The sequence below is a fragment of the Leucoraja erinacea genome, chromosome 9 (genome assembly GCF_028641065.1).
Source record: "Leucoraja erinacea ecotype New England chromosome 9, Leri_hhj_1, whole genome shotgun sequence".
In the NCBI taxonomy this organism is placed as follows: Eukaryota; Metazoa; Chordata; class Chondrichthyes; order Rajiformes; family Rajidae; genus Leucoraja; species Leucoraja erinaceus.
Window position 1 is genome coordinate 2,807 of NC_073385.1, and position 72,089 is coordinate 74,895.

At 46.4% G+C, this 72,089-nt stretch overlaps 1 protein-coding gene across 2 annotated transcripts; it reads left to right on the forward strand.

The window, feature by feature from the left end:
* The first annotated feature begins 8,744 nt into the window (after positions 1-8,744).
* On the forward strand, positions 8,745-44,679 carry LOC129699951 (gastrula zinc finger protein XlCGF17.1-like). Of its 2 annotated transcripts, XR_008723967.1 has the most exons (3): positions 8,765-8,826; positions 40,928-41,096; positions 44,165-44,679. XR_008723967.1 is itself a non-coding variant. In XM_055640047.1 (2 exons), the coding sequence occupies exon 2, from the start codon at positions 13,971-13,973 to the stop codon at positions 14,964-14,966; it is 996 nt and encodes a 331-aa protein (XP_055496022.1). In that variant the 5' UTR covers positions 8,745-8,826; positions 13,851-13,970; the 3' UTR covers positions 14,967-21,032. The 2 variants fall into 2 exon arrangements, 1 of the variants encoding a protein (XP_055496022.1); XM_055640047.1 differs by lacking the exons at positions 40,928-41,096; positions 44,165-44,679 and adding an exon at positions 13,851-21,032 and having other exon boundaries at positions 8,745-8,826.
* Positions 44,680-72,089: the final 27,410 nt, after the last annotated feature.

Below are 72,089 nucleotides of genomic sequence, written 5' to 3' on the forward strand. Positions count from 1 at the left end.
GAAGGAAAGATCACATGGGTCAGAAAGGAATGGAACACTATTTTTGAAAAGCAACAGTCGTCTACTGAGGATCCGCCAAGGTTACCTATGGCTCTGGTCCAAGAACCCTTTGAACTATGGGCAAAGCATAAGAATCATGTGGGATGAGTGCATTCAGCCCCTGAACATAATGTGACTTTAAAAAAAGGCGCCGCCTTGCCATGTTTAAAACAATATTGATTGCCCCAGAGGCTGAAGAAGGGATAGCTATGGTCATCATGTCTTTATTGCAACAAGCACTATTAGTGAAAGTGCAGTCCTGTAATAATCCTATACTGTCATTCCTGAAAGTGGGAAGATGTAATTAATGGTATTTTATCTAAGACCTGAGAGCTATTAAAAATAGTGATCCCTATTGCTCCTTTAGTACCTGACACCAATATTATTCTGTCATCTATATACCGGCAGAAGACGACACCTTTAGATTAATTGACTTATGTTCAACTATTTTCTCCATACCCCTGCATAAAGACAGCCTGTTCCTGTTTACTTTTACCTACAAATATCAACAATATATCTGCACTAGGCTACCCCAGGGGTATACTGAAAGTCCAGTCGTATATGGCATACTAGCCTGCTTACGAGCTGTAACGGCGAGGGCTACAATGATAGAAAAATCAATCCCCATCTTTCTTGATCACCCATGTGTAGCGCGATCGTTCCTCGTGCCGTGAAGTTAGCAGTGAACTCGCTGCTTTCTTATCTGATTAGAATGTTGGGTTTGTGCCATTTACATATCAGACACACGTGCCACCATTTCTGCAACTTACTTACTATAATATAAGTGTTGATCGTAAAGATCAAGAAGGAGGCACTTGTGCTATAATAAGACAAGAGTGTTGCGCGTATATCCCTGATGAATTCTCTAATATCACTGACCTTGCTACTGTAGAGGTCCCTAGGGGTTAGGCCACTCCTTGGGTCATCCCCTCGTCTCTTGAAGGACAGGGATGATTGTCTGCCCACGGGGTTTCCCAGGTCCTGCTCACTGGGGTGCGGTGTGTTCTCGAGACTTCATTAAACTACTTCTGAACCTGCCTGGTGTCTGGCCTTTTCCTGACCTCGTCCAGGCCACTACAACTGGTGACCCCGACGTTCATCACACATCCTGATGGGTAACAACGCCGTTGCAGTAAAACAACCGACTTTGTGGACCGATGAACCTGATATCTGGTTCCAGCCGGCAGAGGCACAGTTTGCTCTGCGAAGGGTAACGGTAGACGAAACAAAATACTTTTACGTGGTCAGCGCACTTGACCAGGCAACTGCGAGGCGGGTTAAACCTTACCACAGCGTCGCCCCGTTAACTAACAAATATAGGGCCCTTAACAACCAGGATCCAGGAGATTTGGCCTTAGTGGATCTGAATGGGCAGTTCGGCTTCTCTGAATGGATGGTTTGGGTTGCCGGCAGTCTGCTCTCCTGGAGGACAATGCTCACCCTAATGGGCGACCACCATCCTTGCTTTCTATTTAAATCTGTGTACCTGCAGCAGCTCCCGCCCGACATCCGCCTGCAGCTCGCCACCGATCCCTTTACCGACACGCAGGCGCTGGCTGAGCGCGCCAACCAGTTGTGGATGTCCCGTCAGTGGGATCTGGAAGTGTTGGCCATCCTTCCCGCGGTGTCGGGAGGCTGGGAGCAGGTCGGGGCTGCTATCGACCACATCTCCGCTGCTCCCAGTCAGCCCCCACGGTGAAATCCGCCCGCCATTGGGCATTCCAGCGCAGGCACGTTGTTCCAGCACGGCCCACCTGTAGTTGCACCCAACGCCAGCAGATGTCGCTGGCGTTCAAACCAGCCAGATACACTTGCAGTTCCACCAGACGCCAGCAGAGGGTGTTGATGCTATTACCATCGTCGCTGGGGAGCTGCAGCCGACCCTGTTCATTCCCGGGAAATGAAGGGGCCGGTCGTCAGTGATTCCTTCGGAGGCCGGCAATATTCATCGCGTCTTTGCCTGGGATCGCCGCACTGGGCGTCGATTCCTCGTGGACACTGGTGCGAAAGTGAGTGTTCTGCCTCCCTCCATCGCTGACATCCATGTGGGCAAACGGGGCCCCCTCCTCACCGCGGCGAACGGGAGTGCTATTCGCACCTACGGGGTTCGCACCATCTCCATCAACTTTGGCCGCAGCTCCTTGTCGTGGAAGTTCATTATTGCCGATGTTTCCCAGCCGCTGCTGGGCGCCGACTTCCTTCGAGTCCATTCACTGCTCGTGGATGTCAAGCGGCATCACCCGGTGCACTCCGTCACACTGGAGCCGGTCTTCCTCCGCTTGGTGATCTGGTTACACCCCCTGTCGCCCGTGGATGCGACTTTCGTGCGCATCCTGGTGGAGTTTCCGGACATCCTCAAACCCCACTTCCACTCCTCCACCACGAAGCACGGGGTGGAGCACCATATTCTCACTTCTGGCCCATCTGTGCACGCCCGGGCGCGTCGTCTTGTGCCAGACAAGCTCTGTCTAGCGCGGGAGGAGTTCTGCCTGATGGAGGTGATGGGCATCGTGCGTCCCTCCGATAGCCCATGGGCGTCACCGCTCCACATTCTCCCCAAGGAGGGAGAAGGCTGGCGGCCATCTGTGGCTCACCGTTGCCTGAATGATGCGACCGTCTCCAACAGGTACCCAGTCCCACACATTCAGGACTTCAATGCCCATCTGGCTGGAGCATCAGTGTTCTCCAAGGTGGAGCTCGTGCGAAGGTACAACCAGATTCCAGTCCACCCCAATGATATCCCATTATAACACAGTTTGGACTGTTTAAATTTGTGCGGATGCCGTTTGGTTTGAAGAATGCTGCGCAGGCCTTTCAGTAGCTTATGGACTGTATGTGCCGTGGCCTGAACGATGTATTTGTGTACTTGGATGACATACGCGTGGCCAGCCGCTCACGGCAGGAGCACTTCATTCATTTCCGTCAGCTGTGTCAGCGCCTCAGTGATTTTCGATTGGCCATCAACTCGTCCAAGAGCCGTTTTGGGTGACGGCCATTGACTTCCACAGCCACCGCGTAACTCCACAGAGGTTGGTGCCTCTGCTGGCCAGGGTGGACGCTGTCGGCAGGTTCCCCCGTCTGGCCACAGTTAAGGGTCTACAGGAATTCGTGGGGATGGTCGCCTTTTATCAGCGTTTCTTGCGGGCAGCACCCGTAATTATGTGTCTGCTTTTCCACCTGATCGCTGGTCATCACAAGGAGGTTGAGTGGTCCGATGAAGCAACAGTGGCATTCGAGAATGCTAAGGAGGCCCTGGCTGGGGCCACGATGCTCGTCCACCCACGAGAGGACGCCCCGACCCCCCTGACGGTGGACGCATGAGAAATGCTGGAGAAACTCAGCGGGTGTAGCAACATCTATGGAGCGAAGGAAATAGGCGGCGTTTCGAGCCGAAACCCTTCTTCAGAATGATGGGGGGTGGGGGGGAGAAGGAATGAAAAAGGGAGGAGGAGCCCAAAGGCGGGGGGATGGGGATGCAGTAGAACCTCCCCACTCCTATACTCAAATCCTTTTGCTATGAAAGCTAACATACCATTTGCTTTCTTCACAGCCTGCTGCACCTGCATGCCTACTTTCAATGACTGGTGTACCATGACACCCAGGTCTCGTTGCATCTCCCCTTTTCCTAATCGGCCGCCATTTAGATAATAGTTTACTTTCCTGTTTTTGTCACCAATGTGGATAACCTCATATTTATCCACATTATACTGCATCTGCCATGCATTTGCCCACTCACCCAGCCTATCCAAGTCATCTTGCAGCCTCCTAGCATCCTCCTCACAGTTAACACTGCCCCCAGCTTCGTGTCATCCGCAAACTTGTAGATGTTGCATTCAATTCCCTCGTCCAAATCATTAATATATATTGTAAATAGCTGGGGTCCCAGCACTGAGCCTTGCGGTACCCCACTAGTCACTGCCTGCCATTCTGACAAGGACCCGTTAACTCCTACTGTTTGCTTCCTGTCTGCCAGCCAGTTTTCTATCCACATCAATACTGAACCCCCAATACCGTGTGCTTTAAGTTTGTATACTAATCTCTTATGTGGGACCTTGTCGAAAGCCTTCTGAAAGTCCAGATATAACACATCCACTGGTTCTCACTTATCCACTCTACTAGTTACATCCTCGAAAAATTCTATAAGATTCGTCAGACATGATTTACCTTTCATTCATAATTCCATGCTGACTTGTCCAATGATTTCATCCCACTTTAACTGGTCTGTAATTCCCCGTTTTCTCTCTCCCTCCTTTTTTAAAAAGTGGGATTACATTAGCTACCCTACATTCCTCAGGAACTACTCCAGAATCTAAAGAATTTTGAAAAATTATCACTAATACATCCACTATTTCTGGGGCTACTTCCTTAAGTACTCTGGGATGCAGCTTATCTAGCCTTGGGGATTTATCGGCCTTTAATCCATTCAATTTACCCAACACCACTTCCCGGCTAACCTGGATTTCACTCAGTTCCTCCATCTCATTTGACCCCCGGTCCCCTGCTATTTCCGGCAGATTATTTAAGTCTTCCTTAGTGAATACAGAACCAAAGTAGTTATTCAATTGGTCTGCCATGTCCTTGTTCCCCATGATCAACTCACCTGTTTCTGACTGCAAGGGACTTACATTTTTTTTAAACTAATCTTTTTCTCTTCACATATCTATAAACGCTTTTGCAGTCTTTTTTTATGTTCCCTGCCAGTTTTCTTTCATAATCTATTTTCCCTTTCCTAATTAAGCCCTTTGTCCTCCTCTATCCCACATACATTCCAAGAAATCCTCTTCCTCAGCACCCCTGCCAATTTGATTCACCCAATCTATATGTACATTGAAGTCACCCATTATAACTGTTTTACCTTTGTTGCACGCATTTCTAATTTCCTGTCAGTATTTATGTTCCATATAACCATATAACATATAACAATTACAGCACGGAAACAGGCCATCTCGGCCCTACAAGTCCGTGCCGAACAATTTTTTTTTTTCCCCTTAGTCCCACCTGCCTGCACTCATACCATAACCCTCCATTCCCTTCTCATCCATATGCCTATCCAATTTATTTTTAAATGATACCAATGAACCTGCCTCCACTACTTCCACTGGAAGCTCATTCCACACCGCTACCACTCTCTGAGTAAAGAAGTTCCCCCTCATATCACCCCTAAACTTCTGTCCCTTAATTCTGAAGTCATGTCCACTTGTTTGAATCTTCCCTATTCTCAAAGGGAAAAGCTTGTCCACATCAACTCTGTTACCATTCTTTAAGTTCAGCACCCTTGTTTCTGAATTAATTATGTCACTCTCCTTCCTAATGATGAACTCAACCATATTATGGTCACTCTTGCCCAAGGGGCCACGCACAACAAGACTACTAACTTACCCTAGGTACACAAAAATGCTAGAGAAACTCAGCGGGTGCAGCAGCATCTTTGGGGCGAAGGAAATAGGCGACGTATCGGGCTGAAACCCTTCTTCAGACTGACTAACCTTTCCTCATTACTCAATACCCAGTCTAGAATAGCCTGCTCTTTTGTTGGTTCCTCTATATGTTGGTTTAGAAAACTATCCCGCATACATTCCAAGAAATCCTCTTCCCCAGCACCCTGCCAATTTGATTCCCCCAATCTATATGTAGATTGAAGTCACCCATTATAACTGTTTTATCTTTGTTGCACGGATATCTAATAATAATAATAATAATAATAATAATATCTTTTATTGTCATTGCACATAAGTGCAACGAGATTTGGGTTTGCAGCTTCCATCCGATGTCATACTTAAGTAACTAATAAAATTTAGATTTAGATACCTCGAGAAACATGGTTTGTAAAAATAACATTATAACAGTAAAACAGTTCAAACAGACTAAAGTACATATGTGCCTGTGCGACGTGACCATCCGAGGGAGACAGTCCATGGGGGGGGGGGTCACTCAGCAGGGCCGGTTCAGAGCCGCTATAGCTCTGGGAATGAAGCTGTTCCTGAGTCTGGAGGTTCGGGCGTAGAAGGCCTTGTAACGTCTGCAGGAGGGAAGTAGTTCTCATTCCAAGAAATCCTCTTCCTCAGCACCCCTGCCAATTTGATTCACCCAATTTATATGTAGATTGAAATCTCCCATTATAACTGTTTTACCTTTGTTGCACACATTTCTAATTTCCTGTTTGATGCCATCCCCAACTCCACTACTACTGTTAGGTGGCCTGTACACAACTCCCACTGCCGTTTTCTGCCCCTTAGTGTTTCGCAGCTCTACCCATATTGATTCCACATACTCCAAGCTAATGTCCTTCCTTTCTATTGCATTAAACACCTCTCTAACCAGCAACGCTACCCCACCTCCTTTTCCTTTCTGTCTATCCCGCCTGAATTTTGAATATCCCTGGATGTTCAGCTCCCAGTCTTGGTCACCCTGGAGCCATGTCTCCGTGATCCCAACTATATCATAGTCATTAATAGCTATCTGCACATTCAACTCATCCACCTTATTACGAATGCTCCTTGCATTGAGACACAAAGCCTTCAGGCTTGTTTTTAACCAAAGATCTTATAGCGGAGCAAGATAGGCTACTCCTGCTAAATACAATGGGCTGACGTGTAGTACTCTACGGAGGGGATCCTGGGCATTTTTCCCCCGCCCATTTTAGTAACCGGAGCCTACCTGACCCGACCCGACTCGCAGTGTAATCAATGAACAGTTTGTGTGTGTGTGATATAGGGTTAGATTCATCATTCTGTCAGTTCACACTTCTTGTCAAGAATAAAATTTGACTCTGGTAATTGTCTTTTTTAATATATTTTAAATCATTTATTTTTAAATGGTTCACAAGCAGTGTTTGAGTTGATTTTGTAGTAACCGGAACCGACCCGACTCGCAGGGTGATTGACATTGCGGGGGAAGTTTTTGTGCGTGATATTGGGTTAGATTCATAATTCTGTTAGTTCATAATTCTGTTAATTCTTGTTAAAGAATAAAATGTTTATAAACACACACGCATGAATGTGATATAAATGTATATGATCATATAACACACACAATTATATTTCTTCTGATCCAATGATGAACTTTATTTCAGACTAGACAAGGGACATTAAATAAGAAACATTGTAAACCTCCCCGCAACTTCACACACACTAGGCCTTATCCCCGGGCCCCACATTCCCTCGCCCTGCTGCCCCGGGCCGCGCACTCCTTCTCCCGCTGCCCCGGGCCGCACACTCCCTCTCCCCGGGCCCCACACTCCTCCCTCTCCCCGGGCCCCACACTCCCTCTCCCCGCACTCCTTCTCCCGCTGCCCCGGGCCCCACACTCCCTCTCCCCGGGCCGCGCACTCCCTCTCCCCGCTGCGGAAACAAAGATCTGATCTTTGACCGGAAGCAAGATGGCGGAACAAGATGGTGGAGCAAGATGGCGGGGGCTGGTTGCTAAAATGGGTCATATAATCACCCATGAATCCGCCCATGAGCGTACTACACGTTTGCGTGAGAGTAACCCATCTTGCTCCACTATAAGATCTTTTGTTTTTACAACACTCTTATCCCTTATACAATTATGTTGAGAAATGGCCCTTTTTGATTTTTACCCTGGATTTTGTCTGCCTGCCACTTTTACTTTTCACCTTGCTACCTATTGCTTCAACCCTCATTTTACACCCCTCTGTCTCTCTGCTCACACATTTAGGAACCCCACCACCTCTTATTCTCTGTTATTAACTTTTTCTTCTTTCTTCCCCTACATGTTGGGTCTGAGTGCTTCCCTTCTCTGCCTCCTGCCTCACACACTGTCTACTAGCATTCACTATATGAGTCCCTCCCCCCTAGTTTAAAGTCTCCACAGTAGCGTTTGCAAATCTTCCCGCCAGGATATTGGTCCCCCTCGGGTTCAAGTGCAACCCATCCTTTCTGTACAGGTCACACCTCCCCCCAAAAGAAGTCCCAATGATCCAGGAACTTGAATCCCTGCCCTCTGCACCAGTCTTTCAGCCACACATTTATCCTCCACCTCGCTCCATTCCTACTCTCACTGTCGCGTGGTACAGGCTGTAATCCCGAGATTGTTACCTTTGCTGTCCTTTCCCTAACTCCGTAGGAAGAGAGTTAAGGTCGGTCCTAGTTGGAAGCCGCCAGCTCCGTGATGAGGCCTCAGCGCAGACGGAGATACGACAAGAAAAAGTCGCAACCCCCCGAAGGAAGGGACTAAAAACAAGTTCCCCACCCACACATACACATGGCTCTTGTGACTCTCAGTCTGAGGAAGGGTCTCAACCTCCAAACATCGCCCATTCCTTCCCTCCAGAGATGCTGCCCGTCCCACTGAGTTACTGCAGCATCTTGGAGTCTGACCTCCCCTCCCCCACAGTGAGGTCTTTATCTCAGGTTTGCAGCATCTGCAGCTGCTGTGATGTTTCCCCTCCCCCCCCCACGTGGTGTAGGAACCACGGGGGCGGGGCCATGGCGATGGGCGGGGCGGGCGGCTCCGATTGGCGGACGGCGGCTGTCTGTCTGTCCGAGGGGCGGGGCGACGGCTCGACCTATAGGTCGCGGTGATCAGCGGCGGTGGGCGGGGCCGTAGTTCTGATCACGTGAGGCGGGGCCGGTGACGTGCAGCAGATCACGTGAGGCGGGGCTGGTGACGTGAACAGATCACGTGAGGCGGGGCTGGTGACGTGAACAGATCACGTGAGGCGGGGCTGGTGACGTGAAGCAGATCACGTGAGGCGGGGCCGGTGACGTAGTTGTGATCACGTGTGGCGTTGTGTGGCGGCCGGCGGGAGGAGCAGCGCGAGCTCAGGTGGGAACAGTCGCCGCCGCCGCGCGGCCCCGCGTCATTTCCCCAGCGCGATGCTGCGGGCGGTGAGGGAGGGAGAGAGGGATGTGAGTGAGGACGAGAAGAAGGTCTGGGCGCCCTCTGGTCCTCCTGCTGTAGCGCCCCCTGGCGGCGGGAGGTCGCGGTGCAGCGCCCTCTGGTCCTCCTGCTGTGGCGCCCCCTGGCGGCGGGAGGTCGCGGTGCAGCGCCCTCTTGTCCTGTTGTAGCGCCCTCTGGTCCTCCTGCTGTAGCGCCCCCTGGCGGCGGGAGGTCGCGGTGCAGCGCCCTCTGGTCCTCCTGTTGTAGCGCCCCCTGGCGGCGGGAGGTCGCGGTGCAGCGCCCTCTTGTCCTGTTGTAGCGCCTCCTCGACTGGAGCGCACCAACTGCAGATGCTGGAAAATGCTTCTCTGGCTGCAGCGACCCCTGTCATTTGAACGGCTCATTGCAGCGCTCTCTGGTCCTCCCAGTGTAGCGCCCCCTGGCGACGGGAGGCCGCGGTACAAGGATAGAGTTAAAGGGAAAGAGAGTACAGGAAAAGTTAATAAAACACCAGAATTAACAGGGCAGAAAGCTGAGGAAGGGATAGGAGAAAATGGCCAAGTGAAATAGGAATCAATGTGAAAGGTGTGAGGAGTAATGAATGCACGAATTATAAGGAATAAAGTGGACGAGCTTGAGCTGTGTAAAAAATGATTTTCTCATCTCGGTCCTAAAAGATTTCCCCCTTATCCTTAAGCTGTGACCCCTTGTTCTGGACTTCCCCAACATCGGGAATAATCTTCCTGCATCTAGCCTGTCCAACCCCTTAAGAATTTTAGGACTGCATCCAGCAGTGCGCCCCCCATCCATCCTGTACAGATCACCCCCCCATTCAACCCACTGTCATTCCCCAATTTTACCTACTCCAACACCATGCACTAATTCCCCTGCCTCAATCCATCCCATCCACACCGATTGCCTTCTCAAGCCCCCCCCCACCACCACCACCACCCTCTATCCTTCCTGCACTGATTCACACACACACCCCCTCCCGACCCTATTGTGCTGGAAATGTCTTCATAGCTAACATCGACTATGTTAACGGAATGCGATCAAATATGTTTTAATTCCCGATGTTATTATTTGTTTTAATCCACAAAGATGGATTAATTAAATTGTGAACACGTGAAACATTAAAACCGCAGTGTTCGATTGTCACTGCTACCGTTGACATGTTATTACAAAATTCATTTTGATGGCGAATCAATGCTCTTAATATGGATTATCAGTACTGTAGTTATTTAATGAGCAACATTCACAACTATATTTTGATTTATCCAGGTTTTACTGCTACAGTCAGTCATTTACATCACAAATTTGGTCAGGAGTTATTTCAGTTGAAATTTTAAAGTTAATTCTGAAGTGGGAATGATGGAAAAAGCGTTTATCAACAATTTTTTTTTAAATTGTTGCTTACAAACTGGGTATCTTCATTGCTGTTCACAACACATACATCTAATCTGAATGTCCGGTAATGTGGCGTCTTGACACCTTTAAATATATTACCAAAAGAACATTTGCTGCATTAATGTCCTTTGGCCATCTCTTGTTAGTTAGTGTAATGTTTAACCTGCCAGATGGGTATAGTCAGTTTTAACTGCTATTACCATAAAATGCCTTTAGAAATTTCCTTGCAACCTGTATATTTTGTTGTGGATAAATTATGTGGGAAGCGAGAGTGTTTCTGTACCAATAGCAATAACGACCCATGCTATGGCCATGTCATGATAATTTTTGGTCCTTCACGGAAAACATGCTTGCATCAATCTGTAGTGTGCATGGTTAAGCATATATGCTATCAAGGTCCAGGATTGATTGACACAGGTTGATCATACGCTGAATAATCCAACCACATTTTTGTTTGGAAGTGGAAAGATATAATAAAAATTGCATTAATTGCAATGTGTAAAAAGAGTTGAGATACTGTATTATAATTTTGCTGCACTGTATTGCGGTATATATCATGTCTTGATTGGTGAATTTGTTAATTTGTGACTTTATTTGAAGCAGAAATAATATGTGAATGCTTAATTGAGCATAATTCCGACGGGTAACTACGCACTTCGTCCGAGCACGCGTCATACAAGCCATCTTAAATGACCACCTAAATTGTCATTTGGCAACCTAAAAAGCTGCCAAGGTTGCCCGGCTGGCAACAGGGAAAAAAAGTTAAGCGAGAACCCTGCACCAGGAGGGTGCTGCACTGGGAGGACTAGAGGCGTTGCATCGAGCCCTTCAATAGACGGGTCGCTGCAGACAGAGAAACAAAGACGGTGCGTTGCGGCCTCCAGCCGGCAGAGGGCGCTACAGTCAGGACCAGAGACGTTGCACCACGGCCTCCTGCCGCCGGGGAGCGCTATAGTTGGAGGACCAGAAGACACCTAGACATCACATTCACCCCTCCCCCCCCCACGCCTCGGGTCGCCGGCCACAGAATCGCCTTCGGGAATGGAGGAGGGAGTGGGGAAAGGACGCGGGGCCGAGCGGCTCAGCTGTTCCCAACTGAGCTCCCGGCGATGAATGGAGGCCTTGTCCCGTCGGCCCACTTCAGGTGACCATTAGAAACATAGAAACATAGAAATTAGGTGCAGGAGTAGGCCATTCGTCCCTTCGAGCCTGCACCGCCATTCAATGTGATCATGTCTGATCATCCAACCCACCTGCTTTCAGGTCCCGCCTCCTCCCTCCCCCCTCACTGACGGGCAGCATGAGCGGCCAATATGAATAGATCCCGCCCCCCCTCTCCTACTGACGGGCACCGCAGGCGGCCAATGGGAGCGGTCCTGCCACTCCTGGCATCATAGGGCAGGTACCGCCCCCTCCTTGTGTCCGACCAATCAGAGCTGCTCCCACCGCAGATGACCGCGTCCTATTGGGTGATCCGTAGCCCCGCCCCTCAGGCAGACAGCGTCTCCACCAATCAGAGCCGCACATTGCCACGGCGCGGTCAGCTCTACACCACCTGGTGGGGGAGCGTGCAAGCTCCACAGGGTCAGTGTCGGTGGTCATTCTACCCCGGGCTTTATGCAACACAATCTTGCACTGCTCTGCACTGGATATAGAAACATAGAAATTAGGTGCAGGAGTAGGCCATTTGGCCCTTCGAGCCTGCACCGCCATTCAATATGATCATGGCTGATCATCCAACTCAGTATCCCGTACCTGCCTTCTCTCCATACCCCCTGATCCCCTTAGCCACAAGGGCCACATCTAACTCCCTCTTAAATATAGCCAATGAACTGGCCTCAACTACTGTCTGTGGCAGAGAGTTCCAGAGATTCACCACTCTCTGTGTGAAAAAAGTTCTTCTCATCTCGGTTTTAAAGGATTTCCCCCTTATCCTTAAGCTGTGACCCCTTGTCCTGGACTTCCCTAACATCGGGAACAATCTTCCTGCATCTAGCCTGTCCAACCCCTTAAGAATTTTGTAAGTTTCTATAAGATCCCCTCTCAATCTCCTAAATTCTAGAGAGTATAAACCAAGTCTATCCAGTCTTTCTTCATAAGACAGTCCTGACATCCCAGGAATCAGTCTGGTGAACTGTCTCTGCACTCCCTCTATGGCAATAATGTCCTTCCTCAGATTTGGAGACCAAAACTGTATGCAATACTCCAGGTGTGGTCACACCAAGACCCTGTACAACTGCAGTAGAACCTCCCTGCTCCTATACTCAAATCCTTTTGCAATGAAAGCTAACATACCATTCGCTTTCCTTACTGCCTGCTGCACCTGCATGCCTACCTTCAATGACTGGTGTACCATGACACCCAGGTCTCGCTGCATCTGTGATCGAGGACAGTCAAAAGCCCATAACTTTATTAAAAATTAAGAGAACTGAAAGAAATTTTCAGTTATTATAGATTGAAGCATTCTGAAACAAATATGAAACATCTTACTTGGAGGACCTGAAATTAAAGCATATAATTAGTTAGTTACCCAATTGTAGCTAATTACAAAATTTAATTACTAGATCTAAACATCTATCCATTTCTTAAGGAAAGATTAACATTTTTAAATAGCCTAAGTGTCCTAAGAACATTCAGACAAGAATTCACAATAAAACATGATTTTTAAATCTCATTGACATTAATGTATATGCCAAATGGAAAGGATTTAGTGATCAATTGCTGGAAATTAATGGCCATTTAAATCAGCTTGCAAGTGGGATTTTGTGGAACGCGCTGGTTTGGAACGTTCCCATTGCGGTGAATTTGTACTCCATATGGCATGAAAGATACTGCGGGATTGATTGGGCCCCCAAGTCAGCTACTCGCAACATAAAATTTTGTATAAAGGGATCTGAAGAAGCCCTTTTTAATGTAAAAATAAACAGCCTACCTTGCCTTGTCCCCTACATGGGATCCGTCCCGTTGTCGGGGTTCGCGGCTTTAGAGGATGATTTTTAATCTACTATAACAATTAAATAACCCAATTTAGTTTAGAAATACCTGCAGCGAACAAATTTCGCAGCGATTTTTCGTCAGCAAATAAGTAGGCTGAACATCCTCGATTTGAATAACCGAGAGAAAATTGCGTTTTAAACCCGCCCCCTCTCAAAGGCGCCAAAGTCGCGCACACGGGCAGTGGCAGAACTGCAGCGCCGCTGAAGGTAAGTTTTGCAACATACTTACTGTTTGCTCTGGTGGCTGCATGTGAATGGGTGATTTACCCCCCGCCCGTTGACCCCCCCCGCACTCCACCCCCCTGAACCCCTCACCCACTCCCCCTCCCCTCCCCCCCAAGCACTAATTCGATTTTGTGTTAGACAATGGAGTCCACTGTTGGCTTCTATCGTCGTCCAACAGGTTGACAGAATTGTCGCCCGATGCGTCACCGAGTGCGTCGTGTCGTCACTTCCAGGGATCGCCACGCGGAGGCTTCTGTCCTGATCCCCAAACACTAGTAATGTTCACGTGTTAGTAATGTCCTGTTTGCCAGCTTGTTGACCCTCTGTGTTCCCCTCCTGCAGGGTTTAGGAGCCGTTGCTGTGGACGGAAAGACGGGGACGTGAGTTGCTATTGAGGGCGGCCAGGGTGCCGTTGAGCCCCCGTCTGCTCAGTGTGCGGGCTGAGCTTCGTTGGAGGACCAGATGACAGGGCACAACAAGAAGAAGCTTTATGAGTGCGATGTGTGTGGCAAGGCCTGGCAGAAGCCGAGCCAGCTGGATATCCACCGGCGGGTTCACACAGGAGAACGCCCCTTTGACTGCTCCGACTGCAGCAAGTGCTTCAAAACGGTGCAGGACCTGAAGGCCCACCGACAGGTGCACACGGGCGAGAAGCCCTATGGCTGCTCCACCTGCGGCGAGAGGTTTGCCTGGTTGTCGGGGATGAGGAACCACCAGCGGGTGCACAGCAGTGAACGGCCCTTCACCTGCTCCGACTGCGGCAAAGGTTTCAAGTCGCCCGCGGACCTGAAGGAGCATAGGCGCGTGCACTCCGGGGAGCGGCCCTATACCTGCAGCGACTGCGGCAAGAGCTTCATCCGCTCCAACGAGATGCTGAGGCACCAGCTCACCCACACCGGCGAGAGGCCCTACACCTGCGCGCAGTGCGGCAAGGGCTTCATCCGCTCCAACGAGATGCTGAGGCACCAGCGCACCCACACCAGCGAGCGCCCCTTCACCTGCGCCCAGTGCGACAAGGGCTTCACCCGCTCCAGCCACCTGCTGAGGCACCAGATTACCCACACTGGGGAGCGCCCCTTCATCTGTGCCCAGTGCGGCAAAGGCTTCACCCTCTCCAGCAGCCTGCTAAGGCACCAGCGCATCCACACCGGCGAGCGCCCCCACACCTGCGCCCAGTGCGGCAAGAGCTTCATCCGCTCCACCGAGCTGCTGTCCCACCAGCGGGTGCACGCCGCCGACCATCCCGTCCCCAGCCCGGTTCGTGGAGAGCGCTTTGCCATGGCCTCCCACGCTCTGTCTCAGCAGCGCGTGCACACCAGTGGCCAGCCCTACAACTGCCTGTACTGTGGTGACGCGTTTGACAGCTCACGGGGGTTGCGACAGCACCGGCGGGCCCACGCCGGCGAACAGCTGCTCCCACTGCGGCAAGCATTTCAAGAGCGCACGGGGGCTGCGTGAGCACCAGCGGATACACACCGGAGAGAGACCCTTAGTGTGTGCTGAGTGTGGCAAGGCTGTGGCAGCACCGGCATACCCACAGCGGTGAGCGTCCATTCCACTGCTGTTAGATAGGACACAAAATGTTGGATGGAATGGGTAACGTTTTGGGTTGAGACCCTCTTCAATCTCGACACCCATTCATTCTCTCCAGAGATGCAAGTTGGGCTGAAGGGCCTGTTTCTGTGCTGGGTGACTGACTCATTCATCTAGGCTATTCTGCACCGTCTATTATTGAGTAATGAGGAAGGGGTCAGCCATGATCATATTGAATGGCGGTGCAGGCTCGAAGGGCCGAATGGCCTACTCCTGCACCTAATTTCTATGTTTCCATGTAAGGGTTAGTTAGTAGTCTTGTTGTACGTGCCCCCTTGGGCAAGAGTGACCATAATATGGTTGAGTTCTTCATAAGGATGGAGAGTGACATTGTTAATTCAGAAACAATGGTTCTGAAATTAAAGAAACTCAGAACTGCTGTAGATTTGGGAGCAACAGCAGGAGGAGATTAGCAAGAGATCAGACTGATTGGCTCTAGCCCGAGTGGGAGGAGAGAAGTGAGTCAGTGCCGGGAGAACAGTTGAAAACTGAGGAATTTGGTTTGTAAATTGGTAAATCGGGCAATTTATCAGTCAATTTAAGCAACACGGCTCTTAGGGAGCGGCAGTGAGTGAAGTGCCCTGTGAGTAAAGTGTGAGTCTTTGGCGTGGAGGCTGAGGGGAGGAGACCACGCAATATGCTTGAGACGTAGAGACGAAAGAAGGAGATGTCAGGTAAGCTGATTCAGTGCGATGCTTGCAGTATATGGGAGGTCAAGGACACCGCTGGTGCCTCTCGCTGCTACAAATGTGAGAAGTGCATCCAGGTAGAGCTCCTGAAGGACCGTGTTGGGGAACTGGAGAAGCAAGTGGATGACCTCCGGTTCGTCTGAGAAACGGAGTCGTTCCTCGACAAGTCCTACAGTACGATTGTTACACCTAAGGTACTGGAAGAGAGAAGGTGGGAGACGGTGAGAAAGGGAGGGAAGCATGGAATGCAAACGTCCCCGGGTGGTGTACCTCTTGTGAACAGGTTCACCCACTTAGAAGCTGTCGGGACAGAAGACGTGTTTACACTGAGCGGCGGACTGGCTTGCGATGCGAATAGGGCTGTTGAGCCAAAACCAAAAAGGCCTAAGGCAGGCAACGCCATTGTAGTGGTAGACTCCATTGTGAGAGGTACGGACAGGGGTTTCTGCGGCAGCAGACGGGATGCGAGGATGGTGTGCTGCCTTCCTGGTGCCAGGATCCAGGATGTCACGGACAGAGTGCAGAAAATCCTCAAGGGCGAAGGTGAACAGCCGGAAGTGGTAGTGCATGTCGGCACAAACGATGTCGGAAAGAAGGGGATGAATATTCTGCAGCGTGACTTTAGAGAGCTCGGAAATATGCTGAAAAGAAGGACTTCCAGGGTTGTTATCTCCGGTTTGCTTCCAGTTCCTCGTGCTGGCGAGAGCAGGAACAGGGAGATACGGGACCTGAACGTGTGGCTGAGGAACTGGTGCACGGGGCAGGGATTTAGATTCTTAGATCACTGGGATCTGTTTTGGGGTAAGGGGGAACTGTACAAAAGGGACGGATTGCATCTTAACAGGTGTGGGACCAGCATTCTGGCAGGCAGGTTTGCCACTGCTACACGGGTGGTTTTAAACTGAATAAGGGGGGTGGGGTGTCGAATGGGATAGTGGAGGATGGAGTTAAAGGGAAAGGGTTTCTTAAATGTGTGAGCGTAGAGACAGAGGGGTGTGAAATGAGGGTAGAAGCAATAGGTAGCAAGGTGAAAAGTAAAAGTGGCAGGCCGGCAAATCCAGGGCAAAAATCAAAAAGGGCCACTTTTCAGCATAATAGTATAAGGGGTAAGAGTGTTGTAAAAACAAGCCTGAAGGCTTTGTGTCTCAATGCAAGGAGCATTCGTAATAAGGTGGATGAGTTGAATGTGCAGATAGCTATTAATGACTATGATATAGTTGGGATCACGGAGACATGGCTCCAGGGTGACCAAGGCTGGGAGCTGAACATCCAGGGAAATTCAATATTCGGGAGGGATAGACAGAAAGGGAAAGGAGGTGGGGTAGCGTTGCTGGTTAGAGAGCAGATTAACGCAATAGAAAGGAAGGACATTAGCTTTGAGGATGTGGAATCGATATGGGTAGAGCTGCGAAAGACTAAGGGGCAGAAAACGCTAGTGGGAGTTGTGTACAGGCCACCTAACAGTAGTAGTGGAGTTGGGGATGGCATCAAACAGGAAATTAGAAATGCGTGCAACAAAGGTAAAACAGTTATAATGGGTGACTTCAATCTACATATAGATTGGGTGAATCAAATTGGCAGGGGTGCTGAGGAAGAGGATTTCTTGGAATGTATGCGGGATAGTTTTCTAAACCAACATGTAGAGGAACCAACGAGAGAGCAGGCTATTCTAGACTGGGTATTGAGTAATGCGGAAGGGTTAGTTAGCAGTCTTGTGCATGGCCCCTTGGGCAAGAGTGACCATAATATGGTTGATTTCTTCATTAGGATGGAGAGTGACGTCGTTAATTCAGAAACAAGGGTCCTGAACTTAAAGAAAGGTAACTTTGAGGGTATGAGACGTTAATTGGCCAAGATAGACTGGCGATTGATTCTTAATGGGTTGTCGGTGGATATGCAATGGAAGGCATTTAAAGACTGCATGGATGAACTACAACAATTGTTCATCCCAGTTTGGCAAAAATATAAATCAGGGAAGGTAGTGCATCCATGGATAACAAGGAAAATCAGGGATAGTATCAAAACAAAAGATGAAGCGTACAAATTAGCCAGAAAAAGCAGCCTACCAGAGGACTGGGAGAAATTCAGAGACCAGCAGAGGAGGACAAAGGGCTTAATTAGGAAAGGGAAAATAGATTATGAAAGAAAACTGGCAGGGAACATAAAAACAGACTGCAAAAGCTTTTATAGATATGTGAAGAGAAAAAGATTAGTTAAAACAAATGTAGGTCCCTTGCAGTCAGAAACGGGTGAATTGATCATGGGGAACAAGGACATGGCAGACCAATTGAATAGCTACTTTGGTTCTGTCTTCACTAAGGAAGACATAAATAATCTGCTGGAAATAGCAGGGGACCGGGGGTCAAATAAGATGGGGGGAACTGAGTGAAATCCAAATTAGCCGGGAAGTGGTGTTAGGTAAATTGAATGGATTAAAGGCCGATAAATCCACAGGGCCAGATAGGCTGCATCCCAGAGTACTTAAGGAAGTAGCCCCAGAAATAGTGGATGCATTAGTGATAATTTTTCAAAACTCTTTAGATTCTGGAGTAGTTCCTGAGGATTGGAGGGTAGCTAATGTAACCCCACTTTTTAAAAAGGGAGGGAGAGAGAAAACGGGGAATTACAGACCAGTTAGTCTAACGTCGGTAGTGGGGAAACTGCTAGAATCAGTTATTAAAGATGGGATAGCAGCATATTTGGAAAGTTGTGAAATCATTGGACAAAGTCAGCATGGATTTATGAAAGGTAAATCATGTCTGACGAATCTTATAGGATTTTTCGAGGATGTAACTAGTAGAGTGGATAAGGGAGAACCAGTGGATGTGTTATTGTTTTTTGTTCGGCATGGACTTGTAGGGCCGAGATGGCCTGTTTCCGTGCTGTAATTGTTATATGGTTATATGGTATATCTGGACTTTCAGAAGGCATTCGACAAGGTCCCACATAACAGATTAGTATACAAACTTAAAGCACACGGTATTGGGGGTTCAGTATTGATGTGGATAGAGAACTGGTTGGCAGACAGGAAGCAAAGAGTAGGAGTGAACGGGTCCTTTTCACAATGGCAGGCATTGACTAGTGGGGTACCGCAAGGCTCAGTTCTGGGACCCCAGCTATTTACGATATATATTAATGATTTGGACGAGGGAATTGAATGCAACATCTCCAAGTTTGTGGATGACACACGAAGCGGGGGGGCAGTGTTAGCTGTGAGGAGGATGCTAGGAGGCTGCAAGGTGACTTGGATAGGTTGGGTGAGTGGGCAAATGCATGGCAGATGCAGTATAATGTGGATAAGTGTGAGGTGGTCCATTTTGGTGGCAAAAACAGGAAAGTAGACTATTATCTGAATGGTGGCCGATTAGGAAAGGGGGAGATGCAACGAGACCTGGGTGTCATGGTACACCAGTCATTAAAAGTAAGCATGCAGGTGCAGCAGGCAGTGAAGAAGACGAATGGTATGTTAGCATTCATAGCAAAAGGATTTGAGTATAGGAGCAGGGAGGTTCTACTGCAGTTGTACAGGGTCTTGGTGAGACTACACATGGAGTATTGCGTACAGTTTTGGTCTCCTAATCTGAGGAAAGACATTCTTGCCATAGAGGGAGTACAGAGAAGGTTCACCAGACTGATTCCTGGGATGTCAGGACTTTCATATGAAGAAAGACTGGATAGACTCGGTTTGTACTCGTTAGAATTTAGAAGATTGAGGGGGGATCTTATAGAAACTTACAACATTCTTAAGGGGTTGGACAGGCTAGATGCTGGAAGATTGTTCCCGATGTTGGGGAAGTCCAGAACAAGGGGTCACAGTTTAAGGATAAGGGGGAAATCTTTTAGGACCGAGATGAGGAAAACGTTTTTCACACAGAGAGTGGTGAACCTCTGGAATTCTCTGCCTCAGAAGGTAGTTGAGGCCAGTTCATTGGCTATATTTAAGAGGGAGTTAGATGTGGCCCTTGTGGCTAAAGGGATCCGGGGGTATGGAGAGAAGGCAGGAACAGGATACTGAGTTGGATGATCAGCCATGATCATATTGCATGGTGGTGCAGGCTCGAAGGGCCGAATGGCCTACTCCTGCACCTAATTTCTATGTTTCTATGTCTCCAAAGCCTCCACATCCTGTAATGGGGGCGACCAGAACTGACCCCGATATTCCAAATGTTGCCTGACCAAAGTCCTATAAAGCTGCATGGTGACTTCCTGACTCTCCAGAAGGTCATCAGTGATAGGAACAGAATTAGGCCATTTGGCCCATCGAGTCTACTCCACCATTCAATCATGGCTGGTCTATCTCTCCTTCCTAAACCCATTATCCTGCCTTCTTCCCGTAACCCCTGACACCCGTACTAATCAACAATCTACCTCTGCCTTAAATATATCCACTGGCTTGTCCTCCACCGCCGCCGGTGGCAATGAATCCCACAGATTCACCACCCACTGGCTAAAGAAATTCCTCCTCATCTCCTTCCTACTGATAGGGACGTCCTTTAATTCTGGGGGCTGTGACCTCTGGTCCTAGACTCTCCCACTAATGGAAACATCCTCTCCACATCCAATCTATCCAAACCTTTCATTATTTGGGAAGTTTCAATGAGGTCTTATAGTAGATATTATTTTCTGTATAAAATGTATCTTATATAATCTGTATTTGAAAGTAGTTTAAGAAGTGTGGCCGTTCTCAGGTTACAGGCCATTTGGTCAGTCACAGACCACATGCTTTTTCTCAGGAGACATTCTGTAATACAAAGGGCTCAGCATTTACGACTGGCAATTGTTTATATTTAGATAGCAAGGCATCTCTAGTAAGGCATCTCAGGATCTGTGAGCTATGTTTAATTATGCTCATGTTGGGTGGAGGGTATGTGACCTTTGTATGTTGAATTTATTTTGTTTATACAAACTGAGGGGACTAAGATGTTGAGAAAGAATAGTGGGGCTGGAAATGTGACAACCCTTTGAATAATGTCAGTATGATAGCAAAGTCGTAAAGAGGCCCATGGAATGTCTCTCCCTAGAGAAGGGGGATCCCTACAAGGAGGGGGAGGGAGCTAAGATAGGCAAGAGATAATTATTGTTTGTCACCTGGGACAGTGTTATGATGCTGGCTATAGGAGATGTGGGTTTGCAAAGACAGTGAATTTTAAAGTGTGTAACGTAAGATAATGTTAGTTTATATATGATTTATAAAGAAGATCATCTGGGATATATATATTGTCCTTTAATTAGGGAAATATGGTATTTTAAGAATGGTATTTTCATCTTACATTAGATCTTTGTATATATATATATATATATATATATATATATATATATATAGGGCAACCACTGAATCACATGTAGCTTATTTTGAGGAGCGATCTTTGTGAATTGAGACCACTTTTCCTTTGATTTCACGAGGTTAAAATAAAGCATTTCAGAACAAAGGAAGAAGCCACGAGGCTAGCAAGGGGCAATAAAGGGGAGTCATGTGACATGACTGGTTATTGTGGATAAGTACTGGTAAGAAGGGCATAAGAGGAAGCGAATGATTGGCTGGAAATAAGGGAATGTTAGCAAATGATTGGATATGGAAATGTAACGGGTGGGGGATGCTGATTTGAAAATGGTATAAGAAGCAATGATCCTTTGTCTTGGGGGGAGCGCGGGAGAAAGCTCCACGTGATTTGATGTGTGGAAAAGTAGTAGCCTTTATTTGCAAATAAAGTTTGAACTTCTTGAAGAATTCTCCACGTGATCTGAATTAATTTGAGCATTGGAAAACCACAACAGTCTCCCCTCATCCTTCTAAACTCCAGCGAGTACAGACAAATGCTCATCGTACGTTAACCCACTCATTCCTGAGATCATTCTCGTGAACCTCCTCTGGACCCTCTCCAGAGCCAGCACACCCTTCCTCAGATACGAGGCCCAAAACTACTCACAATATTCCAAATGCAGCCTGACCAGTGCCTTGTAGAGCCTCAGCATTACATCCCTGTGTTTGTGTACAAGCCCTCTTGATATAAATGCTAGCATTGAGTTTGCTTTGAGAGAGAGGAAGAGTTTTGTTTATTGTCCCGTGTACCGAGGTACAATGAAAAGCTTTTTTGTTGCATGCTATCCAGTCAGCGGAAATACTGTACATTATTACAATCGAGCCGTCCATAGTGTACAGATACAGGATAAAGGGAATAACGTTTAGTACAAGGTAAAGTCCGATTAAAGATAGTGTGAGGGTCTCCAACCAGGTAGATGGGAGGTCAGGTCTGCTCTCTAGTTGGTGAGAGGACGGTTCAGTTGTCTGATAACAGCCGGAAAGAAACTCCCTGAATGTGGAGGTGTGCGTTCGTTTTCACACTTCTGGATCTCTTGCCCAATGGGAGATGGGAGAAAAGGGAGTGACTGGGTGAGACTGGTCCTTGATTATGCTGCTGGCCTTGCCGAGGCAAAGTGAGGTGTAGATGGAGTCGATGGAAGGGAGGTTGGTTTGTGTGCGTGATGGTCTGGGCTGCGTCCACAACTCTGCGATTTCTTGTGGATCTTGGACGGAGCTGTTCCCAAACCATGCTGGAATGCATCCCGATAAACTGATTTCCACGGCGCATCTGTAGAAGGTGGAGAGAGTCGTTGGGGACATGTTGAACTTCCTAAACCTTCTACGGAAGTAGAGGTGTTGGTGAGCTTGCGTAGAAGCTGGTGAGATGGAGAAATGGACCACTGGGTCCGTACACGCTAGTCATTAGTCAAGTGAAACATCGTTCCTCTCATCACCAGTCCGTCTTCAATCCCAGTCTCCGGGAAAACTGGAGCCGTCCTTCTCACCACCTCTTTGTACAGTGTTCAAAGTTCAAAGTAAACTTTATTGTCAATTCAAATAAATTGGATTGAAATTGCGTTTCCCCATATTCCAAATGTGCAAGTAATATTTATAACACAGACAGACAATATACCAATAAGATAGACAATATACATTATTTAAAATATTCACAGTGTGCCAGAATGTAGTAACATTTTGAGGTATGTTATTAAGGTGCAATATAGAAAAGTGCAAATAGCATACTGCAGACATTGAGTTAAAGTTATTTTGACAGACAGTTGGTCTTTGTTTGTGTAATGTTCATGGAATTTTCTTGAGTGTGTTGAGTAATCTGATGGCCTGAGGGAAAAAGCTGCTTTTGAATCTGGTGGTTTTGCTCCGCATGCTGCGGTAGCGCTTGCCAGATGGTAGGAGGGTGAACAGTTTGTGCTGGATGGGTGGTGTCTTTGATGATATTGGTTGCTCTCTTGTGACAGGGAGATGGGTATAAGTCCTGGATTGCAGGTTGGGGAGATCTGGTGATCTTCTCCGCTGTCCTCACCACTCTCTGTAGTGCCTTCTGGTCAGCAGCAGAGCAACTGCCATACCAGACTGAGAGACTGCTGGTAAGAATGCTCTCAATGGCATCCCTGTAAAAAGTGGTGAGAGCAGAAGGGGGGAGGTTGGCTTTCCTCATCCATCGAAGGAAGTGGAGGCGTTGCTGTGCTTTCTTGACTAGGGAGATGGTATCGGTGGACCATGTCTGATCATCTGTGATGTGCACTCCCAGGAACTTGGTGCTTTTCACAGACTCCACTGCACTGCCATTGATGGTAAGTGGGGTGTGTGTTGTCTGTTTCTTCCTGAAGTCCACAGTTATTTATTTTGTTTTATTGAGTTGAAGGTTATTGATGTCACACCAGCTGATGAGTTGTTGTACCTCCTCTCTGTAGGCTGAGTCGTCATCGTGGCTGATGAGACCCACCACTGTTGTGTCATCTGCGAACTTGATGATGTGGTTCGGATTGTGTTTGGCCCAACAGTCATGAGTCATCAGCGTGAACAACAGAGGGCTCAGCACACATCCCTGTGGGACCCCGGTATTCATGATGGTGGTCTCTGATGAGTTCTTGCCAACTCTTACCATCTGTGGTCTGTCAGTGAGGAAGTCCAGTAACCAGTTGCATAGTGGGGTGCTGATGCCTATTTCGCTGAGTTTATTCACCAGGTGTTGGGGGATGACTCTGTTGAAGGCGGAGCTGAAGTCGATGAACAGCATCTGCACGTAACTGTTATTGTTTTCCAGATGATCCAGGCTTAGGTGGAGTGCTGTTGCTATGGCATCATCAGTGGAACGGTTAGGACAGTACGCAAACTGGTATGGGTCAAGTGTAGAGGGGAGACTGGATGTTATGTGGTCCTTGACCAACCTTTCAAAGCACTTCATCATGATGGACGTGAGTGCTATGGGCCGGTAATCGTTCAGTGTTGAGGCTGGGGATTTCTTGGGTAGCGGTATGATGGTGGTGGCTTTGAAGCATGCAGGTATGATGGCTTGGCTCAGAGAGGTGTTGTAAATGTCTGTGAGAACCTCTGTGAGTTGGTCAGCACAGTCTGAGCAAACGCCCCGGTATGTTGTCAGGACCTGCAGCTTTTCTGGGGTTCACCTTGAGTAGGGTCCTCCGCACATCAGCTGGGTCCAGGTTCCTCTGTGTTTTGTGTGTGTCTGTGTCTGTGTCTGTGTCTGTGTCTGTGTCTGTGTCTGTGTGTTGTGTCTGTGTGTGTGCCTGTGTGGGTGTGTGTGTGTGTCTGTGTGCAATTGGATCCTCGACTTAGAAACATAGAAAATAGTTGCAGGAGTAGGCCATTCGGCCCTTCGAGCCTGCACCGCCATTCAATATGATCATGGCTGATCATCCGTCTCAGTATCCCATACCTGCCTTCTCTCCATACCCCTGATCCCTTTAGCCACAAGGGCCACATTTAACTCCCTCGTAAATATAGCCAATGAACTGGCCTCAACTACCTTCTGTGGCAGAGAATTCCAGAGATTCACCACTCTCTTCCTCATTCACAGACCACAGACTGTTCAAATTGGTGGAAGATAACAATCAGCACGTGAGCATGTCAAGGCTGCGTGCTCAGCCCCCTGCTGTACTCACTCTATACTCATGACTGCGTAACCAGTCATAGTGCGAACTCCATCATCAAGTTCGCTGACGACACCACTGTTGGGGGACGTTTCACTGATGGGGACGAGTTAGAGTATAGAAGTGAGACCGACCGACTGACCATATGGTGCCAGCACAATAACCTGGCTCTCAACAACAGCAAAACCAAGGAACTGATTGTGGACTTTGGAAGGGGTAGGATGGGGACTCACAGTCCTGTTTATATCAACGGGCCGATGGTGGAAGGGGTCAAGAGCTTCAAATTCCTGGACGTGCACATCTCTGAAGATCTTTCCTGGTCCGAGGACACTGATGCTATTATAAAGAAAAGCACATCAGCGCCTCTACTTCCTGAGAAGATTACGGAGATGTCAAGGAAGACTCTCTCTAACTTCTCCAGGTGCACAGTATAGAGCATGCTGACCGGATGCACCATGGCTTGGTTCGGCAGCTTGAGTGCCCAGGAGCGAAAAAGACTACAAAAAGTAGTAAACACTGCCCAGTCCATCATTGGCTCTGACCTCCCTACCATCGAGGGGATCTATTGCAGTCGCTGCCTCAAAAAGGCTGGCAGTATCATCAAGGACCCATATCATTCTGGCCACACTCATCTCCCTGCTACCTTCAGGTAGAAGGTACAGGAGCCTAAAGACTGCAACGTCCAGGTTCAGGAATAGCTACTTCCCCACAGCCATCAGGCTATTAAACTCAACAAACAAAACTCTGATCATTAATAGCCCATTATCTGTTTATTTGCATGTCATCTGTTTTATTTATTGATGTGTGTATATATTTATATAATGGTATATGGACACACTGATCTGTTCTGTATTTATGCGTTCTATATTCTCTTGTGCTGAAGCGAAGCAAGAATTTCATTGTCCTATCTGGGACACAGGACAATAAACTCTTGATCTCTCGTGTGCAGTGTGGGTGGGGTGTGTGCGCGTGGGGTGCGTGTGGGGTATATGTGTGCTTGGGGTATGTGTGCGTGGGGTGTGCGGGGTGTGGGGTGCGTGTGTGGTATATGTGTGCTTGGGGTGTGTGCGTGGGGTGTGCGTGTGGGGTATATGCGTGGGGTGTGTGCGGGGGTGTGGGGTATATGTGTGCATGGGGTGTGTGCGTGTGGGGTATATGTGTGCTTGGGGTGTGTGTGCGGGGGGTGTGGGGTGCGTGTGTGGTATATGTGTGCTTGGGGTGTGTGCATGTGGAGTATATGTGTGCTTGGGGTGTGTGTGTGGGGTGTGGGGTGCGTGTGGTATATGTGTGCATGGGGTGTGCCGGGTGCGTGTGGGGTATATGTGTGCGGGGTGTGGGGTGCGTGTGGGGTATAGGTGTGTGGGGTGTGGGGTGCGTGTGGGGTATGTGTGCATGGGGTGTGCGGGATGTGTGTGTGGGGTGTGCGGGATACATTGTTGAGTAGAGTGACAGCCGCAGGGAAGATGCTGTTCCTGGACCTGCTGGAAGAAGCTGTTCCTGAGACCTGTAGCCCCTCCCGGATGGTAGGAGGGTAAACAGTCCATGGTTGGGGTGAGAGTAGTCCTTGGCGATGCTGAGCGCCCTCCGCAGACAACGCTTGCTTTGGACAGACTCAATGGAGGGGAGCGAGGAACCAGTGATGCGTTGGGCAATTTTCACCACCCTCTGCAGTGCTTTCCGGTCGGAGACAGAACAGTTGCCATATCATAACAGGGCTATCGCTTGACTTTTTTGCCCTGTTGCCAGCCGGGCAACCTCGGCAGCTTTTTAGGTTGCCAAATGACAGTTTAGGTGGTCATTTAATATGGTTTGCATGACACGTGCGATAATGTGCGCGGACAAAGTGCGTAGTTACCAGTCGGAATTATACTCAAAGAAGCATTCACATATTAATTCTGCTTCAAATAAAGTCACAAACTAAACATTCACCAATCAAGACATGATATATCCCACAATGACATGCAGCAACATTATAAGACAGTAACTCAACTCTTTTCACACATTGCAATTAATGCAATTTCTATTTTCAAGTCTTGCCAGAGATTCTCAATTGGATTTAGGTCTGGACTTTGACTGGGCCATTCTAACACATGAATATGCTTTGATCTAAACCATTCCATTGTAGCTCTGGCTGTATGTTTAGGGTCGTTGTCCTGCTGGAAGGTGAACCTCCGCCCCAGTCTCAAGTCTTTTGCAGACTCTTAACAGGTTTTCTTCCAAGATTGCCCTGTATTTGGCTCCATCCATCTTCCCATCAACTCTGACCAGCTTCCCTGTCCCTGCTGAAGAAAAGCATCCCCACAGCATGATGCTGCCACCACCATGTTTCACAGTGGGGATGGTGTGTTCAGGGTGATGTGCAGTTAGTTTTCCGCCACACATAGCGTTTTGCATTTAGGCCAAAAACTTCAATTTTGGTCTCATCTGACCAGAGCACTTTCCTCCACATGTTTGCTGTGTCCCCCACATGGCTTGTGGCAAACTGCAAACGGGACTTCTTATGGCTTCTTTTCAACAATGGCTTTCTTCTTGCCACTCTTCCATAAAGGTCCGATTTGTGGCGTGCAAGACTAATAGCTGTCCTGTGGACAGATTCTCCCACCTGATCTATGGATCTCTGCAGCTCCTCCAGAGTTACCATGGGCCTCTTGGCTGCATCTCTGATCAATGCTCTCCTTGCCCGGCCTGTCAGTTTAGGTGGACGGCCATGTCTTGGTAGGTTTGCAGTTGTGCCATACTCTTTCCATTTTCGGATGATGGATTGAACAGTGCTCCGTGAGATGTTAAAAGCTTGGGATTTTTTTTATAACCTAACCCTGCTTTAAACTTCTCCACAACTTTATCCCTGACCTGTCTGGTGTGTTATTTGGGCTTCATGATGCTGTTTGTTCACTGATGTTCTCTAACAAACCTCTGAGGCCTTCACAGAACAGCTGTATTTATACTGAGATTAGATTACATACAAGTGGACTCTATTTACTAATTATGTGACTTCTGAAGGCAATTGGTTGCACTGGATTTTATTTTGGGGTATCAGAGTAAAGGGGGTTGAATACTTTTGCACACCACACTATTCAGTTTTTTATTTGTAAAAACATTTGAAAACCATGTGTCATTTTCCTTCCACTTCACAATTATGCGCAACTTTGTGTTGGTCTATCACATAAAATCCCAATAAAATACATTTACGTTTGTGGTTGTAACGTGACAAAATGTGGAAAAGTTCAAGGGGTATGAATACTTTTGCAAGCCACTGTATATGTGTATGTATAGTTGTGAATGTTGCTCATTAAATAACTACAGTACTGATACTCCATATTAAGAGCATTGATTTGCCGTTAAAATGAATTCTGTAATAACGTGTCAACGGTAGCAGTGATAATCGAACACTGCGGTTTTAATGTTTCACGTGTTCACAATTTAATTAAACCATATTTATAGATTAAAACAAATATTAACATTGGGAATTAAAACACATTTGATTGCATTCCGTTATCAAACATAGTCAATGTTCGCTCTGAAGACATATCCAGGACAGTAGGGTCAGGGAAGGGGCTGTGTGTGAATCAGTGCGGGGTAAATAGATGGCGGGGGGGGGGGGGGGGGGGGGGGGGGGGGTTAGAAGGCAGTTGGTGCAGAATGGATGGATTGAGGCAGGTGAATTAGTACCATATAACCAAATAACAATTACAGCACGGAAACATGCCATCTCGACCCTTCTAGTCCGTGCCGAACACATAATCTCCCCTAGTCCCATATACCTGCGCTCAGACCATAACCCTCCATTCCCTTCCCATCCATATAACTGTCCAATTTATTTTTAAATGATAAAAACGAACCTGCCTCCACCACCTTCACTGGAAGCTCATTCCACACAGCTACCACTCTCTGAGTAAAGACGTTCCCCCTCATGTTACCCCTAAACTTCAGTCCCTTAATTCTCATGTCATGTCCCCTTGTTTGAATCTTCCCTACGCTCAGTGGGAAAAGCTTTTCCACGTCAACTCTGTCTATCCCTCTCATCATTTTTAAAAACCTCTATCAAGTCCCCCCTTAACCTTCTGCGCTCCAAAGAATAAAGCCCTAACTTGTTCAACCTTTCTCTGTAACTTAGTTGCTGAAACCCAGGCAACATTCTAGTAAATCTCCTCTGTACTCTCTCTATTTTGTTGACATCCTTCCTATAATTAGGCGACCAAAACTGTACACCATACTCCAGAATTGGCCTCACCAATGCCTTGTACAATTTTAACATTACATCCCAACTTCTATACTCAATGCTCTGATTTATAAAGGCCAGCACACCAAAAGCTTTCTTTACCACCCTATCTACATGAGATTCCACTTTCAGGGAACCGTGCACAGTTATTCCCAGATCCCTCTGTTCACCTACATTCTTCAATTCCCTACCATTTACCATGTACGTCCTATTTTGATTTGTCCTGCCAAGATGTAGCACCTCACACTTATCAGCATTAAACTCCATCTGCCATCTTTCAGCCCACTCTTCCAACTGGCATAAATCTCTCTGTAGACTTTGAAACTCTAATTCATTACCCGCAACCCCACCTATCTTAGTATCATCTGTATACTTACTAATCCAATTTACCACACCATCATCCAGATCATTGATGTACATGACAAACAACAGTGGACCCAACACAGATTCCTGTAGCACCCCACTCGTCACTGGCCTCCAACCTGACAAACAACCATCCACCATTACTCTCTGGCATCTCCCATTCAGCCACTGTTGAATCCATCTTGCTACTCCACCATTAATACCCAACCATTGAACCTTCTTAACCAACCTTCCATGAGGAACCTTGTCAAAGGCCTTACTGAAGTCCATATACACAACATCCACTGCGTTACCCTCATCAATTTCCCGTGTAACATCTTCAAAAAATTCAAGAAGATTAGTTAAACAAGACCTTCCAGGCACAAATCCATGTTGACTGTTCCTAATCAGACCCTGTTTATCCAGATGCTTATATATATTATCTCTAAGTATTCTTTCCATTAATTTGCCCACCACTGACGTCAAACTAACAGGTCTATAATTGCTAGGTTTACTCTTAGACCCCTTTTTAAACAATGGAACAACATGCGCAGTACGCCAATCCTCCGGCACTATTCCCGTTTCTAATGACATTTGAAATATTTCTGCCATAGCCCCTGCTATTTCTACACTAACTTCCCTCAATGTCCTAGGGAATATCCTGTCCGGACCTGGAGACTTATCCACTTTTATATTTCTCAAAAGTGTCAGTACTTCCTCTTCTTTGATCCTCATAGTTTCCATAGCTACTCTACTTGTTTCCCTTACCTCACATAATTCAATATCCTTCTCCTTGGTGAATACCGAAGAAAAGAAACTGTTCAATATCTCCCCCATCTCTTTTGGCTCTGCAGATAGTTGTCCACTCTGACTCTCTAATGGACCAATTTTATCCCTCGTTATCCTTTTGCTATTAATATAGCGGTAGAAACCCTTCGGATTTACTTTTACCTTACTTGCCAAAGCAACCTCATATCTTCTTTTAGCTTTTCTAATTTGTTTCTTAAGATTCTTAAGTACGTGTTGGTTCGAGTAAGTAAAATTGTGAGGGGAGAGCATGGGGATGTCAGTGATGTTGAATGGGGGTTCAGTACGGGATGGATGGGGGTAGACAAAAGTGCTGTAGAAACTCAGCGGGTGAGGCAGCATCTATGGATCGAAGGAAATAGGCAACGTTTCGGGTCGAGACCCTTCTTCAGACTAAACTGTTCCCCCTATTTTTCTTGAATGGGAGGATCAGTACAGGATGGATGGAGGGGGGGGGAGTTAATACAGTGTGGATCGCAGGGTCTGTGCAGGATGAATGGGAAATCACTACAGGATGAATGAGGGGAAGGTGCAGGGTAAATGGAGGGTAGGTCAGTACGGGATGAATGCGTGGATTAGTACAGGATGGATGGAGGAGAAGTGCAGGATGGATGGGAAAGGGGTAAGTACAGGGTGAATTGGGGGAACCAGCGTAGAGTGGATGGGGGGGGGGGGGGGGGGGTGGCAGGAGAATTAATGCTAGGTTGATTGGGTGATCAGCGCAGGCTGAATAGATTGGGGAGGGAGATAGGGAGGGGAGCACAGGGGATGTCAGTGAGGACTGAATAGAGGCGGGAATGGGGATCAGTGCGGGATGAAGAGGAGGGGTCCCAGGATAGGGGGGGGGGGTGGAGGGCGTACAGAGAGTGAGGGGGGCGAGGTGGGGAAGAAGGAGGGTCAGCGCTCCTTGGACAACATCGCCTTGGCCATTGGGAACTCCTCGCCACCGCCTCCCTCCTCCGCCAGCCAACAGCAAGGTGCGGGGCCGAGCGGTGCAGCTCAAAGATCCCATTGCTATAGGATCTATGGTGCAGCTGCTTCAGAAGTGTCGGAGAGAATGACTGGTCCCGTACAGCAGCAGCAGCGGCTGCGACAGCGGCTCCATCTCCTGCTCCTCCTCCTGCTTGTAAACCCGCTAGCGGCGCTTTAAAAAAACCCTTCCGCCCGCCGAGGCCTCCCCCTCCCTCCATCCTCCCGGTCTCGGCGTGCGGGAAGGTTTTTCAAGTGCAGTTAGCGGGTTTGCAAGCAGCGGTCCTTATCAGGGCGGGTGGGGTGTGGAAGGAGGAGGAGATGGAGCCGCTGTTGGGGCCCGTCATTCGCTGCGACCCTTCGTCACCCCGCACCTAGTATCCCACGCAATACCGCCGACACAAAATGTCACTTCCTTTTCTCCTGAGATGCTGCCTGACCCGCAGAGTTCCACCAGTTTTTTTGTGTCTGTCTTCGGTACAAACAAGTATCTGGTTGCCAAGCCGGACAAAATGACTCGGTGTTTAGGTTGCCTGGTGGCGCTTTGAGTGGTCAATGGCACCCGGGCAACCGTTAATTTCGAGCCCTGCATACTGTGATACAGTTGGTAAGGATGCTCTCGATGGTGCAGCGGTAGAAGTTCACCAGAATCTGGGGAGACAGATGGACCTTCTTTAGTCTCCTCAGGAAGAAGAGACGCTGGTGAGCCTTCTTGATCAGAGTAGAGGTATTGTGGGTCCAAGAGAGGTCATCGGAGATGTTGACCCCCAGGAACCTGAAGCTGGAAACACGTTCCACCTCCGTCTCGTTAATATGGATGGGGGTGTGCGTGCCGCCCCTGGACTTCCTGAAGTCTACAATGAGCTATTTGGTCTTCTTGGAGTTAAGGGCCAGGTTGTTGTCAGTGCACCATGCTGCTAAGCGCTGGACCTCCTCCCTATAGGCCGACTCATCGTTGTTGCTGATGAGGCCAATCACCTTTGTATCATCTGCATACTTGATGATGGTGTTAGTACCATGTACAGGTGTGCAGTCATAGGTGAAGAGGGAGTAGAGGAGGGGGCTCAGCACACAGCCCTGTGGAACGCCGGTGTTCAGGGTGAGGGTTGAAGAGGTGTGCTTGTCTAACCTAACAGACTGGGGTCTGTTGGTTAGAAAGTCCAGTATCCAGTTGCAGAGGGAGGGGTCGATGCCCAGGTTACCGAGTTTAGTGATCAGTTTTGATCGTATAATGGTGTTGAATGCTGAGCTGTAATCGATGAACAGCATTCTTATGTAAGTGTCTCTGTTGTCGAGGTGGGAGAGGGCGGAGTGAAGTGCCGTTGAGATGGCATCCTCCGTACTCCTGTTCTTGCGGTAGGCAAACTGATAGGGATCCAATGTGAGGGGTAGGCAGCCTTTGAGGTGTGCCAGGACCAGCCTCTCGAAGCATTTGGTGATGATAGGGGTAAGTGCAACTGGGCGGAAGTCGTTGAGGCTTGCCGCAGTGGAGTGTTTTGGCACTGGCACGATGGAGGTGGTTTTAAGGCAAGTGGGGACAACTGCTTGGGCAAGTGACAGGTTGAAGATGTCAGTCCAGATGCCTGTCAGCTGCGCAGCACAGGCCCTGAGGACGCGCCCGGGGATGCCGTCAGGGCATGTGTGTGTGTGGAGTGTGTGCAGGATGTGTGCGCGTGGGGTGTGCAAGGTGTGTGTGCATGGGGTGTGTGCGGGATGTGTGCGCGTGGGGTGTGCAAGGTGTGTGTGTGTGGGGGGTGTGTATGCAGCCCACACCCAATCTGCAAGATTTTTGGAATGAGATTTGTCATCTTGCTTCATAACAGCCATCCATTTGATACCCGTCAAATGGAAATGCTTGTGTCAGTAAAAGCCATGGGCTGAAGATTCACAAAGAACATCATCCAGTCGTACATTCCATATGTATTCTCCAGAAAGACTCAATGCTGGGTTTACAGAATGAGAATCCCTCACTCGTTGGGGCATCTTGACACAGGCATGGGTCTGCTACCAATTTTCCAACCACTGACAACAAGGACAGACCAAATACAAGATTCTCTTTTCTGTATAGTATTCCGTTAAAATGTAGCTTATTTTTACTGCCATCAAATTCAAGTCTAACAATTAACTGCCAAAATGATATTATCATAAAACCATCAATTCTATATTCAAACATGTGCTTGCAAAAGTTGGAAGCTTGTCTGAGGTTTTGTTTCTGTAAATGTTACCCGTGAACACCTGTGAATGGTGATATAGAAACTAATTAAATCAGCTGAAGACCAAAGAAGATTCAAATATCTCAGTATTTTATTGCAAAGTAATAATAATTCAATAATAATGTAAATAATATTCAAACTTCATTTTGCAACGGGCACAACATAAATACTTAATTGAAACGTTACAAAAATAAAATTATTGGCTTATTGGATTTAAACATAAATAAGAGGTTATTTATATAACCAAGTAAAACTAATTGGCATTGACTGGAAATGGCATCTCAAGGCCTTTCAGTTATCAAGGGGGGAATCCAATACAAAACAATGACAAGATTTTCTCAAATGCATGCTTTGATAATTATAGGTAAAGTTAGTAAGTTACATAGAACATTTTGCTGAAGTTTGGCTGAAAGTTAATACTTAAAAGCAGCAATGCATTTCACAGGTCAATTCTTCTAGTAATAACTGCATTGTAAAACCAAAGAAAGATTCTATATTTAGTTTACAGACAGGAGAGAAAACTCAATATTTGAGATATTTCCTGCAGTCCCTTTTCACACAAATATATAACAACAAGAGCAATTAACTATTAACAGATGCACTTTGAAATCCTTGGAGTGCATGCTTTTTTCAGTTTGAGGTACTCCTTTTTAAAATAATAATCACAAAAACCATTTTGAATTAACAAGCCAAATCCTGCATTTTTGAAGTTAAACTACAGAGAAACAATAAGTCTCTGAATGATTAAGACCAGCTGGATTCTGCAATAATGAGTGACAACCAGCAGATGGCAGAATTAAAGGCTACAAGAGAGATTGTTTACATATAACTAACAAGAGCATTAAAATGTTCAAGTTCAAGAGAGTTTATCGTCATGTGTCCCTGTATAGGACAATGAAATTCTTGCTTTGCTTCAGCACACAGAACATAGTAGGCATTTACTACAAAACAGATAAATGTGTCCATATACCATGATATAAATATATACACACATGAATAAATAAACTGGTAAAGTGCAAATAACAGAAAGTGGTTATTAATAATCAGAGTTTTGTCCGAGCCAGGTTTAATAGCCTGATGGGCTGTGGGGAAGTAGCTATTCCTGAACCTGGTTGTTACAGTCTTCAGGCTCCTGTACCTTCTACCTGAAGGTAGCAGGGAGATGAGTGTGTGGCCAGGATGGTGTGGGTCTTTGATGATACTGCCAGCCTTTTTGAGGCAGCGACTGCGATAAATCCCCTCGATGGAAGGAAGGTCAGAGCCGATGATGGACTGGGCAGTGTTTACTACTTTATGTAGTCTTTTCCTCTCCAGGGCGCTCAAATTGCCGAACCAAGCCACGATGCAACCGGTCAGTATGCTCTCGACTGTGCACCTGTAGAAGTTAGAGAGAGTCTTCCTTGACAATCCGACTCTCCGTAATCTTCGTAATGTAAAACCACCAATGCATCAGAATAAAATGTCTTTGTGTCAGATAATCCATAAGTTGTTTTGTTGTAATTCTAAACTTCTTAAGTCATAAACTAGAATGGTTGGGGCGAGGGACTCAAATAGCGAAAGCTAGTAGACAGAATGGGAGGCAGGAAGCAGAAAAGGGAAGCACTCGGACACAAGAGGAGAAAGAAAAAAAAGGAAATAAACAGAGAATAAGAGACGGGGGGTTTCTTAAATGTGCATATTTTAATGCTAGGAGCATTGTAAGAAAAGTGGATGAGCTTAGAGTCTGGATAGACACCTGGAAGTATGATGTTGTGGCGATCAGTGAAACGTGGTTGCAGGAGGGCTGTGATTGGAAACTAAATATTCCAGGATTTCGTTGCTTCAGGTGTGATAGAATTGGAGGGGCAAGAGGTGGAGGTGTTGCATTGCTAGTCAGGGAAGATATTACAGCAGTGCTTTGGCAGGATAGATTGGAGGGCTCATCTAGGGAGGCTATTTGGGTGGAATTGAGAAGTGGGAAAGGTGTAGCAACACTTATAGGGGTGTATTATAGACCGCCAAACGGGGAACGAGAATTGGAAGAGCAAATATGTAAGGAGATCGCAGATATTAGTAGTAAGCACAAGGTAGTGATTGTGGGAGATTTCAACTTTCCACCGATAGACTGGGAAACACATTCTGTAAATGGGCTGGATGGGTTGGAGTTTGTAAAATGTGTGCAGGATAGTTTTTTGCAGCAATACATAGAGGTACCTACTAGAGGAGGGGCAGTGCTGGACCCCCTGTTAGGAAATGAGACGGGACAGGTGGCGGAGGTATGCGTTGGGGAGCACTTCGGGTCCAGTGATCACAATACCATTAGTTTCAATATAATTATGGAGAGGGTCAGAACTGGACCTAGGGTTGAGATTTTTGATTGGAGAAAGGCTAACTTTGATGCGATGCAAGATGATTTAAAGGGACATTTTGTTTTATGGGAAAGATGTAGAAGAGAAATGGAGGACATTTAAAGGGGAAATTTTAAGAGTACAGAATCTTTATGTTCCTGTTCGGTTGAAAGGAAACAGTAAAAATTGGAAAGAGCCCTGGTTTTCAAGGGAAATTGGACATCTTGTTCGGAAAAAGAGGGAGATCTACAATAATTATAGGCAGCATGAAGTAAATGAGGTGCTTGAGGAGTATAAGGAATGTAAAAAGAATCTTAAGAAAGAAATTAGAAAAGCTAAAAGAAGATATGAGGTTGCTTTGGCAAGTAAGGTGAAAGTAAATCCAAAGGGTTTCTACAGCTACATTAATAGCAAAAGGATAACGAGGGATAAAATTGGTCCATTGGAGAGACAGAGTGGACAGTTATCTGCAGAGCCAAAAGAGATGGGGGAGATATTGAATAATTTTTTTTCTTCGGTATTCACCAAGGAGAAGGATATTGAATTATGTGAGATAAGGGAAACTAGTAGAGTAGCTATGGATACTATGAGGTTCAAAGTAAAAGAAGTACTGACACTTTTGAAAAATATAAAAGTGGATAAGTCCCCAGGTCCTGACAGGATATTCCCTAGGACATTGAGGGAAGTTAGTGTAGAAATAGCCGGGGCTATGACAGAAATATTTCAAATGTCATTAGAAACGGGAATAGTCCCCGAGGATTGGCGTACTGCGCATGTTGTTCCATTGTTTAGAAAGGGTTCTAAGAGTAAACCATGCAATTATAGACCTGTTAGTTTGACTTCAGTGGTGGGCAAATTAATGGAAAAGATACTTAGAGATAATATATATAACCATCTAGATAAACAGGGTCTGATTAGGAACAGTCAACATGGATTTGTGCCTGGAAGGTCATGTTTGACTAATCTTCTTGAATTTTTTGAAGAGGTTACTAGGGAAATTGACGAGGGTAAAGCAGTGGATGTTGTCTATATGGACTTTAGTAAGGCCTTTGACAAGGTTCCTCATGGAAGGTTGGTTAAGAATGTTCAACTGTTGGGTATAAATGCAGGAATAGCAAGATGGATTCAACAGTGGCTGAATGGGAGAAGCCAGAGGGTAATGGTGGATGGCTGTTTATCGGGTTGGAGGCAGGTGACTAGTGGGGTGCCTCAGGGATCTGTGTTGGGTCCTTTGTTGTTTGTCATGTACATCAATGATCTGGATGAAGGGGTGGTAAATTGGATTAGTAAGTATGCAGATGATACCAAGATAGGGGGTGTTGTGGATAATGAAGAGGATTTCCAAAGTTTACAGAGTGATTTAGGCCATTTGGAAAAATGGCTGAAAGATGGCAGATGGAGTTCAATGCTGATAAATGTGAGGTGCTACACCTTGGCAGGACAAATCAAAATAGGACGTACATGGTAAATGGTAGGGAATTGAAGAATACAGTTGAACAGAGGGATCTGGGTATAACCGTGCATAGTTCCTAGAAGGTGGAATCTCATATAGATAGGGTGGTAAAGAAAGCTTTTGGTATGCTAGCCTTTATAAATCAGAGCATTGAGTATAGAAGCTGGGATGTAATGTTAAAATTGTACAAGGCATTGGTGAGACCAAATCTGGAGTATGGTGTACAATTTTGGTCGCCCAATGATAGGCAGGATGTCAACAAAATAGAGAGAGTACAGATGAGATTTACTAGAATGTTGCCTGGGTTTCAACAACTAAGTTACAGAGATAGGTTGAATAAGTTAGGTCTTTATTCTCTGGAGCGCAGAAGGTTGAGGGGGGACTTGATAGAGGTCTTTAAAATGATGAGAGGGATAGACAGAGTTGATGTGGACAAGCTTTTCCCTTTGAGAATAGGGAGGATTCAAACAAGAGGACATGACTTCAGAATTAAGGGACAGAAGTTTAGGGGTAACATGAGGGGGAACTTCTTTACTCAGAGAGTGGTAGCGGGGTGGAATGAGCTTCCAGTGGAAGTGGTGGAGGCAGGTTCATTGGTATCATTTAAAAATAAATTGGTCAGGCATATGGCTGAGAAGGGAATGGAGGGTTATGGTATGAGTGCATGCAGGTGGGACTAAGGGGAAAAAAAGTTGTTCGGCACGGACTTGTAGGGCCGAGATGGCCTGTTTCCGTGCTGTAATTGTTATGTGGTTATATGGTTATATGAAGACAGAGCAGTAGACATTGTGTATGCGGACTTCAGCATGGCCTATGACAAGGTCCTATGTCGCAGGCTGTAATTGTTATATGTTATATGGTTATAGGAGTATTAGATCATTCGGTCTACCACATCTCCTCCACCATTCAATCATGGCTGATCCATCCCCCCTGCCTTCTCCCCTAAATCTTTGATGTGCTTTGTAATCAAGAACTCTGCAACTATTTAATCAATCAAAAATAATTGCAATAATCTAGCAAAAGATAAAATAATATTTTTACAGATGTTGATTACTGATCTACAGGAGAGAGAAAATAAGTGAATTAAAAGTTGCAGAGCAGGGGACTAAAGAGCTGGCTGGAGAGATGGTGCTGGTTGGGGAGGGGGCGATGGACAGGACTAATGGTGAGGCTACAGGTGCTGAGGGAGGGTGTGTTTTGCAAGTCACCTGATCAATAGACTAATGGAGGCAGTAAGAGAGACAGAAAATGAACAAACTGTGAGAGCGAGGGGGAGGATACACTAGGAACACACAGACAATTTGATCACCCTGCTTGTGCCCCGTACTGAGACAGACCTAATGCAGATGCTTGGAACGGTCGTGTTAGTAAAGCATGTGTAGTCTGATGTAGGATTGATTCACAGGTTGAGTGACAGTTACATTCTCTCACTAATAGTTCCAATCTTTCTCCCGCCTACACTCCATCCACAACCATCCCTATTTCAGCCTTTCCACAAATATTCCTAATTTCTAAGCTTTCAACACAAAAAGTTCTTCACTAATCCCACAAGATCAATATCAAAATATACAGGGAAAGTGCAACATGTTCTGATAAAGAGCTTCAATTTTAAAAGCCTACCCTGAAGAGAGCACAACTCAATTCTCTGTAAATGTTCAAAACTGGGAACATCTTTCTACTCGTCTCTCTCAATTACAATTAGAATGCATACATTGGTTTCTTTCCGAATGTGGAAAAAATAATAAAGCACAATTTTACTTTTCTAAAATACATTTTCATTATGATTGGATATTAGTTAACAAGATTCTGCAGAATCTATATTAGCAATGCAATACCTGATGTGAGGAAAGGTTCACAGAACTAGCTTGCTTATCCCCAGAAAACAATTCAACAATTCATAACTGCACCCACATGGTAATTCTATTTGTAATTATGGATCTTAGTATTTTGGTTAAACAACAAAATATTCATGCAAAAAATGCAGTTTAAAAAATCATCATTATACAAAGGAAATGTTAACAGGATTAACATGCAAATTCTTGAAAAGTAATTATTTCAAGGTGGAACTATTTTCACAAGAAATTGGTGCACACATCACCATTTGTAATTCCTTAGAGCCCGACGTGGAATGGAAAAAGATAAGAAAAAACAAAAGTGATAAGGCCGAGATAGATTTGTGATTGTGTAGGTGTCAGAGGTTACGGGGAGAAGGCAGGAGAATGGGGTTAGGAGGGAGAGATAGATCAGCCATGATGGAATGGCGGGGTGGACTAGATGGACCGAATGACCTAATTCTACACCTATCAAATGACCAAGCTGCTCAAAACGCAGCAGATTTGGATATTTTGGAATTATCACAGTGGAGAAATGAGGTCCAGTTATAAATTGAATCTCACTCCAGTTTTGGACTAATTTAAATTTAAAGCCGGCACACTTGGTTTTCCAAGGCTAAGTGGATGCAGGAGTTGATAAATCCACCAAGCTCTTCCCAAGTGTCCGAGAGTCAGGAGCAAGGATTCTGTCCCCCTTCCCCCAAAGCACCAGCTCTTGTGCTTCATGCATTTCATTGTAAGCCTTATAACCTTCAAAGGAAATTTAGTGCTAAATAAATTAGGCACAACATGTAATATCTGCGTGGAAACCTACACATTACTCACTTTATTGATATACTAATTTTTATGGATAGGAAAAGTTTTGCGTACATCAAAACTGCTTTAAATGAGATTTGACCCAATTATAAATGAAGGAATGACCTATTACGAAGGAAGACTTGGTCAGCTTACTGACCCTCTCACTATATTTCCAAACTTCTAGGAATCCATCATCCTGAACTGCCCATCGACTGAACGACAACTCGGGGCTTATTGATTTGCTGGTGAGCACTGGATATAATGCAATGCAAAATATCAGGGAAAGGAAACCGTTTGCACATTTTCACAACTTGTACTCAAGCATAATTATGTATTTCTAGAAGCTACTAATCAACTTTTCCTAAATTAACAGGGAAGTTGTACAAAAATAGCGCCTTCATCTATTTGTACATTCAAGGAAAAAATGCAGTAAATTTCACATTTCAGAGAGCCCTGCTGTTTATGAATTATTTAAATACTACACACCACCATTTAGAGCGGTTATGTTTCGCGATTGTCCATTATGCAAACTCTCAAACATTGGCTAAAAATGTTTCCTTTGCATCGTGTTATTTACTTATTTTCTCTTCACGTATTCTGCAAGAACAAATTTTTATACTGTATCTCAAATTGTCTGTTTGCAAATTCCATAAGTGCCATTTCTGTTAGATGAGCTGCTGCAATACAGGGATGTACTCTGGTATTTACTTTGTATGTAGACACACAAAACATTCAGCACACAGAGGCTCCAGAGTAGAAGAGTGAACATTTAATTAAACAGAAGATATAATGGGCAGAAAGATGGATGGCTGTATGCCCATTGGAGACCAAGTCAGTGTTATCCACCAAGTCTATCTACAGATCAGCATGCTCACAAGGCTAGGGTATCATTGAGAGGGTTGGTAACTGGACTGCATTCCTCCTGAGCCTTTTCCTGTGGGTGACCAGCAAATTCTATTGGATGGTATTTGATGTCTTTTGTTGGAAGCAGTGATTATCACTGGTCAATGTGTGAGTGGACCAGAGTTTGGATACAGAGGGGCAGGAGCATGGAGAAGTTTGTGGCCAAAGTACATGTCCAGAGTACGTGCTTGGACATGGTGAAAGTGACCATAGTGGTTATTTCTATGGAGAGGCGGAGCACAATGTCATTACAGCTTCAGTGTCCCTGCCAGCAGCCTTGCTAATTTCCACAATATTGTGTTATCCATGAGAAAACCATGAACCTTTCCTTTGTGATTCACAGATTAGACTTGTTAGCCAAGAGAAGAGTGGAGGACACAGAGAGAACTGAAGTGAATACACAGATGATAATTTCAAAATCAGGACATTGCTTTAATGTGAGCCCGATACATCAATAAACAGGAAGCGGTGAATATCAATGGTCAGGCAGCAACTGTGGGGAAAATGGATGGGTAAGTTATCAGGCCGGAAGCCTTCTTCAGACACGTCAGCTATCCATTTTCCAAACGAAAATAAACATTTGTTGTTCCTTTTTATTACAATAGACAATAGAGATCACCATGGCCAGCCCAGCCGGCAGCCCGTTCGCTTTTTCACCTTTTTTTTATTTTTAGCGTCTGTTTAAAGTTTGTTTTATGTAGGGGGAGGAGGGGGAGGGGAATCGGGGGAAACTTTTTCTCAAGCCCTTATCTTCCCAGAGATGTGATCGATTTTTGGATCACATTCTCCGGGCTCTGCGGCCTACCATCGCTGGAGCTGGGAGCCGCCTCGGACTGTCGTGAGCCCCACCGCGGGGCGTGGACTTATCATCGGAGCGGATCCCTTGCCTGGGATCGCTCCCACCGCGGCCTGCAGACTTACCACCAAGGGCTCGCAGTCTCGGGAGAGGCTATTCGGGAGCTCCAATGCTGCAGAAGGGTCATCCAGCCCTGACGCGAGGTTTGATCGCCCGGCGTGGGGGAGCTGACATCCCCCCGGTGTGGGAGCTGAACGCCTCGACGCGTAGGGCCCGAACACAGCCGGCTACGGGACTCAAGACCATCCCGTCAACAGGGGTTCGAGGCCCCCGACCGAGGAAGAACTAAGGGAAGGATTTTAACTTTATTTCACATTCCATCACAATGAGGAATGTGTAGGAGTCACTGTGGTGGATGTTCGTTCAAATGTGTTTTTGAGTGATCTGTTAATTTTAATTGTATGACTGACCTGGCCAGTGAAATTCCTCGTATGTTGCAAAACATACTTGGCAAATCAAATCTGATTCTGATTCTGATTCAATAGGTAGAGGAGTAGGCCATTCCATATATCCATATAACCATATAACAATTACAGCACGGAAACAGGCCATCTCGGCCCTTCTAGTCCGTGCCGAACACCTACTCTCACTTAGTCCCATCTACCTGCACTCAGACCATACCCCTCCATTCCAAATTGCGTATAGAAGTTGGGATGTAATGTTAGAATTTTAACATTACATCCCAACTTCTATACTCAATGCTCTGATTTATAAAGGCCAACACACCAACATCTTTCTTTACCACCCTATTTACATGAGATTCCACCTTCAGAGAACTGTGCACAGTTATTCTTAGATCCCTCTGTTCAACTGCATTCCTCAATTTGCTACCATTTACCATGTACGTCCTATTTTGATTTGTCCTGCAAGATGTAGCATCTCACACTTATCAGCATAAAACTCCATCTGCCATCTTTCAGCCCACTCTTCCAAATGGCCTAAAACTCTGGACATTTAGGACCCCCAAATCCCGTTGTACTTCCCCTTTACCCAACTTGATGCCATTTAGATAGTAATCTGCCTTCCTATTTTTGCTACCAAAGTGGATAACCTCACATTTATCTGCATTAAACTTAAAATAGGGGCGACAGATAGCACAATGGGCTAAGAGTTCGGCTGGTGACCGGAAGGTAGCCGGTTCAAATCCCGCTTGGAGTGCATACTGTCGTTGTGTCTTTGGGCAAGACACTTCACCCACCTTTGCCTGTAATGGAATGGCGGCAGGCGCGGGCACACCGCGACGCCCTGTGTCTCCCTTTCAAGGGAGATGCTAAAAATGCATTTCGTTGTCTCTGTACTGTACACTGACAATGACAATAAATTGAATCATTTCATTTCATTTCATTTCAATCTGCCATGCATCTGCCCACTCCCCCAATCTGTCCAAGTCACCCTGCATTCGCATAGCATCCTCCTCACAGTTCACACTGTCACCCAGCTTTGTGTCATCTGCAAATTTACTAATGTTACTTTGAATCCCTTCATCCAAATCATTGATGTATATTGTAAATAGCTGCTGTCCCAGCACCGAGCCTTGCGGCACCCCACTAGTCACTGCCTGCCATTCTGAAAGGGACCCGTTAATCCTTACTCTTTGTTTCCTGTCTGCCAACCAATTTTCTATCCATGTCAGTACTCTATCCACTGTACCATGTGCCCTAATTTTGCCCACTAATCTCCTATATGGGACCTTATCAATGTTTTCTGAAAGTCCAGGTACACTATATCCACTGGCTCTCCCTTGTCCATTTTCCTAGTTACATCTTCAAATAATTCCAGAAGATTAGTCAAGCATGATTTCCCCTTCGTAAATCCATGCTGACTTGGACCGATCCTATTACTGCTATCCAAATGTTCGGCTATCTCATCTTTTATAATTGACTCCAGCATCTTCCCCACCACCGATGTCGGGCTAACTGGTCTATAATTCCCTGTTTTCTCTCTCCCGCCTTTCTTAAAAAGTGGGATAACGTTAGCTACCCTCCAATCCATAGGAACTAATCCTGAGTCTATAGAACATTGGAAAATTATCACCAATGCATCCACGATTTCTAGAGCCACTTTCTTCCTGGGATGCAGACCATCAGGCCCTGGGGATTTATCAGCCTTCAGTCCCATCAGTCTATCCAACACCATTTCCTGCCTAATGTGGATTTCCTTCAGTTCCTCCGTCACCCCAGATCCTCTGGCCACTACTATATCAGGAAGATTGTTTGTGTCCTCCTTAGTGAAGACAGATCCATAGATGCTGCTTGACTTGTGGTGTTCTGTTAGTATTCTGTTTTTGCCCTAAAACCCATGATTTGGAGTACACCTTTTTGATTCGCTTTTCCCCCCATAAACTAGCTGCAGAAACATGCTGAATAATGTTAGCTACATTGGCCAGTCCTTCCTGATGACATCTTGTTGCATGTCATCTTCAGTGAGCCTGTGGAATTGCTGACTTCCATTTGACAAGATGTGTAACAGAATCTTTACCAGCTGATGATAATTGGCATGTCAATAGTGATGTGGGTATCCCTTGAGTGCACTAATTTAACTTCAGTTCATAGATGAAAGACAAGGAAGCATTGTAATGTTTGGTAATAGTCTGTTTAGTTGTGGTCTCCTATCTGCCTGCTTTCACAAAGCAGGCCATACTTTCTGAAGAGCTTAAGAGTTACTTCATTTGGGGTTTTAGAAAGAGGATATTTTGTATTGTTGATTTACTCTCTTCATCTTTAGGAAATAGAAGAACAAGAAAGGCGACTGAGAGAGCAAACCAGTTTTGTGAGGGTTTCGTCTGAAAGTTGTTCAAGTAAAGAAACCTCTTTAGATTGGAAGAGAATAAATGTTGTGCCTTCCCTGACCAATCGAGTGGATGGCAGTCACTCTTGTAAGTAATTTTCAAGCCATAGAAGAGTACGTCGCAGGAAATGTAATCAAGCACATTAGTTTCCCACGGTGCATCATTCTTGACGCAGTTGTGTAAGTCTTTAATGCTTTAAAGGGTCTTATGAATTTAAACCATAATACCTGATACATTTTTAAGCATAAATGACTATGTATCTGGCCTAATTTTAAACTATTGATCAATCTTGCATTGAAACAAAACTGATGTCAAATTGTTGACTATATATTTGTATTGTAAGTATAGCAGTGTCTTTAAAATTTCAGCTTGACTTGGTTGCTAACATTTTATCCATGAGTCACAAGGACTTGAATATATAGTGTGGTGCAATTGATACTACATAGAAACATAGAAAATAAGTGCAGGAGTCAAGCCTGCACCGCCATTCAATATGATCATGGCTGATCATCCAACTCAGTATCCTGTACCTACCTTCTCTCCATACCCCCTGATCCCTTTAGCCACAAGGGCCACATCTAACTCCCTCTTAAATATAGCCAATGAACTGGCCTCAACTACCTCTGTGGCAGAGAATTCCACAGATTCACCACTCTCTGTGTAAAAAATGATTTTCTCATCTCGGTCCTAAAAGACTTCCCCCTTATCCTTAAACTGTGTGGCCCCTTGTCCTGGACTTCCCCAACATCGGGAACAATCTTCCTGCATTTAGCCTGTCCAACCCCTTAAGAATTTTGTAAGTTTCTATAAGATCCCCCTTCAATCTTCTAAATTCTAGCGTGTACAAGCCGAGTCTATCCAGTCTTTCTTCATATGAAAGTCCTGCCATCCCAGGAATCAGTCTGGTGAACCGTCTCTGCACTCCCTCTGTGGCAAGAATGTATTTCCTCAGATTAGGAGACCAAAACTGTACACAATACTCCAGGTGTGGTCTCACCAAGACCCTGTACAACTGCAGTAGAACCTCCCTGCTCCTATACTCAAATCCTTTTGCTATGAATGCTAACATACGCTTTCTTCACTGTCTGCTGCACCTGCATGCCTACTTTCAATGACTGGTGTACCATGACACCCAGGTCTCGTTGCATCTCCTCTTTTCCTAATCGGTCACCGATGGCATACTCCATCTATGGCAAGAATGTCTTTCCGGTATACCAGAACCAAACACAATCAGTCAATGAGAACAAATATGTACAAATCCACAATCAACAAATCGACACCATGGGTAGGCAAAATTTACCCCAGGTTGGGAACCCTTGTTTTAGATGATCAGCCATGATCATATTGAATGGTGGTGCTGGCTCGAAGGGCCAAATGCACCTATTTTTCTATGTTTCTAGAATAAATAATCCCCTTGATTAGCACTTCATCCATGGACCCAAAGATTCACCTATTCCATCATGGCCTGCGGAGTTACACCACCAACTCAACAATGTTTCTCCAATAGCAAATCCACAATCTGTACCACGTTCAGAGGACAAAAGTAGATGCTACAAGTGAACAGGATGATGGAAGGAGGGTCTCGACCCTAAACATTGCCTATTTCCTTCGCTCCATAGATGCTGCCTCACCTGCTGAGTTTCTCCAGCATTTTTGTCTACCTATGAATATGAATATGAATATTTATTACGTCATTTGAATCTCAGCGAGGCTCAAACAAAATTCAGTTTCCACAGCCATACAAACAGAGACAATTCCTACAAGACACACAAACAATTCAATTTACACAAACATCTCCTCCTCACTGTGATGGAAGGCAAAGTCTTTTCTCTCCCCTGCACCATTTTTCTCCCGATGTTGAAGCCCCAGGCGGGAGGTGGTAAGTCCCACGGCCATTTTAGGCCGCGCCGGGTGATGTACGGGCCCGCTCCCGGCCCAAAAGTCACAAAGTTGGAGCGCCCGGCAGTCGTTCGAATGTCCCGCGGCCATTAAAGCTGCGCCCGAGCGATGTACAGCCCCGCTCCGGGTCATTCCAACCCCGCGACACGGGCTGGAGAAGTTGCGGGAGCTCCGAAAAGCGGTCTCCCACCAGGCACCCGCGAGCTCCCGATGTTCCAGTCCACCAGATCTGCGGCTGCAGCTGGAGCCTCCGTGCACTGGGGTCGGGCCGCAGCAGCGAGCCTCCGCCGCTCCCCACGCTCCGAGGCCAGCTAACCCCACGATGGTAAGTCCGCAGCTCCGCAGGCTCCGCAACTGGAGCCCCCAGGTCGTTCCGGTTGGAGCCTGCTCCACAGTGCATGGCCCCAACGACAACGGAGACCCGACAGGAAAAAGGGCTGGTCTCCCGTGTAGGGAAGAGATATTTTTAAGTCCCCCCCCCCCCCCCCCGCCCCCCACATAAACACAGTTAAAAACAGTATTAAAAAAACACGAACAACTACATTTAACTATACAAAAAATTTTAAAAAGACAGACAGGCTGAAGGGGCCGCTGCAACAGTGAGTCGTGCCCGCTGCACTACCAAAACTATGATGATGGAAGCAGTCTTTGCACAAATCTGGGGCCTCAGTTTTGCTGCGTAAAAGGGAACTTGCACGACTCTGAACTTTGCTAATTTGATGCACTTCTTCCTCCAATGTCAAGAAATTTGTACGGTAATTTGTTAGTAGGTGATATACCATTTGCAGGTAGTTCAGGAATAGTTGAGATCTTAAGGCACATTCGATATTTATTGTTCAAGAAGGAACTGCAAATGCTGGAAGATCGAAGGTACACAAAAATGCTGGAGAAACGCAGCGGGTGCAGCAGCATCTATGGAGCGAAGGAAAAAGGCGACGTTTCAGGCCAAAACCCTTCTTCAGACTGATGGGGGGTGGGGGGGGGGGAAGGAAGGAAAAGGGAGGAGGAGCCCGAGGGCAGGGGGGGATGGGAGGAGACAGCTCGAGGGTTAAGGAAGGGGAGGAGACAGCAAGGGCTAGCAACATTGGGAGAATTCAACGTTCATGCCATCCGGACGCAAGCAACCCAGGCGGAATATGAGGTGCTGTTCCTTCAATTTCAGGTGTTGCTCACTCTGGCAATGGAGGAGACCCAGGACAGAGAGGTCGGATTGGGAATGGGAGGGGGAGTTGAAGTGCTGAGCCACTGGGAGTTCAGGTAGGTTATTGCGGACTGAGCGGAGGTGTTCGGCGAAGCGATCGCCCAACCGCAGCTTAGTCTCCCCGATGTAAATCAGCTGACATCTAGAGCAGTGGATGCAACCGCAAGAAATGCCGTTGCAACCGCAAGAAATGCAACACCTGTCCCTTCACCTCCCCCCTCGACTCCATTCAAGGACCCAAGCAGTCGTTCCAGGTGTGACAAAGGTTCACCTGTATCTCCTCCAACCTCATCTACTGCATCCGCTGCTCTAGATGTCAACTGATTTACATCGGGGAGACTAAGCGGAGGTTGGGCGATCGTTTCGCCGAACATCTTCGCCTAGTCCGCAATAACCAACCTGAACTCCCGGTGGCTCAGCACTTCAACTCCCCCTCCCATTCCCAATCCGACCTCTCTGTCCTGGGTCTCCTCCATTGCCAGAGTGAGCAACACCGGAAATTGGAGGAGCAGCACCTCATATTCCGCCTGGGTTGCTTTCGTCCAGATGGCATGAACGCTGAGTTTCTCCAGCATTTTTGTGTACCTTCGATATTTATTGTTGAATTACCTGCTAATTACCCACTGATAAATAATCCTGCCCATTGTCCCCACAGAAAGCTCAATTCTAGTCTTCATTTTGGCATTGATAACAACCAGAGATCATAGAGGGTTGGGGCCCGCTCTGTGATCTTTTATAACAACGGTATTGTTTATAAAATGCCTCCAATGACAAATTCTCCAGTGGCACCGCACAGAATCAGACAACACTTAGAGGCTCAGGGGACCGGAGGGCACGTCAAAGATCTATGTTTTAACCAGCATCTTTATGTTGTAATACCATTGAGATTTTACAACCTGCATTCATTTCATATTCTTCAAGTAAAATTAGAAACTTGAAAACGGCAGAAAATGTCATCTTCCAAAAACACATAAAAACAGATTTAGTGGGATAAGATTCTAACAATTTGAGTTGTAGATTTAAAAAAAGTAATGTTGACAATAAACTCATAAAATCAACTTGTGTCTAAATCCACACTCAATTCAAATCGTTGAAGCATTTAAACACCACAAAACAATTAATAACAAACTCATATTGTGAACAGGTAAGGTTAGATTGAGCAATAAACGTCCTAGAGAACTCAAAATAGAATTTGCACATTATTTGTTTTATATAACCAATGATATCTAATCTGTTTAATGTCTCCCCCTCCCCATCCCCCTAACGATAACTGTTAGTAAAAATCAGCAATTAATTATGTACATTTTTCCTGATAAAATTTTAACTCGCATTTAAATAGTAAAACAAAATGATCTGCCACCAGGTGGCATGGTGGTGCAGCAGTAGAGTTGCTGCCCTACAGCACCAGAGACCCGGGTTCCATCCTGACTACGGGTGCTGTCTGTACAGAGTTTATACGTTCTCTCCGTGACCACGTGGGTTTTCTCTGGGTGCTCCAGTTTCCTGCCACACTACAAAGACATAAAGACTGGGCGGCATGGACTCGATGAGACTCCACACCGCACCTCAAACTAAAACTGAGGAAATGTACAACAAATTGTCCCAGCCTGTGCAGGGAAGGATATCACTGCTGGGCAATGGTGTAAAGGTTTACTGGGTTGATGCACAGGGGAGTGTGGAGGACAGTGAGAGCCAATACACCAGACATTTATCCCATGGAACTCAACGGAATGGGTGCTGATCTGCCTGAAATATGACATTGAAGTTTGATGGGCAGATGCAGGCATGATCTTTCCCAACCATGGAAACATGAATTACAACAAAGCATTGTTAATTATGAGAGGCAGACAGTAGGATGCAAAGATCACATTCTAGTGACATCGCTTGAAGCTGAGTGGGAGAAAGTTTATAGGAGATGGACAGGGCAAGTTCTTTTATACACAGAGTGAGGTGAGTGGCTGGAATGCACTGCAGGGGGGGGGGGGGGTGGTGCAGGCAGGCAAAATATTGGCATTCAAGAAGCTTTTATTTAGGCACATGGATATGCAGGGAATGGAAGGATATGGCTCATGTGCAGAGAGATAAAGAACAGGAATAGATAAAGTTGGGCACATACATCATGGGCTGAAGGGCCTGTTCTTGTGCTGTACTGTGTTCTTTCACCATAGAAAGTGTAACATGCAGCACTCATATTTAGTCCATTCTATCTGTACTGGGTGTAAGCACAGTCAACCTATTCCCGACACAATAAATCTTTAGGTGAGGGCTTTCAAGTACACACCTGTACTGTTGAGATGTGATGAGCATTTCTACTTCCAATAGGGCAGGGAATGCCAGCCATTCACCACCATCTGGGTATCACACATTAAATCAATGCAGCATGTTTTGTCAACCTCAATCTATCTCCTTTAGTTATCTACTTTGAAAATCTGTTCACATCCTACCCTGCACTGAAGAAATAAAACCTAGTGCATCAAATCCTTCCTCAGTTACAGTATTTAACTTCTGGCAATGTGCTCAAATCTCCTCTACATCATCTTGCACCATTACATCTTCCCCTGGTGCCATCATGTGGATGAAGGTACAGTGGCTTGCAAAAGTTTTCATACCCCTTGAACTTTTCCACATGTTGTCACGTTACAACCACAAACGTAAATGTATTTTATTGGGATTTTATGTGATAGACCAACACAAAGTTGCGCATAATTGTGAAGTGGAAGGAAAATGATACATGGTTTTCAAATTTTTTTACAAATAAAAAACTGAAAAGTGTGGCGTGCAAAAGTATTCAGCCCCCTTTACTCTGATACCCCTAAATAAAATCCAGTGCAACCAATTGCCTTCAGAAGTCACATAATTAGTAAATAGAGTCCACTTGTGTGTAATCAAATCTCAGTATAAATACAGCTGTTCTGTGAAGGCCTCAGAGGTTCGTTAGAGAACATTAGTGAACAAACAGCATCATGAAGCCCAAGGAACACACCAGACAGGTCAGGGATAAAGTTGTGGAGAAGTTTAAAGCAGGGTTAGGTTATAAAAAAATATCCCAAGCTTTTAACATCTCACGGAGCACTGTTCAATCCATCATCCGAAAATGGAAAGAGTATGGCACAACTGCAAACCTACCAAGACATGGCCACCTAAACTGACAGGTCGGGCAAGGAGAGCATTGATCAGAGAAGCAGCCAAGAGGCCCATGGTAACTCTGGAGGAGCTGCAGAGATCCATAGCTCAGGTGGGAGAATCTGTCCACAGGACAATTATTAGTTGTGTACTCCACAAATCGGACCTTTATGGAAGAGTGGCAAGAAGAAAGCCATTGTTGAAAAAAAGCCATAAGAAGTCCCGTTTGCAGTTTGCCACAAGCTATGTGGGGGACACAACAAACATGTGGAGGAAGGTGCTCTGGTCAGATGAGACCAAAATTGAAGTTTTTGGCCTAAATGCAAAACGCTATGTGTGGTGGAAAAGTAACACTGCACATCACCCTGAACACACCATCCCCACTGTGAAACATGGTGGTGGCAGCATCATGCTGTGGGGATGCTTTTCTTCAGCAGGGACAGGGAAGCTGGTCAGAGTTGATGGGAAGATGGATGGAGCCAAATACAGGGCAATCTTGGAAGAAAACCAGTTAGAGTCTGCAAAAGACTTGAGACTGGGGCGGAGGTTCACCTTCCAGCAGGACAACGACCCTAAACATACAGCCAGAGCAACAATGGAATGGTTTAGATCAAAGCATATTCATGTGTTAGAATGGCCCAGTCAAAGTCCAGACCTAAATCCAATTGAGAATCTCTGGCAAGACTTGAAAATTGCTGTTCACAGACGCTCTCCATCCAATCTGACTGCGCTTGAGCTATTTTGCAAAGAAGAATGGGCAAAAATTTCAGTCTCTAGATGTGCAAAGCTGCTAGAGACATACCCCAAAAGACTTGCAGCTGTAATTGCAGCGAAAGGTGGTTCTACAAAGTATTGACTCAGGGAGACTGAATACTTTTGCACGCCACACTTTTCAGTTTTTTATTTGTAAAAAAATTTGAAAACCATGTATCATTTTCCTTCCATTTCACAATTATGCACCACTTTGTGTTGGTCTATCACATAAAATCCCAATAAAATACATTTACGTTTGTGGTTGTAACGTGACAAAATGTGGAAAAGTTCAAGGGGTATGAATACTTTTGCAAACCACTGTATGTGAACCAGGTGGGAGACTGAAGATCTCTGTCAATTGGACAGGAGTCTGGTGAAGGATGACTGTGCACTGACAAAGGGAATGCTAAAGAGATTTGTGCTGCTGGACACAACATGCTGAGCCTGACTTACACAATACAAAGTAATCATCAGGGTTTGTGCTGTTCACATCAGCATCTGATGCACCTGGAAAGACTGCTTGGGTCCTTGAATGGAGTCAAGGGGGGAAGTAAAGCGACAAGTGTAGCATTACTTGTGGTTGCAAGGGAAAGTACCCAGAGAGGGGGTGGTTCAGGTGGGAAGGGACAAATTGACCAGGGAGTTACGGAGGGAACGGTCTCTATGGGAAGCAGACAGGGGAGGAGATAGGAAGATGTGGCAAGTGATGGGATCACGTTGGAGGTGGCGAAAATGATGGAGGATTATTTGTTGTATGTTACGGCTGGTGGGGTGGAAGGTGAGGACTAGGGGGACTCTGTCCTTGTTACAAGTGGGGGGAAGGGGAGTGAGAGTAGAGTCACGGGGTATAGAAGAGACCTATAGATATATTCCTAGATAACATCCTAGTTTAGTTTACTTAACCATACATAACTATACATGATTACAATCACGCCGTTCGCAATGTAGAGATACAGAATACAGGGGATACAGACTTGTGCAAGATAAAGTCTGATAAAGTCCAATAGTTCAAAGGTCTCCAATGAGGTGGATGTGAGGTCAGGGCTGTAGATTAGTGGCTCATGTTATGAGTCATGTATGTGTAGTTACGCCCACTAGCTTTTCTGTTGCATTCCTTTAGTATAAGTAGAACACGTAAGAGAGAAGTTGTGTTTGCCTATAAATCCTTATCATGGTGTGAGGTTACTGTTGCTATAAGGACATTAATCAACATGGTGTCAGAGTGTAAGGACTCACTCCTCAATTGATTCTATTGTTTTTATCTTAAGTTTGTTGTTTTATTGTTTTTATGGATATGGCCTCTACTCTCAGGAAGCCAGAGATTTTGGTGTTCGATGCAGATCTTGCAGAGCAATGGCGTGTATTTGATGAGGATTTCTCAATCTACATTGATGCCGCATATCCTGCTGCTGAACCTGCTCTTTGTGCTTAATACATGATATATTGAATGATAAATTAGGCGATTAATTATTGCAGGAAGTTGACCTGACCTTAGTGGCTGATGAAAACCGCTGTTGCATAGCTGAACTAACTAATGCTTACAGTCATGCTTGGACACTCTGCTGCTCGTGAAGTTAATGCGGCCAGCTAGTCTTATCAAACTCCTGCTCGCTCATCACAGGGGCCAGCTGATAACCCATGGCGGATTGCTAATTCCTTTAACTGAGGGGGTTCACATATTGCAGTTGGCGAACGGTGCCATGCTTATGGAAAACTCTGTTGATTCTGCAATATAAGAGACCATTTCGTCAAATGCTGTTGTTCACTCAGTAACAGATTTCAAATGAAACAGTCTGTCAACTCGCTAAGCCATGATGAATGTTCAAACTCCGAGTTCACACACTTGGTTCCCATGGATGTACAAACAAATGGTGATAGCATAGAGATTGAAGTAAATGCTTTGTTTGGCTCAGTGCACAAGCTAGATCCCAAGGTCACATTATTAATTAATGGCAAAACCTTTTTTCTCAAGGTCGACTGGGGCACGTTGTAATGCAATATCTTTGGCTGTCTTCCAAAAGCTGAAAAACACAGAAACGTTAACTCATCCAACTGCATCACTTGTCTCGTTTAATGGTTCTCGACTACACCCTATCGGCCAAGTAAAGTTATGTTGCCGTCTCAACTCATGTGACCACATCCTGGATTTTTACGTGGCACGCGAGAAGGTACCATCCATACTGGGTGCCGATGCATGCCATGACATGGGTTTGATTTCTTTCAGCCCTTCTGTCTGTCCACTGACTATAGGCTGTGATTTTACACATCGCATTTTAACACAATACAGGGATTTAATTAACGAAAAGCTTGGCAGATTGCCTGTGAGATACACAATTGCTATTGACCCTGAGGCAATCCCAGTTGTTCGTCCGGCTCGCAAGAGTCCCCCGCTATGTATTCACGCTATGATACAGATTTGTATCAACCCCAAGGACTTAAATACAGCAATTAAACAACCGGCCTACAATCACGACCAGCACGTGTACGTTAAAAACCATTAGAGAAAAAGCAGGCAACTTTACTGCCGAGGGAGCATGGACCAACATCCCTGGAGACGAAGCAGGAGACTGTGGTACAGGCGAAGATGGAATAGGCATGGATTGTTGTACTGGCAAGAGCATGCCAGTGCCACTAGATGCAGATTGAAATGAACTTGTATGATCCGGCGAGTACGGAGGAGGAAGCGGTTCATTCACAGGCAGACGATGGTATCTGTTGCGTCTGTAGGTGCCGCCATCGGGTCTAACAATATACGAGCGTGGCTCAGAAGCAAGTCCAGAAATTCCTCCAATATGGTCGTAGCCTTTGTTAGTCTGAAAGCGGACCACCAACATCGGGAACATGTTTCCCGCCTCTAGCGTGTCCGAACCCTTAATAATCTTATATGTTTCAATAAGATTCCCTCTCATCCTTCTTAATTCCAGAGTGTACAAGCCTGGCCGCTCCATTCTCTCAGCTTTAGACAGCATATGACATTAGCTACCATGGAGGGTAATTAATGTTATCCTACATTTCAAGAAAGGAGGGAGAGAGAAAGCAGAGAATTATAGACCAGTTAGCCTGACATCAATGGTGGGGAAGATGCTGGAGTCGATTATTAATGATGTAATAGCGGCACATTTGAATAGCAGTAGTTATTTCGTGTCCATCTTCCATGAATCAAATGTTGACATCGCTGTCATTGTCCATCCTGAAAAGGCAGGTTTCCGGCGACAATCAGTGGGAGCCATCACTTGGTGCAGTAGATGATGGTGGCAGCAGAATTAGCTCAGGATACGTCCAGTTTCCAACCCTGCCACATGGACGCTTCTGCTATGGGGCCTCGATTGCAGTAACAGGATCGGTCCAAGTCAGCATGGATTTGCAAAGGGGAAATCATGCTTGACTAATCTTCTGGAAGTTTTCGAGGATGCAACTAAGAAAATGGACAAGGGAGAGCCAGTGGATGTAGTGTACCTGGACTTTCAGAAAGCATTTGGTAAGGTCCCACATAGGAGATTAGTGGGCAAAATTAGAGCACATGGTATTGGGGGTAGAGTGCTGACATGAATAGAAAATTGGTTGGCAGACAGGAAACAAAGAGTAGGCATTAACAGGTCCCTTTCAGAATGGCAGGCAGTGACTAGTAGTTGCCGAAAGGCTTGGTGCTGGGACCACAGCTATTTGCATTAATGATTTTAGATGAAGGAATTAAACGTAACATTAGCAATTTGGCAGATGACACAAAGCTGGGTGGAAGTGTGAAGTGTTAAGAGGCTGCTAAGAGGATGCAGGGTGACTTGCACAGGTTGGGGGAGTGGGATGATCCATGGCAGGTGCAGTATAATGTGGATAGATGTGCAGTTATCCACTTTGATGGCAAAAACAGGAAGGCAGATTATTATCTGAATGGTGTCAGATTAGGAAAAGGGGAGGTGAAACTGTTAATATTGGCAGAATTAGAGGTATTACAAAATGGAGGATTTTTGCATTTGCAAGGCCTGCATGGCCTCTTTCTGTGCAAAGTTGCAAGCTGAGAGCTGGCGCCAGAAAGTCTGGACCCGAGATGGATATGCAGGATGAGGTGAGGTCCAGATGTCTCTTCCTTTGTTAAAATGTATAAGGACTTTAGCAGATGAGCCCAGATGTGTTGCAAATGCATGGTCAGGATTGGTCAGATAAAGGGGAGTTGTAAATACTGTTAACTATGTTGCAGAGTGTCTGTGCTGTTATCTTGTGATTGGTTAAAGTGTGAAGCCTTGTACAGACTGTTTACAATTACCTGGGAAAATGTTTATATACATATGTAAACTATGTTACCTGAGTTCCTTCTGGAAGCTTCTGTAGAATCATTGTAATGGGGTACTTTGTAATTGGGTCAGAGAACTGTCAATAACTGTATAATGGAATCAATATGTGTGATTGGCTTGTAGGGGAGTCAGGTACCATTGAGTTGGCCTGACACCAAAGGGTAGCTGAGGGCTTTGGGTCCCTACCCGGCCTGGGATATCCGATTGGCTGGGGTATCTGAATATACAGGACTGGGTAAAGTTTCATGAAGAGGTGAAGTGTTGCGTCATTGCTGAGGGAGCAAATTGGAAGAATGGCATCGACTCCCGCGTGAAGATATTGGGAGCTGGATGTTGTAAAGTGTATATAAGTGTAAAATACTTTTTACTTTTTAATTGTTAAAATCTGTTAAGCTGCAGTTAAAAGTGTATTCAAGATTTGCCATTGCTTCATTGTATAGCTTTTGATTTAAAGTTTTGAATGTTAGATACACTGTTTTAATAGCGGTTTGAATCGACTATATATGGACATAGTTTGATTAAGATTGTTATTATAATTGGAGTCCGACTTGTGGCTGCTCAACTAGGGGTTCATATCCTTCCAATCGCTGATTAGTACCACTTAGTGGAAAAGTAGCTCAGGTAATGGAAGACGTATTTGTTAGCGAAAGGTAATTCGATGGGAATTGTACCCCTAAGTCTAAGCATTTAGCGTGAAGAAAGGGTACTTTGATGGGAACGTCTTCTGTATCTGAAGGAGGGGTTCCGTTGGTTGAAAACAGCACGATGAGGGATTAAAATATACTGTGATTCGTTTTTGGGACTGTACAGTTAACGAATGCAATATTAGACTAATGCTTGTATTTTATAGGTAGACAAAAGTGCTGGAGAAACTCAGCGGGTGCAGCAGCATCTATGGAGTGAAGGAAATAGGCGACGTTTCGGGCCGAAACCCTTCTTCAGACTGATGGAGGGGGGGGGGGGGGGGGGGGGGGGGGGGGGGCGGGGAGAAGATAGGAAAAAGGAAGATGAGGAGCCCGAGGGCTGAGGGGGGGAGAGTGGGGGGGGGGGGGGGGGGGGGGGGGGGGGGGGAGAAGAAAGAGGGGGGTGGGCTTGTATTTTATATGGGAGTGTGGTTTTGTATGATAGTAATAAGTGGTATAGTTTCTTGTCTAAGTACGATGTTGCTTGCATGGTTTGAGCTCGTATGTTTAGATTAAAGGGTTTTGAGTGTGGAGATTGTAAAGAAGTCTCAACAACACATTGTCTTAACTGTAGCTTTATTTACTGTTCACATCATTACTATACTAGCTGTACGTGGTCTGTCACCGGAGCTAGAGAGAGAGACACCAGGGAGGGAACATGCAATTATACACCTAATAAGGGGAGTGGTTAAGGGTGGTGAGGTCACTATGTTAAAGGCACATGCACTAGCCATCTACATCCTTCCTCTTGGAACAAAGCAATATAACAGTGACTGGGCGACCACGTCTCATGCGCTACAAGCAGGCATACAATGATTACAGAGCTAAACGAAATCCCCATATCGGACAGGCGGCTTGACCAGCCTGCCAGACCGGGTGCGATGCTCGCCACCTCCTCCCCCTGCAGGAACAAGAGCGGCCGGGGCCGGGGCTGGCGAGCGAACCGGGGACACAGGGGGAGAGGCGGCAGGCGAAGATAGCGGAGCGGGCAAGGACACAGCCGCCGGCGGGGTGGAGGGGGAACGAGGGCTGGGAGGCGGTGACGGCGGCTTAATCAACGGTGAAGGGAGGGATCTGGGCATCCGAGGAACGGCAGGAGCAGTATCAGACAAGGGAGGGGAGAAGGGAGCAGCAGGCGGAGGTGGGGGCTCGTTAACGAGCAGTAGATGCTGGCGGGAACGGCGGTAAATGACGCCGTCGTGGTCAACCAAGTAAGATCGTGGTGAGCCGGCATCGCCGATCACCGTGGCGAGCTTGGAGTGGCCAGAGGCAGTCTGCATCCGGACGATCTGGCCGGGAAACAGACGCGGCAGGGGGCGGCACGAGTGGTCGTGGGAGCGCTTCTGCGAGTCGTGCTTAGAGGTAATACGCTCCTGGACAATAGTGGGCGGGAGAACAGAGGGAGCAAGGGCTTGTTGGGCAACGGGGAGGGGGGGGCGAGTTCTGCGAGCCAGCAGTCATTGTGCCGGCGAGCCCAGGGCAGGGTCGCGGGAGATGTTGCGGAGATTAAGCAGGGCCAGGTGGAAGTCCGACTTGGACAGCCGACAGTGCTCCAGCAAACCCTTAGCACTGCGGACGGCACGCTCCGCCAGGCCGTTGCTTTGCGGGTACTCAGGGCTGCTGGTATAATGTTTAAAGTTCCACTGAGAAGCGAAACGCTGGAACTCGGCACTGGTGAACTGGCTGCCGTTGTCAGATTGGAGGCGAGCAGGGGAGCCAAAAGTGGCAAAGTGGCGACGCAGCCGCCCGATGACAGCCGAGGAGGAAAGGGAGTGGAGTTGGTCGACCTCAAACCAGTTAGAATAGGAGTCGACGAGGACCAGGAAGTGCTTCCCACGCCACTCGAAAATGTCAGTAGCGACCGCCGTCCAGGGGAGATCAGGGGCAGGTTGTTGCAGCAGCGGCTGACGTTGTTGATGTGGAGCCAGGCTGTTGCAAGAAGGGCAAGCAGAGACCCACTCCCGGATGTCGTTGGCCATGCTGGGCCAGTAGAACTGGCCCTGGGCGCTGGACAGAGTGGCCTCGGCCCCAGGATGACCGTTGTGGGCAGACTGAAAATAGGCAACCCTCAGTGATTCGGGCACTAGGACCTTGTGCCCCTTAACCACCACGCCGTCGTGCAGGACGAGCTCATCGCGGACCAGGAAATATGGGACTACACTGGCCGGCAAGGAGGAGCGGCGTTCAGGCCAACCCTGGATGATGATGTCGGACAGTAGCTGCAGGGCAGGATCCTTGGCAGTGTGGGAAATGAGGGACTGCATCTGCTTTGAAGGCACAAAGTTGACATTGAGTACCATGAGGTCCGACGACTCGTAGGGGTGGCGGGCAGAGGACGGCAGAGGGGCGCGGGACAGTGTGTCGGCAACGAACATGTCTTTGCCTTTGCGGTATACGATGGTAAAGGTAAACCGTTGCAGCTGCAACATCATACGCTGCAGCCTGGAGGAAGCAGCGTGGATCGGTTTGTTAAGAATGGTTACTAGCGGCTGGTGATCGGTCTCAATCGTGAAGGTGTTGCCCAGAATGTAGTCCTTGAACCTCGAGCAAGCAAACACCACAGCAAGGAGTTCCTTTTCAATTTGAGCGTAGCGCTGCTCGGCAGGGGTCATGGTGCGGGACGCATAGGACACAGGCAGCCGGACTTGGGTGGGGGTGGACCCTGTTGCTGCCGCGGGGCAATGTCCCGCCGCCGGCCGGCGGCAGAGGCGAAGTTGACAGTTGACAGGATGGTCCTCGGGAGGCAAGGTAGAGGCGACAGCCTCAGCCATGAGTGCGGTGTGTAGAGCCTCATCCAGAGAAAGTTCGGGCTTTCTGAGAAGTTCAGCTCCCAGTTTAGCATCGCGGAGGCCGTATACAAGGATATCACGAGTCACCTGTTCGGGGGTCAGGGCATCAAGGCGGCAGCGCCGAGCCAGGTGCCTCAACGCGGCGATGTAGTTACTGACGGACTCGTCAGCGTTTTGCCGACGGCTAAACATTTTGAAACGCTCCAAAATACAGTTGGTGGGAACGTCACACAAGGCAGTGAACTTAGCAATGAGACATACCGGGTCGAGGGCATCCTCACCAGCAGCAAACACAAACGACTCGGACCGTTCCAGGGCGTCGGGACCGGCCAAGTTGAGGAGCAGAGATGCTCGCGTCTCAGCAGTGGCAGCAGGGTGGGCGATGGTAACATAATGCTGAAAATCACGTCGGAAGACATCCCAGCGATGGGCAATGTCATCGTCAAATACAAGCGGGTCGGGCTTGCGGCACGAGTTGGCCATGGCACAAGAGAAGGAATCAGGGTAAGGGTACTGGGGTATAAAATAAAAGAAAACCGGCAAACAGGAGGCGCGGGGTCACAGCTGTGACACCATGTAAAGAAGTCTCAACAACACATTGTCTTAACTGTAGCTTTATTGACTGTTCACATCATTACTATACTAGCTGTACGTGGTCTGTCACCGGAGCTAGAGAGAGAGACACCAGGGAGGGAACATGCAATTATACACCTAATAAGGGGAGTGGTTAAGGGTGGTGAGGTCACTATGTTAAAGGCACATGCACTAGCCATCTACAGAGATTGCTGCTGAAGAGTGTGTTTGATTGTTCACTGAAGCACCTTCACTTTTGTTGACAAAAGATTGTATTTGGAGTTGTTTACAGGTTGAAAGCTGTGTGAGTTATGAATTGTGCGAGATTGTAAATTAATTTGGGTACAAAAAATCAAACTCGTGGTAAGCACAGAGAATGAACGCAGTGGGTATGTCAGAGCTCGGGGATGTCTCTTAGCGCCTTGTAACGCTAACTGCAGGTACTTGGGAAGACTCGTTAACGGCAGGTTAGTTCGTAAAGACTCGTGAAGATTTTTCAACATGTTGAAAAATGTCCACGAGAGCCCCGAGTATCGACGAGTGGCCATTACCATAAACCTCCAAGTTCGAATCAGGGCAAACTGAGGAGAGCTCTTGGAATGAACTTGTACCGTGGGACAGGGCCATTAGGCTGCTAGAAATCTGGTGTGTTCTGTTGTATTACAGCCCATAGATGCCGGGAGTCTACGTGATATACATGCATCGTAGTTCTTAAGTAATCTACAAAGGAAGCAGGTGACTTCTTTCTATCAGGGATCTTGCTTAACACTGCCATCATCTCGTTGGGTTTCCATGGGGTATATAATTCTATTATTCTGGGATTATTTGCACCCACTGCACTAACTGGATCAAAAGCAGGGTTTGGCATTTCCCTCTCTGGAAATTGCCTACGGAATACTTGCTCTGCTTTCAGAATTGTTGCCATATCAGTATATCCTTCAATTACTCCAGCTATTGTCTCACCGTCAGATATAACTTCCTCTTCACTAGGTGGATTACGGTATATTCTAAAAGACTCTCTCTGTTCTCTCGCTGCTAGTCTAATTCGTCTAGGTTTAGGCTTGCAAAATGTGATGTTTGGTGGACTGTGTGGGGTGGGAGGACCCGTATGAGGAGACATGGCTGCAAGGGGATCAGGACTGGGAGTTAAATATAGAGGGGTACTCGACAATTAGGAAAGATAGACAGGAAAGAAAGGGAGGAGGGGTGGCCCTTTTAATAAGGGAGGGAATAACGGCAATAGAAAGGAAGGATATTGCGTTGAAGGATCAGGATAGTGAAACAGCTTGGGTACAGATAGAGAATAATAAGGGGAAAAAAACACTAGTGGGTGTAATTTATAGACCTCCAAATAGCTGTGACGCTGTTAGTCAGAACATAAATCTGCAAATAGTTGACGCATGTAAAAAGGGAACTGCTGTAATCATGGGGGACTTCAATTTTCATATTAATTGGGCAAACCAAACTGGGCATGGTAGACTAGAGGAAGAGTTTATAGAATGTATTAGAGACGGGTTCCTAGAACAGTATGTCACAGAACCGACAAGGGGGGAGGCAATCTTGGATCTGGTCCTGTGTAATGAAGCAGGATTAATTAAAAATGTTATAGTTAGGGACTCGTTGGGAACAAGTGACCACAATGTGGTCGAATTCCATATTCAAATAGAAGGGGAGCAGGTGGAAACTCAGGCTAGGGTGCTTAGTCTAAATAAGGGGGATTATGAAGGTATGAGGACTGAGCTGATCAAAGTTGACTGGGATAGCAGACTCAAGAATAAGACGGTACATGAGCAGTGGTGTACGTTTAAGGGAATACTGTATAACCTTCAAGAAAAATTTATTCCTATGAAGAAAAAAAGGGGTAAGGGTAAGAACAGTCAGCCATGGCTCAGTAAAACTATAAAGGATAGTATTCGGCTGAAGGCAAGGGCATATAAGGTAGCCAGAGATAGTGGGAGGGTAGAGGATTGGGAAGCATTTAAAGGTCAGCAAAAAATAACTAAGAGATTAATTAAGACGGGGAAAATAGACTATGAAAGGAATTTAGCGAACAACATAAAAACTAATAGTAAGAGTTTTTATAGCTATATAAAAAGAAAAAGGGTGGCTAAGGTGAACGTTGGTCCATTGGAGGGTGAGACTGGAGAGTTGTTGGTGGGGAACATGGAAATGGCAAAGGCATTAAACGAGTATTTTGTATCAGTCTTCACCATAGAAGACACAAAAAATATTCCAACGCTGGATAAACAGGGGGCGGTAGGAATGGAGGAGCTAAATACTATTAAGATCACCAAGGAGGTGGTATTAGGGAAATTAATGAGACTGAAGGAGGATAAATCCCCTGGGCCTGATGGATTACATCCAAGGGTCTTGAGGGAGATAGCCGTGGGGATTGTGGATGCATTGGTGATAATTTTCCAAAACTCCCTGGAGGCAGGAACGGTCCCAGTGGATTGGAAAATGGCCAATGTAACACCTATATTTAAAAAAGGAAGTAAACAGAAGGCGGGTAACTATAGACCGGTTAGTCTAACATCGGTGGTGGGTAAAATGTTAGAGACAATTATTAAAGAAACACTAACGGGGCACTTGGATAAACATGACTTCATCGGACAGAACCAGCATGGTTTTGTGAAGGGGAAGTCCTGTTTAACGAATCTGCTCGAATTCTTTGAGGAAGTAACAACCCGGGTGGATAAAGGGGAACCGGTGGATGTGGTATACTTGGACTTCCAAAAGGCTTTTGACAAGGTGCCACATAAGAGACTATTGCTAAAAATAAAAAATTATGGGATTGGGGGTAATATATTAGCATGGGTAGAGGATTGGCTAACAAATAGGAAGCAGAGAGTGGGGATAAATGGTTCATACTCGGGATGGCAACCGGTAACTAGCGGGGTTCCGCAAGGGTCGGTGCTGGGACCCCAGTTGTTCACAATTTATATAAATGATTTGGAGGAGGGAACCAAGTGTAATATATCAAAATTTGCGGACGATACAAAAATGGGAGGAAAAGTAGGGGATGAGGAGGATAGGAAGAGTCTGCAAAAGGATATAGATAAGCTAGGTGAGTGGGCAACAACTTGGCAGATGAAATTTAATACTAATAAATGTGAAGTCATTCACTTTGGGAAAAAAAAATGATAGGGCAAGTTATTTTCTAAATGAGGAGGAGCTGCGTTGTAATGCAACGCAAAGGGATCTAGGGGTATTAGTACATGAATCACTGAAAGTTAGTATGCAGGTGCAGCAAGCAATCAGGAAGGCCAATGGAGTTTTGGCCTTTATTGCTAGGGGGATTGAGTATAAAAACACGGAGGTCTTGCTGCAGCTGTACACAGTATTAGTGAGACCACATTTGGAATACTGTGTACAGTTCTGGGGTCCATACTTAAGAAAGGATGTACTAGCCCTGGAGGCAGTGCAGCGAAGGTTTACAAGATTAATTCCTGCAATGAGGGGATTGACATATGAGGAAAGGTTAAGTAGGCTGGAACTCTACTCTTTGGAGTTTAGAAGAATGAGAGGCGATCTCATTGAAACATATAAGATCGTGAGGGGCCTTGATCGGGTGGATGCACCGAGGATGTTCCCAATGATCGGGGAAACTAGAACTAGGGGACATAGTTGCAGAATAAGGGGGGGCTCTTTTAAAACTGAGATGAGGAAGAACTTCTTCACCCAGAGGGTGGTTAATTTATGGAATTCACTGCCCCAGGAAGCAGTGGAAGCAGAAACTTTAAATATATTTAAGACTAAAATAGATGTTTTTTTAGCTGCCAAGGGGATAAGGGGCTACGGGGAGAGGGCAGGGATATGGACCTAGGTATGGTTAGTATAGTAAGACCTGAGTGATCTCCTGGACAAGTGTCGATCGCCTAGATTGGGGTCGGAGAGGAATTTCCCGGATTTTTTTTCCCGAATTGGACCTGGGTTTTTATCCGGTTTTTTGCCTCCCCCAGGAGATCACGAGGTTCTTGGGGTGGAGAGGGGTGATAGTGGTATAAAGGGGAGGGTAGTGTCTTGTGTTCTGTGTCTTGTGTCTACTGTTTGTGGGTAAGTGTGTCTGTTTAGTGTTCAGCCATGAGCGAATGGCGGTGCGGGCTCGATGGACCTGGTGGTCTGCTCTCGCACCTACTTTCTATGTTTCTATGTTTCTATGTATCTCCTCCCATGCAGCAGATGGTGCTGCACAGGACAAAGGGAGATGTTTTGTATATAGTTTTTCTTGTCTGTAGACAGTGCGAGTGTGGAGACATCTTGAGTTGTCTTGCTGCCAGCATTGAGTAATGTAATAAAGACTTCTATTGTACCTTGAAGACTCTAAAATTTTATACAGACCTGGAAATAGAACACAAAAGTAGTGTCAGAAGTAGGATACTTCGGATTACGTTCAAAGACCCAGATAAGAGCCTATTTTTCAATTAAAAATAAATAAGACTTTTGAGTTCTGGAGTGTACTCAAACTAACATGCCTCAGCAATTCAATCATTTCGATCCCGAGCGAGAAAGGTGGTCATTGTATTTAATGCGGGCTTAATTTTATTTTGAAAGTATGGCAATTACTACTGACCAGAGGAAGCAGGCTCTCTTGTGTTCATCAATGTCTCCAGAACCTTTTGCACCGCTTCAAAATTTACTTACAGAGGAAGTAACTGAAGTTTCATATGCTGAAATCACAACAGCTTTGTTGCTGCATTTTGAAGAAAGTGGAAATTTTCTTGCAGCTCGCTTCAAATTCTACCAGACGGTGCAACAGGAAGGGCAATCGATCACTGAATTTCTTGCCGAACCTGGCACCAAGGCAAAGGCATGTGATTTTAAAGCTCAATGCTGTGAAAAGTGCCAAGACAATGTGTTGCGGGATAGACTGGTCATGGGCTGCAGGCACTCATTCATCCAGCAGGCGATTCTCAAGGAATTGGACGCCTCATTGAAGAATGTGCTGCAGTGTGCTAAGATGGCCGAGCTGCTGAGTAAAGAACTGCATAAAATGGCCGACAAAACAGTGTTGACTGGTCCCCAAGGCCGGAAACCAGTTGATTGACTCAGAGCAAATCCGGAGAAGGTGGGACAGTTTCAGAAGAGCCGGACCCCTGTGGGGGGAGGGGGGGGATCAAAACCCTGCTACCGGTGCAGCTCGACTACCGTGAGTGCCCGTATATCAAGTCCGTTTGTTATGCCTGTTACCAAAAAGGTCATCACCAGGCAGTGTGTCAATCCGTAGGAAAGCTGAGAAGGGACAAGAAAGCGCAAAACACAGTCGACCAAATCGTGGAGACCATTTCTATTGAAGTGCTCGGTCTGTCTACGATCACCGACAAGCCGAGGATTTTGCTGCGGGTCTCGAATATTGATCTACAGTTCCGGCTGGACACTGGTGCGGCTGTGTCGCTAGTGTGTCAGGACATCTGGGAGAGGATCGGATTGCCGAAACTGAAACCGGCCAACATCCACATTTTCGGATACAGACGACAGCCCATTCCCAGCCCGTTTCCTGATATTCTTAAGGGGTTGGACAGGCTAGATGCAGGAAGATTGTTCCTGATGTTGGGGAAGTCCAGAACAAGGGGTGTAAGTTTAAGGATAAGGGGGAAATCTTTTAGGACCGAGATGAGGAAAACATTTTTCACACAGAGAGTGGTGAATCTCTGGAATTCTCTGCCACAGATGGTAGTTGAGGCCAGTTCATTGGATATATTTAGGAGGGAGTTAGATGTGGCCCTTGTGGCTAAAGGGATCAGGGGGTATGGAGAGAAGGCAGGTACAGGATACTGACAGAGATGTGGCCGCTGATCGTCATTGGTAAAGAAGGTCCATCCCTGTGCGCCATCGACTGGATCCATGCTTTCAAGCTTGACATGAATGCCTTGATCTACGATGGATCAACTTTGGCATTGTCATATACCCCGGATTGCAACATGGTCAGCAAGTGCGAGAACAACCTGTCGAAGGTTCTTGACCAGTTTCTGGCCGTTTTCACACCTGGGCTCGGCATTACACAAAGACGAAGGCACGGCTCATATTCAAAGACGATGCCGTCCCTAAGTCCTTCCAACCAAGACCAGTTCCATTCAGTCGGATGGATACCGTCGACAAGGAACGTTGACGTCTTGAAGAAATGGGAATTATCACCCATGTGGGCCATTCAGAATGGGCCACACCCTTAGTTGTCGTTCAGAAGCCTTGCGGCAAAGTGCGCATCTGTGGCAACTACAAAGTGACTGTAAACCCTCAATTGCACATTGATCAACACCCCATACCAAGAGTGGACAAGCTGTTCATCAAGCTGCAAGGAGGACAATACTTCTCGAAATTGGACATGTCGGACGGGTATCTCCAAGTGGAACTGGACGACGAGACAAAAAGCCTGCTCGTGATCAACACGCACCAGGGACTGTTCAGATACAACCGATTGTCGTTTGGACCGGCACCGGCCATCTTCCAGAAACTGGTCGACAATCTGGTTGCCGGGATTCTGTACGTAGCCGCCTACCTGGATGACATAATTGTCACCGGCCGGACAGAGGAGGAACACCTGCAGAACCTAATACAGGTCCTCACGGCACTGAACAACTACGACATGAAGTTGCGCATGGACAACTGTGCATTCTCCCGACCACAGGTCACATATCTCGGACATGTGATCTCAGCAAGTGGTTTGAAGACATCGGAAGAAAGAGTGGCCGCCATTGTGAAATTGCCGATGCCCGAAAATATGAAGCAGCTTGAAAGCTTCATTGGTAAGGTGAACTACTGTGGCAAGTTCATACCGGCACTTACAACTTTGTGCGCACCATTGAACAACCTGTGAAAACAGGACGTTGAATGGCACTGGTCCAAAGAATGTGACCATGCATTCACCAGGTTGAAGGAGATGCTCGCCCAGAAGATGCGTTTGGTCTACTATGACCCATCGAAGCCAATCTCGTTGGCCGCCGATGCATCGCCGTATGGTGTTGGAGTTGTATTCTCACAAACGGCACCGAATGGCAAGGAAGAACCAATCACGTTCGCATCCAAATCGCTGACAACCGCCGAGAAAAACTACAGCCATGTGGAGAAAGAAGCACTGGTGATCATGTTTGGATGTCCGGAAGTTCCACCAATATTTGAGTGGACGACATTTCCTGCTCATCACCAGCCACAAGCTGCTGCTGACTATTTCCAGTCCGGATAGAAGTTTGCCTGTCATGACATTGCAGCGTCTACAACGTTGGGTCCTGATCATTATGGGATTATGATGACCACATCATTTACCAACAGTCTGCTGAGCATGCCAATGCCCATGCACTGTTTCATCTACCGATTGGACCCAACCTGACATTCGATAAAGAGGAGGCAATTATGGAAATGGAGATGGATGTGAACTTGCTCAACACTTGGGTCATCGCCGATTTCCCCGTGTCCACAAGGACGGTCACAACTACACGAGCACAGTCCCCAGTTTGTCGAAGATACGACATTTTGCTGAACAGTCCCAAGCTGCACAAGGACAGCACCTTTTCATCCACCCTCAAATGTGAGGCAGAACGGCTCATCGGTGTTTTCGAGCAAGTCATGAAACATGCTGTAGGAATTAAAAATAAATTGAAACAATTGGCATTGTGCGATTTCCTGCAACAATATCGAACCGTTCCAAACTGCACTACCGATCGAACTCCAGCGGAGATGATGCTCGGATGTCAAGTGTACTCTCCCCAATCAGTTTTGAACCCGACCCATAACTCTTATACGGCGCGCACTCATCCAACCCAGTCTAACAAGTCCAAATTCGACATTGGCGACTACGTATATTACCGCAATTATACGGCCAAACAAAGCAAATGATGCGCTGGCAGGATCATGACTCACATTGGAACCAAAATGTACGCCGTCCAAGGACAAGAAGGACAATGCCGACAGCATGATGACCAATTAAGAAGCCGCCTTTCTCCAGCGAAGACTGCACAGAACGTGACGAGAACCAGCCAGACACCATGGTGCTGAATCATGTGGATACTGGAGTGCCTGACTTTGACGAAGTTCCGCCAAACTAACTCCCTGCCGATCTGCCTGTGGCCCTTCATCGATCGACACGTTGCAATTGTGGTATTCCCCCAAGGCGGCTCATTCAGGAATAGAGACGTTCAAACTGGAAAGCCGGAGTGTGATTTTTCGTGGACCATGTGGAGTGGGAGGACCCGTTGCCCCTCCCGTGCTGCACAGAACAAAGGGAGACATTTTGTATATAGTTTTTCCTGTCTGTAGACAGTGTGTCGGTATGTTGCAAAACTTACCTTCAGTGGTGCTGCAGTTCTGTCACTGCCCGTGTGCGTGACTTTGGCGCCTTTGAGAGGGGGGCGTGTTACAAACGCTGTTTCCTCCAGGCTGTTTAAATCGATGTTGATCAGCCTGTTTAATTGCTGATGAAAAATCGCTGCGACTGCCGTTCTCTGCACTTATTTTCAATCTAAGTTGGATCATTTAATTACTATAGTAAATTAAAAACCATCTTCTAATGCCCCGAAAGCCGACAACGGGACGGATCTAACGTAGGGGACAAGGCAAGGTAGGCTGTTTATTTTTACATTAAAAAGTACTTCTTAAGATGGCTTTAATCAAAATTGCGAGAAGGTGACGGGGCCAATCCGAACCGGCAGTATTTTTCATGCCAACATGGGGTTCAAATTCACAGCAACCGCAACGTTCCAAACCATCGCGTTCCAGAACAACCCACTCGCAAGATGATTTAAATGGCCATTAATTTTCAGGTATTAAACACTACATACCTTCCATTTGGACTATAAATCCATGACAATGAGATTTTAAAATCATGTTATATTGTGAATTCTTGTGTGTATGTTATTTGGACACTTAGGCTATTTAAAAATGTTAATCTTTTCTTAAGAAATGAATAGATGTTTAGATCTAGTAATTGAATTATGTAATTAGCTACAATTGGGTAGCTAACTAATTATATGCTTTAATTTCAGGTCATCCAAGTAAGATTGTTTCATATTTGTTTCAGAATGTTTCAATCAATAATAACTGAACATTTCTTTTAGTTCTCTTAATTTTTAAGAAGGTTATGGGCTTTTGACTGTTCTCAATCACAGCTTTTGTGTTAAGTCAATGGAAAAGCAATAGGGAACAAGATGCTAATTTCCGAGTATGAAAATGGCCATAACGTTTTTAATACTGAAGATATGAAAGTGAATTAGGTGTCAAATTAAACTTATTTTTGTGCTTTATCTGATGGGATGAATTGCAGACTTGATTTTTTAAATCTCAAAATTTTGTAACATTTCTACAGTGTGTGTGTGCAGACATTTTGAGTTGTCTTGCTGCCAGCATTGCGTAATGTAATAAAGACTTCTGTTGCACCTTGAAGACTATCGTGTTTTATGCAGACATTAAAAAAGAACACAAAACAAAAATACTCTGGTGGTTGCACTATGTCTCTAATAACCTCTCTCTCCTTAAATACTGGAGCTAACTTATTTGTTCTACTCCTGGTACCATGAGCTACTGGACCACCTGCCAATAGTGGAGCGGATGGAGTCAAAGAATCCTGTACTAGTGTTGCTGCTGTTTGTAAAGTAGGCTTTATTGTGGAATCTGCAGGTGGTGTTAAAGGTGCTGCAGGCTCTGAGTGTCTGTTGTGTGCACAATCTGTACAATGTGTGGGTGGAGTACAGGAAACACAAGACGAATATGGTGGAGGCTGTAAATTTCTTTTAATTTTAACACTTTCCCAATCTTCCAGATATTCGGCTTCTTCCCTTTCACCGGGTCCTTAAGTTCAATATCTACTGGTGCCAGTTTCCCTTCGGAAGATTTCCCTCTTTCCTGTTCCTTATGCTCTCTTATACATCCACACCCTTCTCCCCTGGTGCCTGGAGGTCGATTTACGTCATCATCTTTCAGTTTTATTCCAAGCTTTGAAGCTGCTTTTTCCCCAATCACCATTCTCACAGTTTCTTTACTAGCTTCCTGCACTTCATAATATTGTCTCCACAATCCAATTAAATCTTTAGCTATGTCGCTTTTACTACATTGCTAAATAATCTTCTCACTATATTTCACTCCCTTCAATGTTGCAACGCCCCCGCCATAAATCGTTCCCTAATTTCCTATTCAATGCTCCCGAAAAGTTCCTTAATCTCTCAGTGGAAATTCACTACATAATAATTATAGCGGGCTTTCTGGATCCTCTGCCATATCTCGCTCAATCTGATTTCCCATATTTAACAATGGACACCACTTCTTAGCAATTCACACAATCCTCCAGCAATTCACACTTCACTAGCAATCTCTAGACTTCAAGAGTCAAGAGTCAATTTAATTGTCATTTGGACCCCTGGAGGTCCAAATGAAATGCCGTTTCTGCAGCCATACATTACACACAAATAGACCCCAGACACAACATAATTACATTTTACATAAACATCCATCACATAGCTGTGATGGAAGGCCAAAAAAACTTATCTCTCCACTGCACTCTCCCCCCCCCCGATGTCAGAGTCAAAGTCAAAGCCCCCGGCTGGCGATGGCGATTGTCCCGCGGCCATTGAAGCCACGCCGGGTGGTGCGAGGTCGCACACCGGGTCTTGGTGTTGGAGCCCCCGGCGTGCGCTCGCAAAGTCCCGCGGCCATTCCAGCCGCGCGGGGCAGTGGTGTCAGGCCCCGCTCCAGGAGCTCTTCAACCCCGCAACACGGGCGGGAGAATTCGCCGTTGCAGGAGCCCCGAAAAGCGGTCTCCCTCCAGGGATCCGCGGGCTCCCGGTGCCGCCGTCCGCAGACCCGCAGTAGCAGCCTCCGACTCAGCAGCAGCAGCGGCATCGGCAGCAGCAGCAGCAGCAGCAGCGGCAGCAGCAGCAGCAGCGCTCCTCCACCGCTCCACCCGCTCCGGTCTCGGCCAGCTCCGCGACGGCAACGGTGAGTCGGCACCAGAGTCCCCGGCTTCTTCCCGTTGGAGGCCGCTCCTCGTTGCGGCCTCAACGACAACTGAGACCCGACGAGAAAAGGTCGGGTCTCCAGTGCAGGGAGAGATTCAAAAGTTTCCCCCCCCCTCCCACCCCACCCCCATCCCCCCCACACACACACCCCAACATAAAATAACAAAAACTACATAAAAACACAGACAAAAAATAATAAAACGCGGACAGGCTGCAGAGGCCGCTGCTGGCCAGAGCCGCGCCGCCTACTTATCAAACTTGCTCCCGAACAATGGTCAAAAGCTCAGTAATTTCCAGTCGGGGAAATGCCAAACCCTGCTTTTGATCCGGTTAGTGCAGTGGGTGCGAATGATCCCAGAATGATAGAAGTATATACCCCATGGAAACCCAACGGGATGATAGCAGTGTTAAGCAACATCCCTGATAGAAAGAAGTCACCTGCTTCCTTTGTAGATTACTTAAGAACTACAATGCATGTGTACCACGCAGACTCCCGACATCTATGGGCTGTGATACAACAGATAATTACTCCCTGGTGACTACGTTTGCAGGAAGTGTGTCCAGCTGCAGCTCCTGGCAGACCGCATTGAATGATTGGAGCTCATACTGGAGCATCCACGATGCTGGGAAAGTCGTGAATAGCACGTACAGTGAGTTGGTCACACCGCAGGTAAAAGGTAAGAGGACAGAAAGGGAACGGGGGGCAAATAGTCAGCAAAGCAGTAGGGTGGTAGTGCAGGAGTCCCCTACGGTCATCTTCCTCCTAAACAGGTATACCATTTTGGATACTGTTGGGGGAGATGGCTCATCAGGGGAAGGCAGCAGCAGCCAAGTTCATGGCACCATGGGTGGCTCTGTGGCACAGGAGGGGAGGAAAAAGAGTGGAAGAGCAATAGTAATAGGGGATTCAATTGTAAGGGGAATAGATAGGTGTTTCTGCGGCCGCAAACGGGACTCCAGGATGGTATGTTGCCTCCCTGGTGCAAGGGTCAGGGATGTCACTGAACGGCTGCAGAACATTCTGGAGGGGGAGGGTGAACAGCCAGTTGTCGTGGTGCACAATGGCACCAACGATATAGGTAAAAAAAAGGGATGAGGTCCTACAAGGTGAATTTAGGGAGCTAAAGTTAAAAGTAGGACCTCAAAGGTAATAATTTCTGGATTACTACCAGTGCCATGGGCCAGTCAAAGTAGAAATAGGAGGATATTGCAGATGAATAGGTTTGACCTATCCAGTTTGCCCTTAATCTGATCTGAGTTTGTTGTTTCAAATGTGTCTCTTGTAGGAAAGCAATATACATATTTAATGATTTTAATTGTGCCCGAATTTTACCCCTCTTAATTGGCTCGTTCGCACCTCTGATGTTCCAACTACAGAAGGTGAGACCTCCGATATTTATTCGACTATTATCTTGCATTGGCTATTATTACCAGACTGTATGATTCATGTGATGCACGATTCCAGAGTTGTCCATCATAATTTCAGCAGTAGTTTTACATCTCCTGACACTATTAAACATAATTAAGGGAAAGAGAAAAACATAAAATAATGTGTACATAAAAATTGTTAAGTCATTCAACACATAATTGTGAATAAACAAAAAAAGTGAG

Bases quoted from the DNA above. Each gene is read 5' to 3' on its own strand.
- LOC129699951 (XM_055640047.1), top strand. From the start codon at position 13,971: ATGACAGGGCACAACAAGAAGAAGCTTTATGAGTGCGATGTGTGTGGC.